Source organism: Anguilla rostrata, chromosome 14 (assembly GCF_018555375.3).
Source record: "Anguilla rostrata isolate EN2019 chromosome 14, ASM1855537v3, whole genome shotgun sequence".
NCBI classification, from domain to species: domain Eukaryota; kingdom Metazoa; phylum Chordata; class Actinopteri; order Anguilliformes; family Anguillidae; genus Anguilla; species Anguilla rostrata.
The window spans coordinates 4,260,469-4,330,625 of NC_057946.1; the positions used below are offsets into that span (position 1 = coordinate 4,260,469).

A 70,157-nucleotide genomic window follows, 5' to 3' on the forward strand; every position below is an offset into this window, starting at 1 on the left:
TGGGAACAAACACTATCTGTCAAGAGTTGAATTATCACTGTTAGAGATTAATAAACACTGGAAATTTTTACTGTGTAATGACAGTTATTAGCTACTTACAACAACAAAATCTGTAATAATTAGTTATTTTACTTATTTTACTTACTTTTCATATTAGTACTTGTCTGTTACTGGATGAATGTGACTATTTTATGCAAGTCCTACTCAAACTAGTCACATTTGTAGATATTATTTGTAGATAATTTGATTGGAATTTATTGTAAACAAAATGTTTATAGATAAAACTAACATGAAAATAATCAGCTAAAATTACTTGGGACCAAAGGTGTAGAATGGGGTTGAGGTCAGGTCTCCATTCGAGTTCTTCCACACCACCCCTGATAAAACCAATTGTATATGGACCTTGCTGTGTGCTGGGGGATATTCTCATGTGGGAACAGGAAAGGGCCTCCACCAAGTTCTTAGGGAAGCACAGAATTTTTAAGATTTGCCTTCACTGGAACTAAGGGGCCTAGCCCAAACTGCAAAAAGCAGCCCCAGATCAAGGGGTGTCCAGATACTTTTGGTCATATAGTGTAGTTACCTATATAAACTGGAACAAACTTTGTAATACAATTTAAGTTTTAAGATTTAAATATTTAATACTCCAATTCTCACTGTCCATATCCCCCATCTGTACAGGCTGGTACTGCTGCTAATATGTAATATTATGTTTAATATTATGTATATTTTAGATCTTTTTTGATATTTTTGCTCTGCTTCTACGTAGTTGCTGCCTGCCATGTCATAAGAATTTCTTTTCTCAGAATGACCTTGTGTTATACTGTGCACTTGACAAATAAAAACACTTTGACACTTTGAGATCGCAAATATGTGATTAGAATGTTCTCATGTTGATTGAGCTGGCAGATTGGGATGGCAGGTATTCCATACAGCCAAGTTACGGCTTGGTGGGGCAGCATGCCCCCATACCTATACAGCACATTTTTCACGGTTTCCTACAGAAATAATTACAATGACCACAGACTTTCAACCCCTTAAGAACAGACAGAATTAAAAAATAACTTCACACGTCCACGCAATATAGCCCAAAACCTAGGGGGATTTTACTTTTTCCCTTCTTATTCTTCTTCCTGCCAGTTACATCACCACTAATGCTCCAGTCCCATAATCAATAATTCTCCCCATTGGGCATTGAGCTGCAACTACCAATAACAACATCTGATCAGAGTGGGCCAATTGCAGCACACTCTAATACACAGACAAAAGGACGTCGTAAAAATGTTGTGGTCGCCATCTTGGTTCCATGTGGAATGGAAGCTAAATTACTTTCTTACTAATAGTAATAGCCCAAAAAAACTTAACATGCTATTTTTACAGCTGTATAATATTTGTGGGAAGCTCATTTATACTTCATTTAAATGCATTATTTATCATTTCACATGCAAACCCCACATAATATTGTTTCATGACTCAAATAGCTGCATGACTACAGGGTAGGCCATAAAACCTCAGGCTGGGTTTGTCAACCGGTGAGACAACCGTTACCCAAAAAAAGCATTTTGTGGCCAGCTGTATAGCCACATTTGTTTCATTCATACAGCTGGCTGGCTACTTGACCACACAGCTTCGTTAAACCAGCTGCATGGCTAGCTTGCTAACTTCAGCCCCGGCCAAGTTACATGAAATAATTTAGGAAACATTGAGTAGCATTGCATTAGAATAGAGCTTGTTTAATTGTGTGTGCCAAGATGGATTGTTAATTGTGACTTGGCCTTATTTTGATATCGGTCCTTTTAACAGCAGAGCTAGACTTTCGCTAGTTTTAGTTAATGGCGTATAGACACTGCTTTGTAAGCTCAAGTGACTTTTTGCACATTGAAAAAGTGTTTTTGTTGTGATGTCACAATCACTGCCGGTAACTGGAGTTCTAGAACACCGGCTCAGGATTTTTGAAAAAAAAAAAAAAACATTCTAAAATCGTGCTCTTCAAAGGGTTAAACTGAAGGCGTCGTAGCCCAGCTGCCATTACGCCTCATTAGCTGCAGGAAAGTCACGCTCATCCGGCTAAACGACAGCACAGCACAGCTCGCGCCCGCCAAGAAGAGACAGAGACGCTGATCTCCCTAATCTGCCTAATCCCAGAAAGCACGGCAAACACAGATGGGCATCCAAAAGTCTGATAAAAGAACATTTTCGGTTTCAAAAAGTGGTTTTTCATCCACAGTCGACAAAAATATCGAGCGCTGTCATCGGTTAAACTCACGCCCGCAACAAAAAAGAAGCTTTGACATACTGCGTCTTGCTTGTCTGGATCTGTCAATCTGTTGTTTACTGAAAAAAAAAACCCCACATTGCTACCCAAGGGAGGTAATTCACTTTTCAATGTATCGGAATGCGATTGTTACCCGTGGTTACAGGAATGTCTCAAAACAAAACACCGTGTGAATTGTCTGGTCGCGGTCCAACAAGCTTGCAGTGAGCAGCGCCTTCCCAACGGGCGTTTCCTGCAGGGAGGAACGACAAAACCACAATGGTTTTAAAGTGCATGCCACCGCACACACACACGCACCTGAACACCCTCTTCAGAAACTCGTTTTAGCCAGGAGAGGCTCCTGAACACAAAGGACAGGGCAGGATAAAGCGTCACGATTTCGATCGCTCTCATTCCAAGCAAGCTTTCTCACCATGACACACACATACTCACCTGTTTTAATTAAGGCCATCTGTCTAAGCCTTTTCTGTGTGCTTGATTTAAAAAAAATACATATATATGTGGAAAACAACACTTAAAATGTCTACCCTTTGTGTACAGTGCATTATGGGAGTCAGGCAATAACAAGTGGACCATTCAATCATATTTAAACAAAACTTTATTTACACAAATGAACCAGTGATCAAAAGCCACACCAGTATTCCCACAGTGTATACGGCCATGTTATACCCCCAAGGTGGTCGGCATAGCAACGGTACGTCCATCTACCCTCACGGTGAACTTCAGAAAAGGGGCTGAGAAGCAGCACAGAAACGTCGTTCACTGGCCAACTGAAAACAAAGATGCACTGACCCGGCTTGGGAGAGAACTCTAGAACAAAACTTTCTAAAAAATCAAGTTTCACAGGCATTCAGGCTCACTTTGAGCCGTTAAAGACATTTACACAGAGAGCTCTCTCGCTGTTGGTGCGAGACTCCCAAAAAAACCCCAAGTCTTCGCTCAGAGCGAGAAAGCACAAGACGCTGACACACTGACGCCCAAAAGTTCCAGGCCAGAGATGTCCCTCCAAGCAGCATCCGAGATTTTTAAGTCCAACGTCCGCCCAGGATTCGGAGGATCTAGAAGCGATCGCCAACCGGACTGCCGGGAGGGGTCGGCGATCGGCATTCGCCCCCGACGAGGCGCGAATTGCGGAACATGAGGGAGCCGGTCGCGTGGACCGGCCGGGGTCCTCCGCCACGCTGCAAGGTGTCCCACATTCCCCGGCGCCGGGAGGGCAAGGTGAGCGAGGAGCGGTGGGAGGCCAGGAGGCTGGCGGCGGGCGTGTCGGAGTCGGAGCCCACGAGCACGCGGTAGTTCTTCCCCTTGTTCTTGTCCCACAGGACGGCGCCCTTCCCGTGGCGGAAGGACACGCAGAACTCCAGCCGCTCCCTGGGGTCCAGTTTTTCGGGGAGGGGGATGTCGAAGGCGAAGAGGTCGGTGTCGGCGGGCCCGGGCGCGGACGAGGGCGTCGGCGGCTGGTGGACGCAGGGCACGTCGCGGTGGCTGCGCCACGAGTCGAAGGTGATGCGCACGTGCGCCGCCCTGTCGGAGCCCAGGTTCCGCGCCCGGACCGTGCCGCTCAGCGACTCCCCCGACACCCGGCAGCTCTCCAGCAGCACCAGCTCCTCCTGCAGGCGGGCGCGGAACGCCGCCAGGTCCGCCGCCGGTGGCGGGAAGCCCAGCCGCAGCCGCAGGTGGCGCCCCCTCCTGGACGGAGGCCGCAACTCCGGCGCCCTCTCGCCCGCCTGGTTCGCGGCCCCCGGCCCCGGCAGCCAGGCCACCCCAGGCGGAGTCTCGGCGGGGGCCGGCGACCGGGGCGCCTGTTCTTCCTCCTCCTCCTCCTCATCCTCGGAAAAGTAGCGCACGGTCGCGAGCGGCAGGCCCCTGGCGTCGGCGAACATCACCCGCTTCTTCCTGCGGAAAATGGGGCTCCTGGACAGGGGCGAGTCCGGGGAGCTGGGAGGGGACAGCAGGTGGTTGAAGCTGCGGGGGGCCATCCTCGGCGAGGTCAAGCCCAGCCAGCGGCGGAGTGGGGGACTCTCGGAAATGCAGAGCTGTCCCGCCAGGTCCATGGGAGACAGCGGTGGAGGCACATTGCGCAGCACCCTAGGGAAGGAGACAGAGCTTAGCGTACACGTCTATCAGTGGCGTAGGCTTCGTTTGAACATTGGGGGGGTGGACCAAGGGACAACAACTCGCTTCTGTGAATGAAGCCTTTTACCCCAGTGGCTACTGCGTGAACTGCAACGCCTGGTTGCAAAAAGAACTTGAAACCCCACCCACCCAATGTTAAGTCAATTGGGAAAGCCTGAAAAGAGGCCAATTTTCTCTGAGGAAATATAAAGTCAATATTTTTTTTACACAAGAAATTATGGTTTAACTAGTTAATCCCATCCCTTGTAATGTCTCCCCTGGGTCCGCCAAAATTCCCAAATCTGGGTGCGTGCAATGTGGCTTGTCCTACTACTGTATGACCATATAAGATTTCCCCGTCAGCGCAGCCAGGCAGAGTCGTTTTATTCCCATTAGCTAGCTACATACGATCTCACCATTTAAAAGTTCAAGATCCAAAAATGTTGTGCGCTGCCTTCAACTGTAGCCTACTAACCGCTATTCTAAGGATTCTTCTCTCCAGTTCTTTCGGTTAATACATTTGAGACATTTTCAGATAAATAAGGTTCTATGTCAAAACGCGATTTATGACCATTTCGGGGTTTCAACTGATTGATTTTCATAAAGTCTCGTCTTTTATAATTTGTGTATGTTGTTTGTGAAATAAGATTTGTAAGAAGTTTTGAAGCTTCTTTAAGAAGACAAGATAGCGGGATTTACTTAGCTAGGGGAAGCAAACTTACTGTCTTGCTATCGATCTGTTTATCTAGCTAACTTGCTAGCTAGTTATCTCGTGATATATCTGTCTAGCTATCTAGAGTTCTGTTACCTATCTGTCTATATAACTAGCTAGCTAGTTAGCTAGTGATCCATGTGATCTATTTGTCTATGTAAATATCTGAACACTAAACGCATCTTGCACAATTAACTTTTTTGAAATGTTATGACAGTACGGTTCTGTGGTTGCAAGGCCACGCTTTTTGTCCAGATGTGGGCGTGTCTAATTGCCATGTAAGATTTTCCTGTAGTGGACTCCAGTCTTTCGCTCCACTGCGCTTGCGTTGGTTGCAACGGGCAATGTGGCTGCGCCCTAGTTTGGGCTTCATGCGCCAATGAGCATTAACCGTAGCAGATCAGTGGGTGGCGCCATGAAGCACTTCGTCCATATTTTTATACGGTCTATGGGGTGGACACATGAAACGGGGGTCTGGGGGTCCTCCCCCATGAAATGTTGAGCGTCAAACACTTTATTTCCTCCATTCTGGTGAATTGTTATGCACCAATTTGTGCCTTTTCTGCATCAATTTATGGTGGAAATGCTTCTTTCATGTTTGTATTGGGGGGGACAAATGTACATGTTCTAAATATCTACGCCTATGACGTCTATAATAACCACAACAACATAACTGGGTCAAATACATGTCTGGGGGAAAAAAATGTTAAAACTCTTCAGATGCAAATACTCAAAGGAGATTTGAAAACTGCCCCGCAGAATTCTGAGATGAAACACAATCATATGAAAGAAGAATTATTTTCACCAAAAGTGCACTGCATTTATATTGATCTTCATGCGTGCGATATCTGCATGTGTCATCCACAGATGGAGATACCGCGTGATATCTATCTATCTATCTGTCTGTCAATCTAGCTATCATCTATCTATTTTTAAAAATATTTGTATTGGTTGACCTTACCTTGTACCGTTCATCTTCTCCCGTTTAACTGAGTCTTGATCAGGAATAAAAGCGCTCCGACTCGGACTTCCAACAGAAGTGTCCACCTGGAAAGAAAAGGGCACATACAATTTTAGGAAGAGTTATAATCGGCATGCAACATTAAGGCTATTTACATTTTACATTCTTGAAAAGAACCGACGAATAATACACTTCAGATAATAAGTCCGATTAAACGAAAATTTGCGCTACTCTGAATAGACAGATATTTATCTAGTAAGTCGTACTAACATGCTAGAGGAGACGAAATATTCCACAAACGGTCAAAACGTCTCAACACCAATAGCAACGGCATTGATAATGCGATAATCGCAGGATATATCAAAAACCCATCAATGATATATCAATAATATACCTACGCCAGATTTAAATTAAACTTTACATGAATATAAGTTATTGCTTGTTCAATACTTACTGACATTAGCTTATCGTACCATTCCGTAAGCAGTGGGAAAGAAACACAGCGGACTGAGACATGAAGGTATTCCGATTAGAAGCAATTTTTTCGAGTCCACGGGATCAAGGCAGTAATTCAAATATCCAAATTCACGCAGTGAATTGAGGCAGTAAGGTACACTATCCTGAATCAACTTAACACTAAACAACGTAGGCTACTACCGAGTTTTATTGTCCTGACAGGCGCGCACAAATTCACGTGATCTCTTCGCAGTGGCCAATCAGCTATCTCCTTTAACTGTCTCGCGGAAGGTGTGAATCTGAAAATCGTAGATGTTGGAAGCAGTGGTTACACAGCGCGCAGTGCAGTAGATTATCTCGATCATAGAGTCTGTGCTGCGTATTCCACCGAGTTATAGTGATCTCCTATAGAGACAGGAGTATAAATCTTCTAAATATAGATCTTTTTTTTTGTTGTTTGTTTTCTCTTGTTTTTCTTCTTTTTTATTGCAGTGATCTGAGGAGTTTTTTGGACATTGGGACCGAAACTTTTTAGTTCATATATATAGCCTATATATATTTTTTAGTTAAGGAATTAGTTAAGGAAGCATGACTGCAGGACTCACAATTGGGACACATTGGTTTAAAAGTAATCCGTTTATAAAATTTTATTTAAAAATGTTTGCAGTCGGCGATTACATCATTGCAATGGGTCACGGCCTATTCTAGACAGTTCCTGACATGCAGACAGGAACACCTGATCCCCAAACCAGCACAGACATGTCAACATATAACTGAGCACTATTGCATCACACGTTAAACTTCTTACATGAATGCACAATATATTACAGATCAGCATAACACAATGCATTTCAGACAAACTATGTTCATTTGAGCGTTTAGGTTCCTCTTTAAAGGATGAATAATTATTTCCACATTTTTCTTTTAAAAAATGTAATACCATAGCCTAGTTAAATGCATAAATAATATGTAACAATACTCTGTCCCATCAACATAATCATACCGTGGTTGCAATTATTGTAACATAAATTCTTGTTGTGCAAACACTCGTGTCCAGGAACTCCAACATTAATTACATCATATGCTAATTAGCATTGCATTGTATGTGTCTTCAAATCACGTAATCGCCTGATGGGGAAACTGGAAGCCTGGCGCCGGCAAATCGTACATGGAACATGCACCACGTAACCACCACATTTAGCCAGAACTGCAGAAAGAAGATCACCGCGCAATAAAACAACGCATATTTGCCCTCATATTGCTCGATGGAGGCCAACAGCTGGGCTACGTTGAACTCTCTTTAACTTAAACTCGTATTCAGAATTTTTAAACGGATCTGTCCAAAAAAAGCATGTTAATAGAACCATTTGCTCTCGTGCTATATCCACAGTTAGCGTCTTTGTTTAGTCCTGTAATACTTGCATTTTTTCAGCTGTTACGGTGCTACAGATGGCTGTCCTGTTAGTGCATGTTTAACACTGCATCAATACAGAATATATTCCACAGCATACACACACACACACACACACGTATATATCCATATAGAATTTGCTTTCTGTCAGCTCTTAACCTACTTGTTACAGTGTTTTTTTTTCCTCGTAAAAATGATGTTGCTTAATAAATGTTTTGTAGTCAGTGACAATTAATGTATGTCAGCTCGTTAAAATACAAACTATGAAAATAGGTGGGGAATAATGTGGTAACCTACAATATGTGAGGAACGTAATGAGTAATGCAATGTATTCAAGACATGAGTTATGTGTTTGGTAGCGCTGAGAAACTCTGGGAAAGGGCTCGTCGGTAGCATCCTGCATCAATAGACCGGGTTATTATGACGTTAACTGAAAGAATCTGGAACATGTGCAGCAACGTGTTTTCGGATATGACTCGCTCAAGGCGACAGTCCCTGTCCATGCACAGTTTCACACGATTGTGTTCATTAGCATACATACATAAATCAATTTTCAGCATATAGATTCTGTGTGGGTTTCACGATGAATCTTACTGTGGTGTCGTAGGTCTCAAAACTGGGTTCAAATCCGGACGGCGACAGCGGCGGCTGTCTACCCCCGCCAGCACTGTAAGGTGATGCACAATCGACCGTAGCGGGGGTTCAGTGGGTCGGGATGGCCAGCGACCCCTACTGGTCAATAAGGCTCCTGCAAGTCCGTCTGTTTGGCTGCGCACGAGGTGTTTTCCAGTGCGAGCGCGACTTAAGAACTGTGATGCAACAGGGGGGGGCAAATGAAGGGGAACGCACTGCTTTCGCGATAGTCGGCAAAGCCACACCCCCAAAGTCTGCATTCCCAACCCCCAATCCGGTCCGCGATCTTGCCTCGGGCGTCCCTGCCATAGTGAAATAATCAAAGCCGCTTGCTGCCGTCAGGAGCCAGGATTACTGTATTAGATGCACAGCATAACCTCTCCAGTACGACACGGCCACAACAGCACTACACAATCTACCCCTCTCAATGCTGTGTGCCAAACAGAGGAGAAAGTGGGTCCAATTTGTGATATTTGCTCACCTGTCATTAAGGAGAGTCAGGCTGAATTCCCAGAACAGAGCCCGTTTAATGTGAAGCTGCATATCCTTGCCTGTTAATTATGTGTTGACAGTGTGCCACTATAAATCAGTGTCATAACTCTGCTGGTGTACAGTGACCCAATAACCCAACAATAACCCAACCACCCGAATCCAAGGTCAGGGCAGAGACTCAAAGCACTGGGCTAGTAGTAAACTACCCAAAATGCACTTGTAAACGCAGAGAGGAAGTGTGTCACACCGGGGCCATAGCTATATAGGGAAAGTTTTGCAAATGCATATGCATGTAGGGTGATGCTAGTTTTCATAGACACTCAAAGCACTGAGCCACTTGTAAAATACCCACAATGCACTTGTAAACGCAGAGAGGAAGTCTGCCGCACTGAGGCCATAGGTATATAGGGAAAGTTTTGCAAATGCATATGCATGTAGGGCGACGCTTGTTTTTCCTGACTGTGTAAATGTCACCAAAGGGCGTGTTACACCGCAGAGAGAAAGTGTCAATAATGCATGAATGTATTTTTTTTAAGTGGGTGCTTTGGTCATTGTCCCGAAGGTCACTGAATAAAAATAGACTAACCCCTTGTTCTCTCAGGCAGCATTCAAGATTTGCCTTTGAAAAGCAAGGATACCGCATATCATTTTTTTGCAAAGTATATCCTTCGCACAGTAAGTATTTTGAAAAGCATCATGTCTGCCCTGGGGCCCTTGAGCTGAGCGTGGTTTTGAAGGAGGTGCGTTTGTGTCCCTTCCCTGCTCCCCCGCCCAGGCCACGGGCTCGGTGAGCAGGCGTTTCTCCGTCTCAGCTCCACGGAACAGGAGAAAAAAACGGAACGTGAGCCGCTTTTGGCAGTTTTTCTGTTCCCTGCAGGTCATTATGTAACCACCGCCATTGTTGCCGCTAACTGAAAATGGAACACTTGTGCAAGGGCAAGCGTTTGGATATGGAGGGGGGGGAGGGGGGGTGGTGCTTAACTTTTTCTCCACAGAATTAATTTGGGAACTATTGCCAAAATTTGGTTCATATTGAACGTGACAGGCTTCCACAGGCTTCCATCAGGACAGGTTCCGGCTAGAATGTGTCTCTGGCAGATTTGCACCAGCGAAATCTGACTATTTTGGCCTGGAGGTGACTTCACCTTTGCATGTTGCCCCGTGTGTTGGGAACGAAAAGGCCTACAGCGTAAGACTTGCCGATGCTTTGTTTTCTGGAACAGCCGACAGTTCAGAAGCGTGTGTGTGCTGCCAATCCGACTGCTCCTCTAAGCGTGGAAAAGGAGCGCCTGTGTCTCGCCCCCAGAACACCCCCCCTCGCTTCCCAAATCGCACGCCAGTGCAGCAGTTCTATCACAAATCACCTTCCATTGGCGTCGGCCATTGTGATGTCATAATACGCTCTCATTGTTTAACCACACCCTGTTGTTGTTGTTTTTTTCTTTTTTCCCCCTCTGAATCCGGAATGCCAGATCATTATCATTAGCCCCTCTGATCAATTCTGTGTCCCCCTGTAGGCTCAGGGGACCACAGTTTGGCTTTCTCTGTTTTCCATCGGCTGAGCTAGGTGACCATTATGGGGGAGACGGACACTTCATACGGTATCTGGTGCAGGCAGACTACAGCCATTGGGCCCAGTGTATTATTAAGACAGGCGCTGACCCAAGCCTTGAATCTATGGCCAGGTTTGAAGCATTCCTGAAGACTGTTTTTCAAGGTCGTAACTGGACACCTGACAGTTGGTTGTGCCACTGCACTGACACCCAGTGCATTAGCAGGACAGCCTCCCCACTGCCTACTGCCCGTACCTGCTGTTCTATGGGTCATCGGCTACCCAGGTGTCCGATGATGAACCTCATCTTCAGATTCCAGCTCCAGCTAAAAATTTTAATTGTACATTTTGTCTAGCTTTCCACAAACTACGCATGACCCAAAAAAATGCCATTTTGCGGCAAACACACAGAATATATTTCTTATGAAGGACTGCATTTACGAAAGAGAGTTGGGGCAAAGATACGAATGTGCACGGTTTTCTGCGTTTCTGTTATTTTATAAGAATATGAACTGAGCTCATTGCAATGCATGTGCGTATGGTCAACTGGGTGCATTAAGCACTTTATATTGGAACGTAAACAATGCTTTACAATGCAGACACATGACAGAGAATGAGCCACACGTCCATTATGTTCTTTCCCCCACTGCTTCCCAGACTGTAATGCAGATTTGCATTGAAAAGCGTGAAGCGCAATGAATTGTGGGATATTAAGTAACTCAAATAGGAATTTGAATAGAAATATGTCTGTTCATTTTGGCTGAACTAATTTTTATATCTGCAAAAAAAAAATCATATACACCATTACATTTTTACAATAATAAGGATAGTGTACAACATATTGGAAATTGAATATGGGTATAATTCTCGTCAAGGCCCTAGTCATCTGAATGAACTCTCCTACAGACTGACAGTTCTGTGATTGACTGGTTTATGACAGGTAAGTCTGCATTAACCACACTGAGCTGACCTGGCCCTCATCTCCACCAATGTTCACAAGTTTTTGCTCTTGACCTGCAGCCAAACCGTTTGCAAATCATTAGGAGAGAAAGAGGAAAAAAAAAGAAGAAGCTGTACTTCAAAAGAATGTTTTAAATGCAGACACCGCTCCTCTGCGCAGCTCACCAGACTTGCATTCGGAGCACACTTAACGAGAGCACTCTGATTCAGCTCCTCGCACGAAAGCAGAAAGCACGTCCCACTCCGGACGTGAACCCGCAACCGCCTGGTCGTCCGGTTCTCGACGTCTTGTTCGGTTAACCTGTTCGGCTTTGTCACCAAACGGCACTTATTTTTAATTGGGCCGCTCTTTTCTTTGTGTCGAAAGTGGGTGAATCTCTGAGGAGAGCGCGCCCTGATTTTTTTGCCCCCAGGGCGCACGCGGCCACGCCCAGGGTGTAGAATGTCGCGGCGTTCTTGCTTGGAATGCCGCGGATTACGTAACGGTGCCACGGCAACGATTTTCTCGCCTCATACAGTGGTCCGTCTGCACAGCGCGGTATCACCAGGGGGTTAGAAAATGAGGGATATTTTCTTGCGATGATTACAAAATGCGGCATGTTGCATTCATGGTTGTTTCCTCCATCCATCCATCCGTCCATCTGTTATCTATACCCACTTATCCTGGTCAGGGTCACGGGAGGTGCTGGAGCCTATCCCAGCGTGCGCTGGGCGAGAGGCAGGAATACACCCTGGACAGGCCGCCAATCTATCGCAGGGCACACACGCCATTCACTCGCACACTCATACCCATGGGCAACATAGCTCAGGAGGTAAGACCGATTGTCTGGCAGTCAGAGGGTTGCCGGTTCAAACCCCGCCCTGGGTGTGTCGAAGTGTCCTTGAGCAAGACACCTAACCCCTAACTGCTCTTGCGAATGAGAGGCATCAATTGTAAAGCGCTTTGGATAAAAGCGCTATATAAATGCAGTCCATTTACCAATTTAGGGTATCCAATTAGCCTACGATTGTTTCCTCCCCTTTGATAAAAAAAAAAAGCCTCTGAATTCAGAAGCTTCAAGCTGACTATTTTGGTCAGTGGAAATTTTGGGTTGTGACTGTGATTCTCAACAGGGACGTTCCATGCACACATCCCACCCGCAACGCTGTGTCACCTGCGAGGCCTGCAGCTGACTCAACCGAACAACATCTTCCGGCAGACAAAATGGCGGCAGACCTCTCGAAAGACGCAGCCGTCCACGGACAGCACGCGTAATCCCATAATTACTCTGACGCAATGTACGTTACTGACACAAAAACGCGCCCGTCAACCATTCGTGTGTTCGGTTTGGCGTACGCCTCGTTCCCCATGACTGTCACCAAACACAAAGGATCTGAGATAAAGGGACTGGGCATGAAAACGAAGCGTTGTGTCACGAGTAAACTGCTCTTCAGTCTTTTCCGTTTCAACGTGAAACAGAATTAAAACAGGTAATGGGTGCCCAGTGCATCACAGGGTGGATCCATTGTCATCATGATAACCTACAAAATCACAACCTACTTACCCCACCCTTAGACAGGATAAACTGATTACCCACAAAGAGCAGTTCTTCCTGGAAGCCACAGGGTTACAAAACATGCACACACACTTGCCATATGAATCAATATGTAAGCACACTTGCCTGCTATGAAGGTGGTATATGTACGCATGCTTGCCTGCTATGAAGGTGGTGTATGTAAGCAGGCTTGCCTACTATGAAGGTGGTGTATGTAAGCAGGCTTGCCTACTATGAAGGTGGTATATGTAAGCACGCTTGCCTGCTATGAAGGTGGTGTATGTAAGCACGCTTGCCTGCTATGAAGGTGGTGTATGTAAGCACGCTTGCCTGCTATGAAGGTGGTGTATGTAAGCACACTTGCCTGCTATGAAGGTGGTATATGTACGCACACTTGCCTGCTATGAAGGTGGTATATGTAAGCACGCTCGCCTACTATGCAGATGACATGTAAGATTACTGGTGTTGTCCAGATACCACTCAATAATACCATTGGATGTAGCAGAGTAGCAGAACAGGTAAGGAACTGGGCCGGTAACCCAAGGGTTGCAGGTTCAATTCCCAGAAAGGACACCGTTATAGTGACTTTTGTGCTAAGCACTTACCCTGAATTGCTCACGTTAAAACTTCCAGTAAATGTGATGTGTACCTTTCAAGCGACCGGAGCTGAACTTGAGAACGTACCGCTGTTACATTCCCTTGCTTTGTGGAGTCTGCGTGCCTGTCTTAATCCTGTAGGTGGAGCCGATTAGGACTTGATTGCCTGACGACGCACACCCGTGTCCACCTGACAGTCAGGTGGATAAAGCCTGAAGACACCTCAGCTTCTGAGAGATTCCGTTTGGTTTTCAGATTCCTTTGCTTCCTTGTGTTATAAAAAAATTTGCAGCTACTCTGTTTTGTTTTTTGTTGATGCTTTTCTGTTGTAGGTTGCAGGTGGTCAGGCAGTTTCTTTTCTTTCTTGTTTTAACACATTTTAGATAGATAGGCCAGAGTAGAAAAAAGACTTGCCAACAGAATCACTTCTTTAATTTGCCTTGGTAGTGTGCTTTCTTCTAGATGAGAAGTAGCCTAGTTCTGATCTGTTTTCTACCTGAACCATCCTGTTAATCTACATATGGTAATGTTTTTCTTTTTTTTTTTGTTATGTTTGTAATCTTATCTTTTTGTTCTTGTATAAAGATTTTGACTCCTTATTTGTTTTGCTGCATTTGTTATGTTACTGTCTATTGTAGTCCCTGGTTACTAGAACTCAGGTTGGCTTTTGGGACAAACTCAATGATGCGGTATGCTAAGTATATTCACTCTGTAAACTGTTCACATTTTTTATCTGCAGCAGCTGGTCTAGCTCATTGTTAATTACACTAATGCATATGCGTAGGTTTGGGGGGGAGACAGACAGACAGGTCACCCCCAGTATTTTCGTACAAATTAACTGCTAAAATAGTTAGTATGCTTGTGAGACTTGACATTTGATTATATGATTCAGCAGAGTGTCTCCCCCAAAGTTGAAATGAAACTATGCCTACGCACTAATGATGACATTATGACTCAAATCGTACAACAGGGCCCAAACTGCAGGAGGTCCCATGGGCTGTGCTAGAGCCGCTCATAAGAACTTTTTGCTCAGTAGCTTACTGACAAAATTCTTCATTTAGGTGTTTTATTGAAGTGGAAATACATGTGGCCTTTAAATATAAAATGCCTTGAAGCACTTTGACAAGCGCGTGTTCACAACTGGATAAGGCTGGCCGGAATTAATCAGGCTATGAATCATATATATGGTGACTGTGACCTTTATGTTCGATAAATCTTATGACTTTTGATCAATGAGGAAAGTAAAAAGGGCCCTCCACAGTTAGTGTTCAAAGAGCAGCTTCCATGGACCGCTTGAATAATGCTGCCCCCTACTGGCCAATGACCGGCACATTAAAATCTATTACAAATGAACACAAGCGCTCTCCCACATTCAAGTGAACCGGAGTCCAACGTCCAAATGTGGACACGTTTTGTCGACAGTGGTGTTTGCAACCAACGTTGACACCTGATATAGTATCTTCATACAATATTGAACTCTTACAGTTAGATAAAAATGCTCACGGTCTTATTATGCTTACAGTGATGTGAAAAAGAAAATGCACAAGGTCATATTTATCTAGTGTTAGGACCTGGTGTGGGTTAGATGAGGTTTAGTTATGTCCATTTTAGATCCAATAATAAAGGTTAAATGTTGTGTTGGAAAACGATCTAAAAAGTAACTGTCCTCCAAATCTATAAAAGCTGTAGATGTAACAATTTGCAAAGCAATCCTAAAGACCCCTGAAATATGGATAACTGCACTGAGAACCCTCCAAAATCTGGAATATGGACAGAAGTGAAAAAAGAGCTGTACCAGGTTTTACTTCGTGCAGTTATCCAGCAAAGTCCGTAATACTGCTTTGTGAAACAGGGCCCAGATCCTGGAGAGCCGCAGGCTCAGCTGGTTTTCATTGTTACTTTGCACTTAATTAATCAATTAAAGCAGCTGATTACACAGTTAACTCACTTCACCTGGTTACTTGGGTCTGAATAGGGAGCTGATTTTAAGGTGAAAACAAAAACCAGCAGAGTTTATGGCTTTCCAGACCAGGGTTGCAGACCCCTGTCCTGACTGACGAGGCAGTAATAACGTGTGCAGGTGTTTGAATTAAAAGTCGGCCGGGTCCCTTCGAAAAAGCCCTATGCAAATAAAATGGATTTGATTGGATTAACTGTCTGCTGATTTTATACCATTCTATCTTCTACTCGCAATTTCCTTTTACTCACGCCACTCTGAAACACGACGCGCCCAATTAAGACACCCACAGCACATTTTGCACAAAGCAGTTTGAAATTAACGTAGGCTACAGTTCACTGATATACATATTGGGCACGAAGCTTCTCATCGGAAGTTGATTCTGACTTGAGAAGTTGCAGTGTTGTCGGTGATATTTGCGGACTAATTTTAATTCGGATTGCATTGGTTACATTTACAGTGTATTGCTTGTTCTTTTTTTTTGTCAGCCGGTTTTAATTTGCTCATGAAATACTCAAATTTTAGCTATTGTTGAAATGATTAATAATCAGTAATATCCATAAGAGACAAACCACTTGTTGCTAACAAAGAGAACACGCACAGGCGATTCATTTTAGAACTGTAGTTTTCTTTTTTGCCTGAAGTTCTCGGACACACGTCAGATGGCGCTCGCACAATACTCACTTAATCTCGCGATATTAGAAGATGTACCGTAGGCATAGGGGAAGACGTGTGGTGGGAAGCTGTTAGTTTGTTGCGGGTTTTCAGGAGAGAAGGCAGCGTGTGGTGCATCTGGACAGTAGCAGTCATGGTGAGATTAAAAATATATAGATGCACGCAAGATTATTTGAAAATAAGTACATATAGCACTATGCCGTGCGCCTTAATATATATGTTAGCTGATACTCTTCGAGTGTGCGACTGATTGTGCAAAACGCTACACAGGACCGCGGTTTTGCTAATGTTGCAAGACCGATACTTTTCATCTTTTTGGCTAACATTATGACATGTTTGTGGCATTTCAAATACAGTATTTGTTCTGAGGATTATCGTGTAACTGTAAATATAAATAAGCATGATAATCTCTATCATATAGTGTTAATTTACTTTTTAAATTGGCTATCTTTATGGGTGGTGGGTGGCAGACGTTTAGGCCTTGCTTTGAGGGTGGGGAAAAAATGATTGTGCGTAGTTGCATGCTCGATAATTTGATAAATATCTATATCCTGATGTATTTCACGTGAAGTATTGTGTAAATGAATATACCGTTTCTGTTGTATTTTGTACGTACCCTATTGTCTTCTATGAACACTGATTGAACATTGAGCCGGTGTCCACGTGTTTGTTAGCGAAGTAGCCAAGCAGTAACTAGTGTCACCAAATGAAGTAGCTAGCTAACGTTAGTAACTAATAATACCGTGGAAGATGTATCAAGTAATCTGATGTAGTCATTCAACATTTTTTAGGTGGGTTAGTTGGATAATTATACGGGAAATTGTGCAAATGGTTGATTAGCTATCGTAGCTAGAAACCCCCGTTGATGTCCTCTAGTTCAGGTCGCCACGTGGTTGCGTTGAAGCACGGCCAACTAACGTTAGCTTAGTGGCTAGCAGCTAGCTGATGGCTAACGTGTAGTTCCACCATGTTTTAATTATTGCCAAGTCAAACTTAATTTAATTTTAGTTTCATATTTTATTTAGCTTATTTTATTTAGGAAATGTGTTTGGGTAATAATGTGTCCACTTGCACATGGTCTCACGTGGTTATTTCCTATAGGTGCTGCTACACGTGCTGTTTGAGCATGCCGCCGGCTACGCGCTATTCGCCGTGAAGGAAGTGGAGGAGATTGGAATGCTTCTGCCGCAGGTTAGTGTAACACTTTATTCCCGTGTGCTTTATGTGGTCGTTTGGAAATTGGAATATTTAAGGGTAGAAGGATGCAAACGTTCACTTATGTGTTTGATAATCGAGTGTGCTTCGATTTCTTGGGAGTTTGACTGCCTATCTTTCTGCTCTCAGGTGGAGGAAAGTGTTCTCAACATCGGGAAGTTCAACAATGTAGTGAAGATGGTAGCTTTTTTCCCATTCAGGTCGGCACAGATGGCACTGGAGAATATAAATGCCATCTCGGAAGGTGAGACCACTGGCTAGGACCCAGGACTAATTGGCGCACTTGCATACTATTGAACATAGAAGTTGCATACTGAATAGTAGACAAGTATACTGATTTAGGACACTGCCCTGGTGTTTCTCTGAAGAGACAGGGATCTACTTTGTGTGGGGTTTTGTGCTCAGATGTAATGATGTTTCAATAATCTGTCAATCCACTGAAGAACAGTGATGCCAACAAAATTCCAAACTGAACGTCTGAGCCTAGTAAGCACATCGTCTTGTAATCTGAGGACTTTTGTCACAGACTGCGAAAGCCTGTAATTTTAACGGTCCAGCCTTGGTGAAGCTGCGACCCCAGTCAACCTCTCAGTTACGGTAATCTCTCTGCAGGAGTCGTACATGCGGATCTCAAGCTGTTCCTGGAGACGAACCTGCCCCCTGGTGGCAAGAAGAAGCACGTGCTGGGCGTGTCGGATGCGAAGATCGGGGCGGCCCTCCAGGAGGAGCTGGGTCTCTCCATCCAGACCAGCGGGGTCGTGGCAGAGGTGCTCAGAGGTAAACCGAGGACCAACATGGGTCCCACACGTCTTAATCCTGCACGTCTGGGCTTTCATATGCTGTTTGGAGTGCGTAAATCTTGAGAGAAGTACCTTGATTACTGATCCCTCCACAGCTGGAAGGCTGAAAAATGCATAGTGCAGAACAGTGACACAATTTGTAATCGCATGTTGACGTCAGATTTCATAATGAAATTTCTACATTGTGGTGTCTTGTTAAAAAGGGGTCAGAGGTCATAGAGCCTGCGCTGTAGTGATGTCACAATCTACACTGATACCCTGATGCTTCATACTGAAAAGCTGAACAGCCAGGCTAGGGGTGGGGTGTAAATTGTGCATCATGAGGTTTGTAGTTGTTGAGGGGGAAAGGAGCAGGCTCTAATCTTTCCTCCGGGACGCGCTCCTCCAGGGGTGCGGCTGCACTTCGCCAGCCTGGTGAAGGGGCTCACCGCCCTGGCCGCCTCCAAGGCCCAGCTGGGCTTGGGCCACAGCTACTCCCGGGCCAAGGTCAAGTTCAATGTCAACCGGGCCGACAACATGATCATCCAGTCCATCGCTCTGCTGGACCAGCTGGACAAGGACATCAACACCTTCTCCATGAGAGTGCGGTAAGCGCAAAACCCCTCCCCCATGGTCCCCTCTGTGTGTGTGTGTGTGTGTGTGTGTGCGTGCGTGTGTGTTCGCCAGGGCTGGGGTCAAATTCCATTTGAATACAGGAAACTGGAAATTCAGGAATTGGAGGCGGGGGGTGGTGGCGGCGGCGACGGCGGCCAGTGTGTACTGTGCTGCTCTGAACTGTTATCGGTGGCAGTCCTTGTACGTGCCTGTTCTTGTGGTGTTGCGTGGTTACGGAGAGCGGCCATTTTGGCTCTGTTCCTCGGTGCAGGTAGACTCGCGTGGTTTCAGCGAAGGTTGACGAGTCCCTGCCTGCTTGTGTGCCGTGTGTTCAGAAGCCCTCCCAATGCTTACCGCAGACAGCGCCCCCTTGTGCGCTGGCTGTATAGGAGGAGGAGGCACATTAACCCCCCTCTCACCCACCCCCCCACACTTGCAGGACGGCGTCACTGAGTCTGTCCAGCGGGGGGTGGCACTGAGGGAGGAAACAGTTTGTGGGTGTCGGTCCCTGGTCGGTTCCATTTCAGTTCAGGAAATGAATTGAAATTTAGTTGGTGAAAAATAAGCTAAATCCTTATAGTAAATTTATATTGACTTAACTTTTTTTATTTATTTTTTTTATGAAACTGAATGAAATGGAATTGTATTGCAAGCCTAGTTGGCATCTTTCTTTTTCATTTCTATGCCTGAAATTTCTGTCTTATTTTCTTACACTAGTTACTTTTTGTGATGTGTACCGTTTCATTTGGTAATTGAATTTTTCCATGTTTGACTGGTGGCTACCCATAAAGTGATTGACTCTGTCCCCCCAAACCCCACCCTGATTGCCGCTCACACGCTGTGATTGGCTGAAATCCCCCCTCTCGCCTCTGTGATTTATCTGATTGGTCCTCTCTCTCTCTCTCCCTGTTGTGGCGCAGTGAGTGGTACGGGTACCACTTCCCGGAGCTGGTGAAGATCGTGAGCGATAACTCCACCTACTGCCGCCTGGCGCGCCTCATCGGGAACCGGAAGGAGCTGTCGGAGGAGAGCCTGGAGGGGCTGGAGGAGGTGGTGATGGACGCCGCCAAGGCCCAGTCCATCCTGGAGGCCTCCCGCAGCTCCATGGGTCAGTGCGGCCACGCCCGTTTTTTAACGCCTCAGAGGCCCTGGGGCTGATGGGGGGGGGGTTCCCCTCCAAGCCCTGTTTATTCACACATGCTGCTGCTCAGGTTTATTTTGTTATGCGAATTAATCGAAGCAGAAGCTGCCAGTGTTTGCCGTTGTTTCAGAATCGGGGAGTGTTACTAATTGGTCTGCTGGATCTCCAAACGATAGGAATTTCACATTTTGGGGAATTTACAAACGTCAGAATGTAGATTAGCAAATAATAGGAAGAGAAGAGCTGTGTGACAGACACACACACATTAACAGAATAGACACATGCATCAAAGGCTTGGTTTTCAAGTCAGTTACAACTTCAGTGAGGTGTTTAATGCGTTCTGGGCTGACTAATATTTGGACTAGATTGGGCCACTGCGGTTCCACCCGCGTGTTGCTGATGCAGTGGTTGCTATAGTAACGCAGCCTGCCAGTGTTCCGTGGCCTCAGCACTGCTTGCCTGGCCTGGGTGTTTTTTCCACCGTGCTGACCTGACCCTCATCCCCCCTCCCCCCTTAACCCCAGGCATGGACATCTCCCCCATCGACCTGATCAACATCGAGAGCTTCTCCACCCGGGTGGTGTCCCTGGCCCAGTACCGGCAGGAGCTGCAGGAGTACCTGCGCTCCAAAATGGGCCAGGTGGCCCCCAACCTGGCCGCCCTCATCGGGGAAGTGGTGCGTGCTCCCCGCCCGTTAAATACACACGTGTGCACTCACACACACACACACACACACACACACCCAAGGGACACGTGATGTTATACCAAATCTGTCAATCCACTGATCTCCGTGATGACAGCCTCTAGGTGCTGATCTGTCCCACACTTCCTGCCACTCAGTCAGATCACCATCTCATTACTCACATTTTAAACCCCATTTTAAGAAGATCCTTTGTTTTCACTGGTATGCAGAGTATTTTTCTCTTTCTGTTGTTCCACTTCAGTTCAGTAGCATGTTAAATTCTCAGGGATCTGCAGAGTGCCTGAATGTAACCCAAGTCTGTCAGATGCACAGTGGGTCTCAGGCTGGTCACATGACTCAGGAGCTGGGGTAGCCATTCCTGGCCCGAGTACGACGCATACGCTTTCTCCTGCAAGCCTGCATGTAGAGAAGTGGTCGTGTCTGAGCGTATTTAATCATTTCCTCCCCCCTCCCTCCCTTCCCCCCCCCCCCCAGGTGGGAGCGCGGCTCATCTCCCACGCCGGCAGCCTGACCAACCTGGCGAAGTACCCCGCCTCCACCGTGCAGATCCTGGGAGCGGAGAAGGCCCTGTTCAGGTATTGGCCCGCCCCCCCCGCCGCGGGGGGGCCAGGGGTGGCTGCGGTGATGGCAGGGCCGGGGCCGAGACGAAACGGGTGATGGGGGAGCCCCCCCGCGTGATCCCAAACTCCCCCACGTACCCCACAGTCTGAGTCGCTGCCCTGGGCACCACAGAGAGGTAGTTAGACATGCAGATCAGCTCAGGCGGGGAGATGGATGCTCTCCCAAATATTTTACATTGTACCTGCGCTTAAGAGCGTGTACTCCAATGCTCTATGAAATGGCTGTGCCTGTTCAGAGTGCTTCTCAAACTAAATAACTGGGTCATAACCTGGATTGCATTCAAAAGGGGGAGAAGTCACGGTATATTTCAAAGAGCATTATGGGAGATTGAGTCCAAAGCTTGAGATAATGACATACTTTGGACTCAACCCCTTTGTGAGCTTTGCTTTTTATACACAACTCCCAACTTTCACATCTAGACAGTTAAAATGGTGGTCTATATGGGCAGATGTTGAGGCCGCACGGTTGGACACACGGTAATCGGAGGTGCCGATTGGCTGGCAGCCTTAACCCGTTTTTGATTGGGCCCCCCTTCTGAAACAGAGCGCTGAAGACCAAGGGAAACACGCCCAAATACGGCCTGATCTTCCACTCCACCTTCATCGGCCGCGCGGCGGCCAAGAACAAGGGCCGCATCTCCCGCTACCTGGCCAACAAGTGCACCATCGCCTCGCGCATCGACTGCTTCTCCGGTGAGCCTGCCGCCGCTCCCGCGTCGCTCTGTCTGCCTCCCCCCGCTCTTCCCCCGCCCCCGTGGGGCCCGGTGGTCCGCTGGCTCTTTGCGATGATGCTCATATTTTTCGTCAACAGTATCCCCGCCCCTTTTTCAGGGGGCGGGATGGTGAGAGTTTTAAACACTGAGCAAAAGCCCTGCGCGCTGATTGGCTGCGTCCCCTCGAGGGGGCGGGGCCAGCCGGCTGAGCGCACCTTTGCCATGGCACCGCTGACTCCTCCCCCTCTTTCTCCCCTCCCCCCGTGTCACAGAGGTGCCCACCAGCGTGTTTGGGGACAAGCTGCGGGACCAGGTGGAGGAGCGCCTGTCCTTCTACGAGACGGGAGAGGCGCCGCGCAAGAACCTGGACGTCATGAAGGAGGCGGTGATAGAGGTGAGGGGGCGGGGCCTCGGCTGTGATGCGTACGGCCGCTCGGTTGGTTTAACAGCATCCAGTGCTGTCCTGTTCCAAAATGAAAAGCAGGAAAAAGTGGTCTGGTTCCTCCAATTACGAATGAGCTTGTGAGGAAAGCGTTCTTTTACAGTGAGCCCTTTCCTCCTGGGTCAGATTTAAGGGAGCGGCTGTCCAGATAATATTCTGCGTTGTGAGACGCTCCCTTGGGCGTGTGAGGTTAAACAGCCCCTGTATTGTGAGACGCTCCCTTGGGCGTGTGAGGTTAAACAGCCCCTGTATTGTGAGACGCTCCCTTGGGTGTGTGAGGTTAAACAGCCCCTGTAATGTATTGTGAGACGCTCACTTGGGTGTGAGGTTAAATAGCCCCTGTATTGTGAGACGCTCCCTTGGGCGTGAGGTTAAACAGCCCCTGTATTGTGACGCTCCCTGGGGGTGTGAGGTTAAACAGCCCTGTATGTATTGTGAGACGCTCACTTGGGTGTGAGTTAAATAGCCCTCTGTATTGTGACCTCCCTTGGTGTGTGAGGTTAAACAGCCCCTGATTGTGAGACGCTCCCTGGGCGGAGGTTCTAGCTTTGAGGCTGTGAGTAATAGCCCCTGCATTGTGGACGTCCTTGGCAGCCCAGTCTGCGGGGGGGATGACCAGGTCGGCTGGCTGTGAGTGATGAGCCTTTCTTACCCGACTTTCCTGTGGGGGTACAAACTGATTTAATGAGCCTGACACAGCCAGCCGACACACTACCCCGCTCTGATTGGACAAGCTTCGACCAACCCCAGTACCGATTACCTGAAAACACCCAATGGCTGTGTACCATGCTTTAAATTTATTTTTTAAATTCTGTACAATTGCTAGTTCTCTAAATTCTCAGTGAATGGCCCCTAGAGAACCACGTTTGGGTGTCTTGTGTACTGTGGAGGTTTCTGCTTGTATAATGTGATGAAGGTGCATCTGCTAAATTTGTGCAAACCCATCCCCCTCCCCCCCCCAGGCTGGAGAAGTGGCCGCTGAGATCAAGAGAAAAACCGAGAAGAAAGAGAAGAAGCGCAAGAAGAGGGAGAAGAGGAAGCTGGAGGCGCTGTCCACCGGCGAGGGCGAGGAAGAGGAGGAGGAGGAAAAGGCGAAGGTAAGCCAAGCCAAACTGCCTGGAAGTGGCGCAGGATGTGCGTGCATGTTTAGATTTGTGACCGGACCTGACCACGTGGTCCCTTCACAGTGTACGACATGCTACATCATACCCCTCTCCGAACCATTGGCAGGGCTCTCACCGTAGACCTGATCACTGAAGTGAGTGGGACATCCGTTTTACCCCCTGCCCCCCTCCCCCGGGGGCGGCTGAGCTGTCAGTTTGGTGCTGGGAAGGGGGGGGTGGGTTGAGGTTTGGACTGTCTTTTCAAAGTTTTAATCGAGTTGGTAATCGTTGCTGACATTTGACCAGTTTGATTTTGAAGGAGAACGTGACTGAGTCCAGGTCATGTGAAGGTGTGTGTGGGGTGAGGGGGCTGTTGGATTTGGGGACCTGTTAGAAACTCTGCGTAAATGTTTCAATTCTCCTCCCAGGATGAGGTGAACGGAGACGCAGAAGCCGTCGCCAAGAAGAAAAAGAAAAAGAAGCAGGATGAGGAGGAGGCGGCGGAGGAGAAGGAGGTGGTGGAGGAGGAGGAGTCTGCCCCGCTGAACGGCGCAGAGGACACGCCCTCGACCAAGAAAAAAAAGAAAAAGAAGCAGGGTGAGGAGGTGGTGGAGGAGTCGGCCCCGCTGAACGGTGCAGAGGACACGCCCTCATCCAAGAAGAAAAAGAAAAAGAAGCGAGCGGAGGAAGAGGGGGCGGAGCCTGTGGAGGAGGCGGAGCCAGAGCCTGCCGAAGAGGCGCATTCGAACGGCGTGGCGGACACGCCCGCCGCCAAGAAAAAGAAGAAACGAAAGAGCGAGGCGATGGAGGCGGAGCCTGCCGTGGAGGCGGAGCCTGAGGTCGCACCAGAGACGCCTCAGACCGAGAAAAAGAAAAAGAAGAAAAAAATGAAGACTGACGACTGATAGCTGGTCTGGACTTCGTATTTGAACCTGTACAGTTTTTTTTGTTTGTTTTTGACTGGTAATTCAGTGTGTCATAAGCCTTGGGCTTGCTTAAACGTTTTTTTTTTTGGGAGGGAGCGTTGAATTGGCTGTTCGCAGCTGCACAGCGCGGACATGACAATCTAAGACTCAAAGCACACTCGGTTGGTTTGTTCGCTCTCTCCCCCCTTTTTATTTTCTTTTAACTGTGAAACCATGTTTCTACAAAGTGTTGCTCAGTTTTTTTACGTTTCATTAAGCAATCTCAAAGCACTTAAGTCATTCTGAATGTACATAAAGATGTGCTTTGCTTGTGCCTTTAAGTCGATTTAATGCTATGGACCTCCTCTGTCTGTCTGGCTAAGGCCTCCGTTTGTCAGGCACTTTCAGGTGCATGGAGTCCTCCTCACCATCGGGGGTGCTGGTTATATTGTATGCGGGCTCCTCACTAGGGCAGTAGAGGCAAGAATGTGAGCAGTTGTTTTCCGCAGTCCTTGAAGTCCTTAAACTTCAGAAAGTGACTGAATAATATCCAGCTAAACAGAATTGCTGTTTAAAATCTTTTTGCAGCTAGTAAATTCATATACTTTACTTAGTCAGTCTCTAGGGAAGTGGTGTAAGCTACATCTCCAATATCCAAGTACGGTCCTCCCCAAGAGTAGCAGTCCGTTCAGTGGAGGCCGTTTGAGTAGTCATTGTGTAAGTGTCTTTGGCTGGGATTCCACATGGATCTGCGTAGTGTTATTTTTGATGCAAATTCTCAACACACCTGGACTTCTAATCCGCTTCGATACATGTAGTTTTTCCAGTTTTTGAGTTCAGCTGAAATTCAGCCTATGAAATCAAGCCCTTACTTGTGGTCCTTAAAAACATACAACTGTAAACGGAACACTGCTGCAGGACTATGTATGAACATGTAATTTCAAAAGTGACTTTTCTTATTTTGGACATCTGTAAAAATAAAATGATCCTTTTGATTTGGTGTTACCACCAGCATTTAAATTCCCGCAGCCAAATGTATGAATGCAAGTACTGCATTTTTCTAAATTTCGGTTAATTTTTTTTCAGCAACAATAGAACCAATGTCCCGTGTAAAACATGTTACTCATAGCAAACTGCAGACTGGGAATGTAAAAAAAAGGAAGATATACAGTATATTGAATATATATATATATATATATATATATATAGGGTTAGGAGTTGGTTGATCCACAGGACGTATCTGAAAATCTGACATTTCAATTCACGCCGGTCACTTGTGAAACCAGTGCAAAGGAATTCAAGGGCATTTGATGTGTTGATTTGATCCTACATTTAAGGCCGTCATCCAGTAAACTCAACCACTAGAGGGCGAGCTGAGGCACTAAACTGAGCTAGACGAACAAAGTAACAAATGTATTACTTGTTTAAAAAGCCAAACCTATGCTGCTTCTTTCACTATATCTACAAACCCATTTCCTGTTCAAGGCATTACATTCTCAATCTCATTCTCCCACCTAATGTTGAACTTAACTTTACATTATAGGTTTAGGTATGAACTGCTCCAGTTGGTTGTGACACTAATGACCTGGCAATAGCTCTGCTCTTTGCCTAAAGCTTTTTGCAATCACTTATGTAAATTGCAATTGTAACTTACCCTGTAAAAGTAAGTTAGAAAAAGACCCCCTCACTTTTTCCACATTTTGTTACATTAGCCTTATTATAAAATGTATAAGTTTTTATTCTCATCTATCTACACACAATACCCCGTAATGACAAAGCGAAAACCGGTTTAGAAATTTTTGCAAATGTATTAAAAATAAAATACTGAAATATCACGCGAAGGGATCTGAATACTTTCCAAAGGCACTGTATATCCCATAATGCAGTGCGGATCTGAATGCTAATTATGGTTTGAGTACCTATGGCAGTAGATCCCTGTTCTACAAGTATGAAATGGCAAGGAATGCAAACACTGGACAGACTTAAGAAAATGTGCCGCGTTTATTAATGTTTGAACGCAGAATCGCATACAGAGAGCTGATGGAAGCATTTTTATGGGGAGAAAAATATTAAATATTACATGTCCATAATTTACAGATTTCAATTTCTCATTTCCTTAGGATATACAAAGCGCCCAGCTCCAGTCTGAAAGAACAGTTTTCTGAGAAAATGCACATATCACGTACCTGCCAAAGCAGCATAGTTTTGTACACTGCACAAGGTGTAGATAAGGTGTAGCCAGATGCCTATTCCCAGAGGTACAGGAAACACCAAAAGTTACAGAACCAATAGGATCCGCTTACATCCTGTGAACCTTTTTCCCACCACTCTCACCAAATGTGTGGGTTCAGAAATAAAGGTTTCACAGCAACCCAAGGTGCACACACACACACACACACACACACACACAAACATCCTCCACCCCTGATGGATGTTGCGAGAACTGAGCAGAAGCAGCAGGTCACGGCCAATCAGAGCTCTGGTCCTTGGCTTGTCTGCTAGGACCTCTGCACTGGTACCCAATGTGGGACACGCTTCTATATGAAGCCATGGGGTGGTTTTGTCATGAACCTTAATGTTTCGCTTGACCGATGGGGGCACAGGGAGGGCTCATTTTGGAGGTCTGGGGCCCTCGGGGCCACAGGTAAAGAATGAGGCCCAGCATACTGGCACAGCATCCGAGTCCAAGCTGCAGGGAAGAGGCCAGAGTCCAATCTTACACCCCCTACTAGGGCCGGGGGATATTCCTCACCCATAACTATCGAATGCAGGAGCAGTCATCGTCACCGTGTGGTGTTAATGCCTTTCAGCTAAGTTCAGTTCAGCTTTGTTTAAAGACAAACTTACTTCAAGGCGTTGGAATTAAGTGACGAGAAGATTTAGCTACTGGTTTTCAGAATTATACCACAAAGCACACTGCTGATCAAGTCTGTAAAGGTACCGAAAAAAAACTGACTTAACTTACTCTTCATTTTCACTTTTATATGAAATAAACAGTCAAAGACAAGTTTCTCCCCTTTTGGGAATGTAAAAATCCTTCAGCGACAACATGACTCTCAGTTAATGAGTCATGATCTGCAGCGGTCTGTGAAATGCAGTATCTGTAATTCACACGGTGCTATCAGAAGTCAAACACTTTCAGTTACGAATGGAAAAAAACATAAGGAGCGGTCCCCCTAATGACAAGGCCACACACACACACACACACACACACGTGCACGCACGCACACACACGCAAAAGAAGTCCAGATGCTTGTGAACCCACTCCTCATCCATGGTCCCCTCCTCTGTGGAGTGCGGCAGCAACAGTGTTGATAGAAAACAAACCGTAATAAATAAACACAAATAAAAATACCAACCCAACCCACACAGGCACCACACAGTCGGTGAAGGGGAAGGGTCACCCGGAGCAATGCTCGTCTTGTCAGTGATTCGCTACGTCAGTGTTTAAAACCACAACTCCGCCCACTGATCGAGTTCTGATTGGTCTACAGGAACGCTACAGTTGCTCGTAAACTCCGCCCTCACTCTTCACCGGCCCCTCCCCTCCGGCCAGGAAGGCCTCCAGCTCGTCCACGTCCCTGCCTTTCTTGGTCCTCGATTTCTTCTTCTCCTTCTTCTTTTCCTTCTCGTCTCCTGACCCCGCATCCTCTCCATCCTTCTTTCTGTGCTTGTGTCGCTTTTTGCCGTTTTTGTCTTCTTCCTGAGGGGACAATCCCCCCCACCCCCCCATGAGGGGGAAAAAAAAGGGTACAGGCTTTAATCCATTCTTTTCTGTTGTTTGGGGGAGTGAAATCCTGGTAATTACCGTAAATGAATTTAGCAATATTTTAGAATTAATTTTAGAATAGCTATTTGATCAACTTATTGTAAAAAAAAAAAAAAAAAGATGTAGCTCAAGATAGCAAATTGACAGCAATTTTCAGCAAGTCGTGGAGCTTCGTGTAGCGTCTTTGATGTCCTAAAAACATGTGAGAACTGGGATCAATACAACACCATTTCACCATTTCACAAGTATCCACTCACCTCTTTACTTTTCTTCTTTTTCTTCTTCTCCTTTGAAGAGTGTTTGCTTTCTTTATCTGTGAGACGTATGAAAACATTAGCATTTCAAAGACTGAGATTCATGCTGACATTGCTTGGAGACAGTGGAGTTTAATAATAAATTATTATTATTATTATTAAGGAAGACCATGCTGCGATTTTGTAATGACGTGTTTCTATTTAGGTGCGCCACATGCATGAAACCACAAGACCCCCAAGACCGCCGAGCCAAATGGACATTAAAAGGGCGGAGCCTGTGCTTAGTGGGCGGCAGCGGACGAATGGGGCGTGGGAAGAGCAGGAGGCTGTGTGTTGGGCGTGGCAGGCAGGAGCAAGGTTGCTGTGCTAGGGGCGGGCAGGGCAGGGGCAGGTTGCTGTGCTATGGGCAGTGGCAGGGCAGGGGCAGAGCAGAGGGTTGGCTGTGCCAGGCGTGGCAGCAGGACAAGATTGGTGTGCTGAGGCGTGGCAGGGCAGGGAGCAGAGGGATTGGCTGTGCCTAAGAGGGCGTGGCAGGGCAGGAGCAGAGGTGGGGCCTAAGTGGGTGCGCGGAGCAAGGTTGGTGTGCAAAGTGGATGGCAGGAGGGTGTTTGGGGTGGCAGGTTGCTGTGCCTAAGCGGGCGTGGCAGGGCGGGTGTGTTTGGGGCAGGGAGCAGAGGGGTTGGCTGTGCCTAAGCGGGCGTGGCAGGGCGGGGTGTGTTTGGGGCGGGGAGCAGAGGGATTGGCTGTGCCCAAGCGGGCGTGGCAGGAAGTGGCAGCGCACGACGTGCCTTCCTGTTCGCCGCTGCTGTCTTTGCCCTGGGCCGTGGGGTCCAGGAGGCCCAGCCCAAACAGGTCGGTGTCATTCCGGATGTCGAAGGGCACGACGGTGGGCTTCAGGGGTTCGGGGGCCCCGGCGGGGGGAAAGTCGTCGTCAGAAAGGTCGGGCAGGTCGTCCCGTATTGGGAAGGTCACCTATGGGGGGGGGGGAGATAAGATACCAGATGTTACACCCAACTAATCATACCCAACTGCAGAGAGTCATAATAGAGCTCGTCAATTATGCAAGAGATGCTCCACCATCTGTACTACTGTGTCTGAAATGAAGCTACACAGTACAGCACCTCTCTGAAAAGCAGAGGTGCCATCACAATCACAAGGGGGCAAGTAGCACTGGTAACGCCCAACAGAACAATCTAGATGGTCATTGGTGGACACGCTGGCATCCTTGTTAGGCAAGTCTGGTACTACTGCAAGTACTGTAATGTAAATGGATTGCATAACAAAACCAGAAACGATCTATCAGTCAGCAGCACTGTTCTGCTGGTTACCAACAGTGTTGTGGGAGCTCCTCACAGTTTTATGCAAATGAAGTGACGTGATAAGACATCTTATTCCTGGTTTATTATTCCCAATTTTTTTTCCCAGCAGAAGTTGTCATCTCTGGACAGTGAGAACAAAGTGGGGAGGGCAGCACCTTCGGGCCCCTCCTGAGCTCCGACCCCTCGATCTCGGGGTCGTCCACCACGAAGGACAGCGTCTGCCCGGCGGGAGGGGCCTCGGGGTCGGAGTCCCACGGCGTCGGTGCCTCAGCGGCGCCTCCCTTCTTCCTGCCGTGGAACTGCAGGGCCGCGACGAGAGGGGCGGAGTCTCTCTCCTGGGGCGGTGGCGGCCTCTTGTCTGCGGGTCTGGCCCTGGTCTGCGTCTTTGCTCTAGAGGAGGGGCGGGAGAGGACATGTGTCTGTCATAAAATTTCAAAATATAAAACAGTGAGCTGGCGTTGGGGTATGCATATAATTATCTAACTGAGGCAGGGTGACTGTATTTAGTACAGCTTAAATCTGAAGGCCAACTCGAAGCGTCTAGCCTGGCTAAACTCAGATGGCTACATTCAAAGCGCATTACTAGGATTTCCTTTTTTGAACAACGGCTGAATAATTTGTCTTGAAAATCGAGAAAAACTGGAAAAATCTATTCTTATTGACAACTGAATCCTCACAGTTCCCCCTACCCTTTTTTATTTTGTAAGACCACCCAGAGAGTGCCTGCAGATGCTCTTACTTCCTGTTGGCTGAACAGGAATCACACAACAGCTATGGAGGCTGGTTTCTTACTGGTGGGCGTCTGATGGCCTGTGCAGGTGTAGGTCATGTGACATGGACGGGAAGTGCTGTCCGTCCTCCTCGTCGCTGGAGAGTGTGACCCCCGCGCTGGGGGCTGCTGCCGGGGGCAACGGCTTTGACGGAACCTTGTCATCGGGGTCCAAGTCGTCTTGGAAACCCGACACCATGGGGTTCCCCCCTCTGCCCTCTCCGTCGCTGGGGGGGGGGGGGGAGCATAGACAGTTGCTGGGGGTGAATTCCATTGAGAATTAAAAAGCCCACAATCTTTTACGTTCTGTTTATTCACCTTAACCGACTGAATCGAAAAGTAATCGATTCAAAGACTTAGTTTAAATGAAAAGACTATACTTTTTTTTTTTGAAGGACTTAAGAGCAGCCCATGGACGAACACATCAAAGAACGGGCATACATGGCACTGTGAACTGAAATACAGGACAGTGACTCTCAATAACCGCACTCTCAATGGTCACATGTCAATCACATATAACACACAACTGAATCACATGGTCAGAACGCCGGACTCTGTGGCTGCTTGTCAATCACACTGTCACAACACCTGGCCCTGCGGTTACCTGTCGCTGTCTGCTGCCACGGCGACTGCTGCCTGGGTCCGTGCCTTTGTCTTCGCCGCGGGCCCGTCGTTCAGGAAGTTTTGGTCCAGGCCGAGGTCCGGCACGAAGTCGTCCACGCTCTGCACCCCCTGGGGGCCCTGCGGGGCCGGGGGCCCAGGACCATCTGTGGGAACGGAGCCGACTGCATCAAACAGGGCCGAGGCTACTGTGATGTCATAGCTCAGACACTGCTCAGGAGGTAAGAGCGGTTGACTGGCAGTCTGAGGGTTGCCGGTTCGATCCCCAGCCCTGGGCATGTCGAAGTATCCCTGAGCAAGGCACCTAACCCCTAATTGCTCCCAACAAGCTGACTGGTACCTTGCATGCCAGCCTTTCACCGTTGGATAAAAGCGCTATATAAATGCAGTCCATTTACCATTTACTTCAAGAAAATACAGAGGAGCCCTAACCAATCGCAAGAGCACAGTGGTAACAACCAAACAGAGCACTGGCAAACTGCGATTGGTGGATACTCTCGGGCTACTTCCTGTCAATTATGATGTAATTGCAGAAGGACAAACAGACACCAATCATCAGTCGCCATTTGGGCTCTCTTATGCCACCTGCTGGCGACCTGTGAAACTGGCAGACTTGCCGTGAGGCTGCAGTGCTGTTGTGCTGCCTGTAGCAGATGTGGACAGAGGCTGAAATGACATATTTTGAAGGAGAGCACCTGTTTGTCCACGCTCTCCTGAGCTGAGGAGATAGTAGTGATGAGCAAAGATACACAAACACAATTGGGGCACTCCTAATTGGGAGGGCAAGGAGTTTAAAAAAAAGAAAAAGGACACACCCCCCCAACTACATGGACGGGTTGGGGCTGGCCGGGGCCTCACAGATTGACCTGCTTACCTGGTGGGCCCTCGGGGGTGGAGGGCGCCCCAAAGAGGCGCGACATGAGGCCGCGTTTTTGGGGCGGGGGCTCGGAGGCCGAGGCCTGGGCGGACAGGGGCGTAGGGGCGGGAGGGGGGCGATGCTCGAGGTGCTGGGGCGGGGCTTGCACTGGAGGCGGTGCTGCGGGGGTGGACGGGGAGGGGAGGGAGGGGTAGAGGGGGGGCTGGGGGATGTTGGGGCTTGAGCTGCCAGTGGAGGCACCGCTGGGGGGCACGATGGGGGACTGGGACCCCGAGGAGGGGCTCTGTTCGTTGGTGGGGCCTGGAGAGGATAAGCCTTTCGCACGGGCCTCCACCATCTCCAGGAAACTGAGAGGGAGAGAGAGAGAGAGACAGAGTGTGAGAGGGAGAGAGGGAGAGAGAGAGAGACAGAGTGTGAGAGGGAGAGAGAGAGAGAGAGAGAGAGAGAGAGAGAGAGACAGAGTGTGAGAGGGAGAGACATAGGGATGGGGGGGACAGAGAGAGAAAGCACAAGACAGACACAGAGAGAGATAACTTACTGGGACATCCCAGGGTTAGCAAACAACCTTCTATGAGTGAACCAGACATGAGCCAGCCGTGATGTCACCTCACTCAAGTTAACACACAGGGGATCCACCAATCAGAGAGCATGCTGGTAACTGCCATAGCAGAGCACACTGGGTCTTTTCCCCACTACGCGTGGTCATCTACATGCGCCGTACATAACATCACATTTATCCACTTCCTAACCCATCCCCTTCTCAATGGGTGTACATGCACATGCGGTAGTTATGCGTGTCTGTATCCGTGTGACATGTCGTGTGCTGTGTAGCTCTGTGTGTGGACGTGTGTTCAGATGGGTGTGAGATGTACGCACACGTCGTAGTTCTGGTCCTCGGTCTCCTGCTGGACGGTCAGCTCCTCCAGCGTGGCGTCGATGTCCAGCTGATTGGTCTCCAGCTGCCGCAGGAGCGTCTCCCTCTGCAGAAGAGACACACACTGCTGGGAACGCTCCCCTCCACCACACGGGACCACACTCGACCACGCCTGACCACGCTGACGTGCTGAACCACACTCCAGGGCACCTTGACCACGCCTGAATGCACTTGACTGTAAAATGCGACTCTTTTCCATTTGCTGCTCACACACGTGTGCGAATCACAAGTCAAATACTGACCTTCAGATAAGGACACATTCCTCTGCATTATCTCGACAGTGTGCAGCTCCATAATACTTAAAAAAACTCCCTTTACAACTCCTGCTCTGCCTAACATCCACAGTACTGTATTTTTATGAATAAATACAAAATAAATCCAGTAAATATGAATAATTATGGCTATAAAAACAACAGCCGGTTAATCTGTGGGGGCAGTAATGGGTAATTGTCACTGCCCAGAATTAACGGGATGAGGAAGGGCACAGATTGCTTTTTTGTAAGCCAGCGGGGAGTGAGACTGATATTTAGGAGCTGGGTTCCGCGGGTGCTTGGGTTCCGCGGGTGCTCGGGTTCCGCCGGTGCTCGGGTTCCGCCGGCGGGGGGAGCTGGGAAGGCCCCTCCCTGCCCTCCTCAGTAAGGCGAGAGCTCTCCCGGGCACACGGACCCCTGCCAGCGGACCTCACAGATCAGGGCGCGGCAGCTACGGAGCCACAAGGTCTAACCCCGCCATTAAAACCCCTCCGTCCCCCCCAGCTAGGGCGGCTGCGATTGGTCCAGACGGCTCCCATCAGCCCCTCCCCCATGTGTGTGTCTGCCGCAAGAAATGTATCCTCGGGGGAAGGTAGGGAAACAGAAGCCTGACGCGGAATAGATGAAATATTGATGATCCCGCTGGTTCACGTGTTGAGAACTTAAAAAAAAAAAAAAAAAGAACATCCACAGTGTCGCTTAGCGACGAGCCCTCAGAGCCAACTGCAGCGTCCGCATGGGCCCCAGGGCTCCTACTCTCACAGGTGCTTCCATGCCCACCCTTAGACATCTTAGCATACGCCTCCATACCGTTACACGCATGCTTACACACACCCTTACACAGCTGGTAAACCAAATTACCCATTATCCCCAAATTCACAGGCCCATAAATACTGTCCAGTAGACTCGTCACAGGCATTGCCAAAATATCAATAAAAAATGGACTGCCTCTTTTGACCACAATTCAAAGCCCAACTAGTTTGAATGGAATTTGGATCTATTTCTATGTACATCAGTTTTTTTTAACAGAAACACAGCGCTTCTAATTTTTAAAGAAACATTTAAGCATTTTGAAGTATTCTTATTGTAAAGTACCAACATAAAAATAGTCATTGTCAAGTCAAGCATTCAAGTCTTGTTAAATATTTTTGTTTCTTTTCTAAAATTAGACAACTAAATCAGAGGATTTTTCAACGAGAACCCAGATCAACAGCATGCCCTTCACCCTACAGCCAGAGGAGAGAGGGCACAGGTGCGCCCCAATCTAATCCCCTCCAACCGTGCCCTAAAAAAGGCCCTGCTGAATTATGTAAAGGCAGGATGGAGGCTGAGGGAGTTAATGTTTAATGAGGCCCAGAGCAGGAGGGAGTGGGGAGTTCAGACAGAGTATACCGTACTGCGTACGACCTGCTGCGGACAGTCACTCCTCTTTTACCTTTGGTTGCCAGTGTTTTTGTTTGTAAGTGTTTTACATTACATTATAGGCATTTTGCCTGTCTTATCCAGAGCGACTTACATTTTATCCAATTATACAGCTGGATATATACTGGAGCAATGCAGGTTAAGTACCTTGCTCAAGGATACAACGGCAGTGTCCTACCAGGGAAACGAACCTGCAACCTTCAGGTTACAAGACCAACTCCTTACCCATATTACTACAGCTACTCGATTAATACACAGGTTTTCCTTTTGATCTGTACATCTGCCTTTGACATTTATTGTTATTATTACTATTATTATTATTATTATTATTATTATTATTATTATTAATTGGGGGCAGTTGCGGACAGCGTTTCTCGGAATAAGCAGCAGCGGCGGCGGCGTCCGCGGTAAGAGCGGGCCCAGCGACGGGCGGGGCCCAGGTGAGCAGCCACGCCCTCTCACCTGCAGCTGCAGGAAGGGGATGTTGAAGAACCGGTGCAGGTACTTCAGCCCAAAGCCGTTCTTCATGGAGGACTCTGCGTAGTGAACGTAGGACGAGCCCATGGGTCTGCAAACGGACGTGGACAAAAACAAAAGCTAACGTCAAGGTTTACAGGCATTTAGCAGACGCTCTTATCCAGAGCGACTTACACTGTATCCAATTATACAGCTGGATATATACTGGAGCAACGCAGGTTAAGAACCTCGCTCAAGGGTACAATGGCAGTGTCCCACCGGGGAGTCGAACCTGCGACCTTTAGGTTACAAGACCAACTCCTTAGCCATTATACTACACTGCCGCCATCAACCAGACCAGGAGCATGCAAGCACAAAAATGCCTTTCCCAGAGCAAATTACGATGTAGGAGAACGCAAGTGCGTCACCCGATTTACATAACAGCCTTCTGAGACCAGTGAGTACATTAAGTAACATCACTAAGGTCACTAATGCAAACTATGCCTAGCAAGACCAAAAATACAAAAACAATACAAACAATACAATACAAAAACAAATCCTGAACTTCCGTCCACAATGAGACCCAAGTAGAAAACACCAACAACCTTAAATAAAATCATCGCCTGATGAACCAGTACTAAATTGGAGCTAGTAACTTCTAACCAGTACTGAGATGGAAACTGTGCAGTATGAACAGGCGGGTCTTCAGTTTGAGTCTGAAGACCGACAACGATTATGCTGTCCTCACCAATCTGATAATCAGAGGAATATTCAGCAAATGAGCTCAAAGCAACAATGAAAATCTAGTCGACCAAGGGTGAAACGGAGACTGTTATCTTCAGGTTTTTTTTTTTTGTTTTTTTTTTTTAATAAGGAAAAGAATCAGGGATGGCGCCCCCTACCTGTTGAGGCCGGAGATGAAGTCGCGAATGTCGTCCGGCAGGATGACGCGATGCTCGCCCAGGTCCCGCTGGTTTCCCAGAACGCACACGGGCATGTGGCTGGGCACCTTGGGCAGCTCCCGAAGGATGTAGTTAAACGTCCTGTGGAGAGGTCCATCGACCTGAGGTTACTCTCTCCCGCTCATTTTATTTATAGTAAGTCAATACCGGACAGAAAAACCAGCTGTTGCAGTGCTCCCTATGGGTTAAATGTTTCAGACAGGCAGCACTGCTGGCCACACCTAAATCAGTGATGTCAAAGCATGTTTTTTTCCATTAACAGCTGAGACAAAAATCCATGTAATGACATCACTGGCTTAGGTGTGGCCAGCAATGCAACCCATCTGTGAAAACTTTAACCCACAGGGAGCGCTGCAACAGTCCGTTTCCAGGGTTAACTTTCTCTTTCACCTCAACTTACCCAGAATGCCCCACTGACAAACAGAATCTCTTTTACCAGGGAGGCCACGCCCAGAGGGAAGATCGATACACACACAGGCCACATTTACGAAAAGATCAATGATACACGATGAAAAGAAAGAAAGAATAGCCCACTGTTGAAATCAGGTACATGCTTCCAGTGAAGCACCGTACTCCTGCAGGTTCAATTCCTGCCCAAACAAGGCACTGAACAGTACGCTTTGAGCACTGAACAGTACGCTTTGAGCACTGAACAGTACGCTTTGAGCACTGAACAGTACGCTTCGAGCACTGAACAGTACGCTTCGAGCACTGAACAGTACACTTTGAGCACTGAACAGTACGCTTTGAGCACTGAACAGTACGCTTTGAGCACTGAACAGTACGCTTTGAGCACTGAACAGTACACTTTGAGCACTGAACAGAACACTTTGAGCAAGGTAACTCAGCCAGAAATGCTCCAGTAAGCAGCCGGCTGTACAAACGGACAGCGAGTAAAAGGTGGCCCTGGACAAGGACGGCTGCCGAATTTAAACGGATAAACGGGGAGAGGCGACCCTCACCACTGCTTGGTGATGTCGAACATCATGATCACTCCGTTGCAGTTCTTGTAGACGTCCAGAAACTCCGCATCCAGGGCCATTTCAGGCTCCTCGGTCTGCAAGGCGTGGCAAAATCGCAGTTACGCCGCCGTCGGCAAAGTGCGGCTAAATCCAAGTCACGGCATTTATTTCTAATCCCCAAGATGGCTTTCACACTTGCAGAGGCTCGTTTGGAGAGTCTTTCCAAAACCAGAGCACTTTTACCCCGTATATTCACCTACCCAAAAGCACACTTCTAAAACAAAGAAAACTGGCTGGAGTTTTTTTTCCAGTACAACGTGGTCTCAGGACCGCACTTTCAAATGAACCGCGGTTTGCTTGGTAGCTGGTGCGGAAGGGGTTCGCACTGAATACAAAATGCGCAGTACATTTCACTCACTATTGTATATCTGAACAAGCTGTACATACTGTACATGACCACCAACTATATGTATATGAATTAACGTCATTTTTCTTTTTGTTACCATTTAATATTTATCTCTTCACTCCTTGCACTCTCCACTTCTTTGCACTATTTGTATCCTGTATACAGCACTATTTGTATCCTGTATGCAGTCATTCCTTGTGTATATGACTGAAGATTGTTGTGTTGTTATTCTCTTTTTCTTTTGTGTACGGGCATTGAGAGCCGCTAAACTGGAGTCAAATTCCTTGCATGTGTAAACATACTCGGCACATAAAGACGATTCTGATTCTGATCTGCCCTGGTTCCAGGAAGCAAGATGGCAGAAGCATGTGTGAATTGCGTACGAGGCAATGACATCTTTAGCAATGCGCTGCAGACATGCCAGGTGCTCACAGCAGGAAAATACATTGTGCAAACGTGCCACAATTCACAGATTCGTAGTGGGGAACCACAATAGTTATGATAAAAACATTTTTTTTTAATAAAAATAAAAAAGGGTACTGAGAAAGGCACTCCAGCAGAGTAAGTAAATACAAGGACCTACAAACAGCTCTATAAAAAAAGTGTTTGCTGAGCAGCCCCATAAAATTTAGGGTAAGCACTACGATATTTAATTCACCGAGAGACATTTCTGCATTATGTCATTTAATTCACAGAGATACATTTCTGCATCGTGTCATTTAATTCAGAGACATTTCTCGCTGCAGTTCTAAACGTAACGGTCAGTTTCGGGCTAAAGAGCAGGAAAAGGTCAAAGGTCAAAGGTCACCTCTTGAGGCTCGTTCTCCAGTTTCAGGCTTTCCCCGCGTTTCTTCCCTCTGCCTACCGCGCAGTGTTTCAGACAGAAACAGAGGAAGGAGGAAAGAAAAAATTAAAATGAGAAAACCAGAATAAAAAAATTTAAAAAACCCAACAATGGAGAGAAAAAGAAAAACTCCCTTATACTTGTTCTTATTGGACTGGTGAATTACTGAATTACCATGTTAAACAGATACAACAACCCACCCGCCCCCCAAAAAAAAAAAAAAAAAAACACATAAACCACAGCAATAGCATGCAACTCACTGTCCCTTCCCTTTACCTTCCCTGGGCCTATTGTGTGTTTGCATGTCTGGTTCGGTGATCGAGTTTGTTTGTGTGTGTGTGTGGGCGTGTGTGTGCATGTGCACATTTCTATGAGAGAAAATATCTATGCGGGCCAACAGTTTTAACGTCTGTGCATGAGTCAGCATTTGAGAGCATGTGCACACAAAAGCATGCCTGGGTACGCGTCATTGGTTCAGTTTACATCAGAGTGTGAGTGCACTCGAACTGCTGAGTATGTGTTTGTGCAGATGAGTGCATGTATGAGTGTGTGTATGAGTGTGTGTGTGTGTGTGTGCGCGTGCCTATCAGTGGATGAACTGGCCTGTGAAAGAGTGTGTGTCGGAGTGTTTGAAAGACTGTATAAAAGAGAGCGAGAGAGTGCGTTTGAGCCGCATCAGAACCAGATCCTGTTTTCTGATTGGTTTGCTGTCACACGTTCATGCGCTTCTGTCACCGTGGCGACAGAGAGAGTGACCTCCACGGCTGAACCGGCTGAGAGGGGAGGGGTCAGGGACGCCGCTGGGGCGCTACACGTTAGAAACGGCGGTGTCTGACGCCAGACCGCCCCAACGATTCAAACGCGCCTGCGCAGGACGCTTCTGATAACTTTCCTTCTGCGGGTCAGCTCCTCTGGCCTCCACATAACCAGGTCCAGAGAACGAAGCGAAGTCACAGCGATCCCCAGCCCTGCTCCTGGAACTCTACCGTCCCGCAGGTTTTCATTTCAACCCCAATTTTGACCACACTTGGTTCTGGAGCTCTCGACTGCGCTCGAAAGCCCGTCTCACCGCTGAAACTGCCAGACCGAGCGTGCCCTCCGCACCCAGACCACTCGACCACCTCCCCCCCACACACACACACCTGCTTCCCACCCTCCTCAGCAAAGGAGTGCGAACCCCCTCACCCCCACCCCCCCACTCCTCCTCACACGTGCGTGTATAACCGCGCGAGCGCTCCAGAGCGGTTTACCCGCACGCACACGGCACTGGCGGAAGTGGGGCCTACTCTACGGACGCGGCGCACAGAGAGCACTGCAGGCCACACTGCACACACAACGCGGGCGGCTCACAGGCCGAGTGAGCAGCCAGAGAGGGAGCCTCACCTGCGCCGCCTTCGGGAACAGGGAGCTTTACGCCTGGGGGGTAGCGCAACAACAACGGCAAAACAAAAAATAAATACAGACACGTTTAATATGGGAGCTCCACGGAGCCCGAGCGTCCGGTTCAAAATGAAAACCAACGTGCAGACAAGCCATGAAGGACTAGGCTGAGAAGGACTCAGAACTGAAGGGAGAGAGAGAGAGAGAGAGAGAGAGAGAGAGAGAGAGAGCAAGAGGAGGAAGAGAATAGGAGAGGGAAACACATAAAGCTCATTCACATATGCAATGACTCTTTACCTCCCCCTCTCTGACTCACCTTTATCAACAACGTCCCACACCTCCACCTTGACCACATCATCAGTCGCTATGGAGACAGAGCGGGGAATGGCCATGGTTTACTACGACAGTGCACACAGTCCTCCTGTCACCCAGGTATTATAAATGCAACAATTACACAGCAGTTTAAATTAAAATAATACAAATAAGAAACGAAATATTAGAAAATAGACAATAAATAAAAAAGATCTTTAAAAAATTAAACAATAATTTACCATAAATTAAATTTAAAAAAATACTTGGATATAGAAATCACACTCCAAGAACATAGCAGTTTCAACCAGTCAAGGTTTTACAAATGGAGGTTAACGCAGAAACAGTGGCTGGTACAGTAATGGCAAGACCTGGTCTGGCTCAAAATGCTGTGAATTATGCTATAAACTTATTTACCTTCTTTGTTTCTGGTTTAAAATCCAACAGACCAAACAGGGTGTGAGGACCAATCCCACCCCACTGGATCCAGCTAAAGTTGCCCCCGCCCTCCCCCCCATCCCCAAAAACGGCCCCTCAAGATGAGCTTTCCCCAGCTCCAATCCCATCTGTAGCCACTATGTGAGGAGGAAGGGAGACTGATCTGAGATCAGCGGCATTTCCCCTTACTTTTGTAGTTCCAGTGGATGCTGGTGACCTGGATCTCCTGGGTGGGCACGTACTCCTCCAGGAACTTCTTCCCCTGGAGGCGGTGCCAAAGCGTGCTCTTACCCGTGTTCCTGTCTCCACGGATCACTATCTTCACTGGAGGGGATGGGGGGTGGGGGGGGGGGGTGGGATGTGGGGGAACACAATTAGTGATGCACCACCGGGGAGGTAAAGAAGCAATCAGCTCAGCTGCTTCCAGAGGTATGGAACCAAACAGCAACACAATGAAAGAAAGTGTTCATACAAACAGACACATGCATACACATACTTACACACACACACATACAGACACACACACACACACACTCACACACACACTCCTTGCTTAGACACGCACACAGTGGTATGATCACACGCTTGAATACATACAGTTACACAACATGCGCATGCACATGCATGCACACACACGTTGCTTGCTTAGACACACACAAACACACACACACACACACACACACACACACACACAGACACACAGGCACACAGGCACACACACACCTTACTTAGACACACGGTATGACCACAGCTGTGTGTGGTGTGTGAGAAAGTAACACATGAGCAGGACTGACGCAGATCCAGGCTTGCCTGTGCCTGTGAAAGGCCGGGCTGAGCCAAATGGGGCACTTTATCAAAGGCGTCGCCCGCGCCCGGGGAAGGCCGTCTGCCAAGCTCCCTGACCTCAGCCCCTACGGCCAGAACCACGACTCCTCCACGTCTGTGCGCCTCCCCCCGCCACCCCACCGCGCAATCGTCCCACAGCTTCACACAGGGGCCGGGCAGTGTAGCACAGGTAATAAGGAACTGGGCTTGTAACCCAAAAGGGCACAGACAGGTTCGATTCCTGGGAAGGACACTGCCGTTGTACCCTTGAGCAAGGTACTTAACAATGCATTGCTTCAATACATATCCTGCTGTATAAAAGGGTGTAAATGCTGTGTAAAAAGTTGTGTAAGTCGCTCTGGATAAGAGCGTACCTGCTAAATGCCAGTAATGTAATGTAAAAATTTCACACAAGCGATGGCAGAAAAACCAGTTAGTGTCGACAAGGAGGACAACTCACATGCCAGCTAGGCTACCTGCTGCTGACAGTCGTTGCTTCAGGTACGCCTGTACAAACACCACTGATTTGATACCCAGGCTGTACCCGGTTTCATTTAACACAGCATCTGTATCAATTAGGCCACGTCTAAGAGCCCTGACGGCAAGATTTTGACACACCAGGACACTCTCCCCCTAACCATCTGGGAACAGCACTGTAGCAGGCGACATAGCTCAGGAGGTAAGAGCGTTTGTCTGGCAGTCGGAGGGTTGCCGGTTCGATCCCCCGCCCTGGGCGTGTCGAAGTGTCCCTGAGCAAGACACCTAACCCCTAATTGCTCCCAACGAGCTGATTGGTACCTTGCATGGCAGCCTTTCACCGTTGGTGTGTGTGTGTGTGTGTGCGAATGGGTGAATGAGAGGCATCAATTGTAAAAGCGCTTTGGATAAAAGCGCTATATAAATGCAGTCCATTTACACTCTCCCCCTAACCATCTGGGAAGAGCACTGTAGCAGGGATTGGCCAGGCCAGGCAAGGCATGCGGCAGCTCAGATGCTCGTGAGGAGCATGTGACACATTCCTCTAGCCGGTTTCCCGTGAATGGCCGCCATCACCCAGCCAATGGGCTAGCGGTTAAGTTCTGAAAAGTGGGCGGGCCCGTTTGCACTGAACTGCACTGCTGTCACCAATGAGGGAGCAGTACAAATCTGGCACGCAAGCCATTGGTCACAGCAAGTTACACATAGCACAGAATGCCCAGGCCACAATCGCAGAACACAGCTTTGTAGGATAAATCAGTACATGAGTAAGCAAATAAAAAAAATAAAAGCAGGCCACCTTAATGTTTTTCATGTAACTACTGAAATTGATTTTTTACCACTTTCCTACAGTTCAGCGATATTCAATCTTGATATTTATAGAAATTAAACATTACACGATACAGTTTAGCTACATGTCCCCTTTTGTACCCTAACAACCTTTTATGCTCCCATTTTTCTGTTCACATTATTATTATTTTAAATTTATTTTAACTGACAAATTGATCAACTGCCAATATTACACACAAAAGTCAGACTCGCTTTTGGCTAAACTTTATAAAAGGCAAGACAACTAGGCTACTGTACGAATTGTATACACTACACACAGAGCCAGAGACCATATATTGCAACCAAGACAGTAAAGACAAGACGACAATGATCTTAGTTGACACTTAACAAATCCATTCAACATTCCCACAAAGGCACAGACACCATACTTGCCTTTTCAGGCTGTAAGTTCATATTATGTCTCTCTTCCACTGACATCGAGAGACTTTTAAATGCTAGGATTTGGCAGCAGCCTACCAATGCACAGCCACAGGCACTTGGCACGTACAATGCAGAGCGAGCGAGAGTGACAGCTGCTGCAGTACATTTAACGGTTATGGTGAGAGTGAGACGTCAGTTGCTGACTGACCAATGCAGGCTTCTTGGAAAAACCTGCAACCTTCCACTTGAAAGATAAGCTCCCTAATCACTACGCTGCCGTGGCAACAGCTAGCCTATCACGTTAGCACATCTTAAATCAGGGGGTATGGGACACCGGCCCCAGGAGGGACAGCAGACGGGCTGGCACTGGTTCCAACCAGGTCACATTGTGACTGACGCCAATGCGACTTCCCCCCCCCCACCCCGAGAGCAGGCCCCACTTACTGTTGTACTGGACTCCCTTGGCGAATCGTCTCTGCAAGCTTTGGTTCATGGACTGAAGGCCCGCGGGGATGTTCTTATCCCGCAACTGGCCCGGTTCCGAACCGACCAGTTTCTTTAGGGCAGAAAACATCTTGAGGGAAAATTTAGGAAAAGATCACCCGTTTGAGGGGAAAAAAATAATAATAGTCCAACCGTACTATGTGTCTGTGTCCGGAAAAAAATAGTATAAAATCCACAGAGGGAGAAAAAGACCTTAGACTCGAACGTGTATGTGAAAATTAATCGATCAGATGGGGTGTGGCATCACACAGTGATTTGGGTGAGGCAATGTTATGTCGATGCTTGAAATAAAATAATTCATTGAGGCAATGGGGTCCCCTGTTGACAAGAAGTATCCGGTGGTTCAAGGTCAGTCGTGCGGGACAATTTCCACTTCTAGACGGTGTGGACATCTCACAGTTTGTTCCCTCATATTGTAGGTTGTTTCCACAGAAGAGAGCACTCATGCCACGGTCATGTCTCTCCTTGTGGTTGTAGACCTTTTGCTCAACATCAGCAGTCCTCTGATCTTGTGGAGTAGCCAGTCAGCCATCCAAATTCCATCTACAATAAAAAGCAGTGTTAGCTAGCTCAGTGGTTCTCAACCTCAGTGCTGGGGCCCAATGTGTACGCTGGTATTCACTCCGACCAAAAATTCAATCCCAGATTTTTTACAAAACTATTAATTTTCCTAAATTATATGCTTTTCATGCTAGAGGGATTATTCACCCTCTTAAGCCATATTACATCAGAAATAGCTACGAAGTTCAAATTCACATTGTGCTATATTCAAAACAATTATATGAAGACAAATTAAAGACTGAGGTGAATCAACAGGCTATGAACTGGTGAAAGTGTGGACCCCAGGCCACTGAAACGAATAATGAATATAATTTATAATAAGATAATGAAGAATTCAAAGACAAAGAAAACTATAAGGAGCCAAACCTATAGTGTTAATAAGTTTAAGGAGAAATTATGAAATAACACGACTTCAGCAACATAATCAGAAGCCTATTAACTCACCTCAACGTTTAATTTGATCAGTCAAAAAAAAGGTGTTACTTTTTTGAATAATTATCTGCAATACAACACAATATGCACAATTGGGAATTTTCTTTTTCATGGCATGCATAGTAATTTCTGACTTAATGTCGCTTAAAGGTAAACGATCCCTGTAAACATGATAAGCACTTAAGAAAAAATAATAGGTTGTTAAAATTCTGGGATGGCTTGCAATTGTGGTTGGAACGAAATCCAGCAAACACAGTGGCCCCCAGGACCGTCTGAGAACCACGGAGCTACTAGCTAACGTTAATTTAGCATGCATTCCTTGACAGTTAGTAGCCAACGTTGATCGAAATCAACTGGCTACAGTGAAATGCTTCACAGTTATTTTAAGTTGAAAACGTCTATCTTTAAAACACATAATTTCTTTCTATTCAGCTAACGTTAGCTAAATAAGTTAGCTAGGTTATGTGACAAACTGCTGGCTAGCTTCCACTACCTACTGCGATGCTAGTCAGAAAGCCAAGTTAACTGTAACTTTACTCCACAGCATCAACTTGCGAAACCTTACCGGGTAAGGTCAGCCACCTTGCCTAGTATTTTGATGTTCGCAAACGAGAAAACCGCACGAAAAGTAGTTAGCTAGTTAAATATAACACTAGGTATACAGTTAGTAAGCTGACATATGCTAGTGTCCCTCGTGTAGATGCAAGTTATTTCATCATCGGCAGTATTCCAGTCCTCGAATTGAGAGAAAACCAATGTACTGTTCAACAAATCGCCTTGATAGCTAGCTAGCTACATGCCTGTCAAGCTGTCTAGCTCGAAAAGTACCAACGCTTCAAAATAACGTGCGTTTGAGCTAAAGAATTCTTACCGTCATTAGTTTTCCACATCTGCTTCAATCGGTTAGCCAGTCTACTCAAATAACCATGCGGACATACTTCATCCGATCCGTCTTCTCTCGTTGCTACAGGTAGGGAGCATCATCCTTCGGCAGCAACCATTTTTCCAGCTTTCTTCCACTCTCCAAGCACAGGAGAGTATTGAGTTCCTTCACGCTGTGGTTTCAGTACTTATTGCGCCCCTAACGGCACGGGGATGTTTACGTTGGTAATAAATAGCTCTGGTTGTAAAATTGATGTAGCGTACAGTAGCTAGGCAACTTGACATGTAGTAATGCTTAATGATAGCTTTACGTTCTCCTCCCCTTACAATTAGATGTAAGAATGATATCGGGATGATTTATGGTAGGTTCCATTTAAAGAACACGTGCAGTTATATTTCTAATACCAGTAACAAAATGACATTAAAAAGAAAAATTCGTTTCGCTGGTTTTGGGGGATCAGTAAATGTCACCCGTTTTACTCCAGATTTATAACGTTATAAATTATGTGTGTAGTTAATTGTAAGCACTTCTATGATGTATAGTTTTCCGACTGTATGTTTTCGACGAGATTAGAAATGCTACTGCAGTGTAGGCGATATGCGCCAGGTCTGGTGGTCTGTTGTTGTGCGGCTACCCACCATATTGCTGGATACATATCATACCGTTTGTACTATTGCTAACACAGCAATCATTTTACATTGCATAGGAATCTTCGGCATTAGTCGCACACTTTGTCCGACAACACTAACTGCGAGTGGTGCTGCTGCTGCCGACAACGAAGGAGCAGCCTGTTCTCTCGGTGGAAATACAGATGATGATTCCAATGCTGGTAAGTTTCACTGTGATCTGACTTACGTTTTTTGAAAAGACAAAAAAAAAAATGTAAATAAAAATTTCTGGCAGCCGTCTCATAGGTTACAAAAATTCGCTTATGGTAATGACAACACAGGGAAAGTCAATGTTAAACCCCGGGTTGACATACCTAACGTTAGATAATTTGCAGCGCTTGTTTGGAAATCGCCTGACGAGATAGGCCTATATGTTAGCCAAATAACCTATGTGGTCCTTCGCTGAACATCTGAATTGAAAATATAAAGCAGGGCCCTGCAGTGTTTTCCCTCTCTGGACTTACAATGATAGCCCTGCAGTCAAATACGCTACCGGGTGATATAAAGCTTTGAGAGGAGAGAATATCAAACAGCTATGCATGCAGATGGTTGAGGCCAGTATTAGCCTAGTCTTAATAAATGGAAATCCCATCATTACTGAACTTTTTTCTGTATCATCATGTAAAGTGTGTAGTTTATCATGGCCAACGCAACAATCGAGGACAGGACATTCCCCCGAAGGACTCATTTTTGGTGTAGGCTATTGTCAATTTGTCCGGAATATGATCCTGGATTTAGCCGTGTGTCGCTGTCAATGTTCACACAGCTCTTGACAGACAGCTGGGCAGCGAGCAGTAGCGAGCGACTAATAGCCACGGTTCTGTGAGTGTAGCTCATTGCTGGGGAAGCACTGTCAGCAAGAATTCCCACCCAAAAGAGCAACAGCGACTCCTTAGGTCGATCGCGCATCTGCAATCTGCATGCGCCAGCTGCGCTACAGCTGTGCCATCTTTTGGGGCAGTGGTTCCCCAGCTTGTTCCTGAAGATCTGCCATCATGTCACTCTAACCATAACAACGCACGCCTCATTCAACAGCTAGAGAGCTAGTTCAGGTGCTAATTAATAGAATCTGGCGTGCCAAAACAGGGTTGAAATGAAAACCTAGATTACGATAGATCTCCAGGAACAGGGTAGAAGCAGCTGCACAGGTATACACTGCTTTGGGGCAGCTGCACAGGTAGGCTATACGAAAAATAACGTTTGTGTTGAGATGGGTCACAGAGTTGCAATTAGGCATTCCTATCAGCTGTTCATGTTTACAGTATAGGAGAAGCAACATGTCTTTACTATTATTATTATTATTATTATTATTATTATTATTATTATTATTATTATGACAAAGCCATGGTTATGGCCCCAATAATATTTTATGGGGTTCAATAGATAAAGTGAACGTTGACATAGAACAATATAGAACTAGGCGGTCGTTTAAGTTGGCCAAATGTTGACCATTTCTACTGTTGAGCAAACGATATAGGCATCCAAAATGTGCATTGTTAAATTTAAACAGTTTCTTTTCATCTGTTGCTTTTCCCGATCGTTCTGAACGAATGTGGGTGGCATTGTGTCTTTCGATCCCACCAGGTCAAGTGTGTGGGGGATTATGGCTACGCAGGACCCATCGCCCCCCTCATCTCTGGAAGGCAACAAACTGGGCTTCCCAAAGAAAATTTTAGCGAACAAGCTTGAGGACAAACACCTGTGCAATTTGTGCCAGAACATACTGAGGAGGCCGTTTCAGGCGCAGTGTGGCCATCGTTTCTGTTCGTATTGCTTTAACAGAACTGTGGGGTAAGTCGTTAGATGTTATATTGATAATGTACCTTTTTTTAGGTGGTGAAGGCATATAGCATAGCGTCACTTTTTAAGTTCAAATTTCATTTTAAACGACCTGCTTATCTGTTCTACCATTGTGTGCTGGTGCTGTGATAAGCATGTTGCTAAGTTGAGTTAAGACCACTTTAGTATTCGTTAAAGGAAGCTCCAGTTGACTTCTGGAGAAAAATGTTAAACATCTTTACCTCTGTAATAGGAGGTTTGGGAGAGATTAGCCCAAAAAATATTTAAAATCTTAAATGGTGGACTAAAGAAGCTTTCAGCCTAATTACTGTCAGCGGATTCATTTTTAAATTAAAACATAAACTGCCACTAGAAAGGATGGCTTTAACCAGAATTTATAAAGCATGAAATTCAATTTACTGTGGAGTCCTTTGTATGCTTCAAGACCAAAATTAACACAGTGACACATTCATTGTACTGTATTCATTGTTCCTTTCAAATAATTCTTAATATCAATTTTTTAATATATACATATTCTTAAAGTAGTCATTTCAGCTAAACTGAATTGGTTTGAGAAAAAAACTTATATTCCAATTGTTCCAATGTTACACCACAACAGTTTGTGGGTTAATGCCAGATCACAGCCTATTTTCACCTCTGCGTATGAAATGTGACATAGACATGTCTTTTCTACTGGCTGTGTGTTACAATCACAAGTGTGTGTGTGTATGTGTGTGTGCGCATGCGTGTGTGCACTCATGCCTACTAACACATACACCTGCGTGTATGTGAAAGTGTTTATGCATGCTTAGGCGTGCTCATGTGCATGCATGCATGCTTGCATCTGTGTTTGCGTGCATGTGCTTGCACTTGTTTAAAATAATTAGGGAAATCATAAATCCCGCATGTTCTGTCTTCAGACCTGGACCACAGAAATGCAGTGCTTGCATTAAAGAGGACATATTTGAGGAGCCGACATCTATTCTGAAACAAGGCTGCGTGAGTGCTTTTGATCCGTGCCATATAAAATATTGTATTTATCAGTTCTATTTCTTGCTATGCTTAGACACTTCTGAGATTACCCATCACGAAATCCAACTTAAAACTGCTACTAAGATTTTGAAATGAGGCAAAACTTAAACCTGTAGAATAACTCTGAAAAGCCTTGCTGGACTGACTAATTTGTCAGTTTGTATCCACTGATGTTTTCTAAAATTTCTGTCTCAAAAAAGAAGGATGAGGATGTGGTTGCTGTGGTGACTTAGTTGTGATTTATGTACTCGTGCTTATAAAGCCCAACGTCACCAAACACTTCACCATAGAGCATGGTTAGAATTCATGTCCAGATCTTGAGATTTTTTAAAGTTGTGTTTGGCAAGCTCTGAAATCCACCTCCTATCAGTCCCACTCACAAAAAACCCATTATTTCTTGCTTCTAATTAGCAACATCATCAAGTTTTCCGGTCCTACAGTACCTCTTGCTCACTTTACCTTATTGCTGTTAGAGTGCCTAATGCAAATGCCCCTCCCTTCATACTGTAGTTTCCAGTATATTCCGTATCATTCAGACTTCACGACTGTCAGCCGAATTCCTCCTTCATGCTATTGTTTACGATATATATTCAGTATTATTCAGACTTCACGACTGTCAGCCGAATTCCTCCTTCATGCTGTTGTTTACGGTATATATTCAGTATTATTCAGACTTCACGACTGTCAGCCGAATTCCTCCTTCATGCTGTTGTTTACGGTATATATTCAGTATTATTCAGACTTCACGACTGTCAGCCTAATTCTTCCTTGATACTGTAGTTTCTGCCCTGCGTTATTTAGGCTTGTGTCACTGAGTCAAAGTGGCTAAATGCTAACGGCTCTCCCTTCATTGGTGTGCCTTATGTTCCGCCTTCCAGGCCTTTCCTGACAATGCAGCTCGTAGAGAGGTCGAGGCCCTGGCGGCAGCTTGTCTCAACGAGGGATGCGCTTGGAAAGGAAGCATTAAAGAGTACGAGGTCTGAGGGCTGTCTTCTTCTCTCTCTCTCTCTCGCTTCTGAAGACCTGTCCTGGCTAGGTTTCACCAGAACTCTCACGACAATATGGTACCAGGGGCCTGACTGAATTGCTCCTCCGTGTAAGCTGTACTGTTAGCTCAACCAGCCAGGCACTTTGATGTGAGATTAGTCTGCCCAGGCTCCAGGGATGCAGGGATAAATTAGAGTGGTTAGTTACATCTTCTGATGCAGGTGATGGGGCTTTCAAATGGATATAGTGATCCCATCCAGCTCAACCACTGACCTACAACAGTCTGCTGGCTGACAAAAAGACTAGAAACAGTCATAGTGGGAAACTACTGTAATATGACAACTGTAACTTTTAAGACACCTTATACAATCGCACCTGTTTAAATTAAATCACTTCGACCCTGTTGGTTTTGACTGATTAATTTAGTATCACCTCAAGTATGGTGCTTACTCAACTTGAAGGGGGGGTGGGGGGCGGGTTCCTTGCCATGGAGAAGGCAGTAAATATGCGGCCACTGCACTGGATCACGCTTGTATGTATGTTTGCTGTTTGTCCTTTTTCTACAGTCCAGCCACGAGGGAAAGTGTGAGTTCATGATCGTTCCGTGCCCCTCCTGCAAAGAGCTCGTACGGTTTAACGAGCAGGAGCGACACAGCGAGCGGGAATGCCCGGAGAGAACGCTGAACTGCAAGTACTGCAAAGAGCCGTTTCACTTCAAGAGCATAAAGGTGCGGAAGCGCTGCTTCGCCGTGTGTCATTTAGCGCGTGACGTTTCTAGCGCTAAAAAGAACAGATCGCGCCAGCGAAATATTTACTTCTGTTATTTTCGCATGCTGACGGTAAATTAAAATGCCAAATGTTTACAGAAAAGATTTGCGGGCCCGGCGAGACGCGAATGAATAATAAAATATAGCTTAGATACCCTCGAATGAATATGTTGCGTTTTTACAGTTACAGTGTCGTAACAGATGTGTTTTTATAGGCGCACGACGAGATCTGTCCTAAATACCCCATGATTTGTGAGGGCTGTGCCAAGAAAAAGATTCCTAGAGAGAAGGCAAGTATTCTGCATCACTGACCAGGAAGTATGACCTATATTTACATAATGTCCCTCGTATGGAAATGCCACATCATTTACTGAAAGTGTTTAGAATATTTGGCAGCAACAATCGGTGATTATTTTTTGAAAGGAAAACGCTTGACACAAAAAAAAAATCGAATGCAAAACCGAATTAGTGAATAAAAACAATAATGTTGTCATCGACCGTTACTCAGTGGTAGCGTGATGAAAAGGATTGTGGGTAATTCATATTTGTAACGCATTGCATAATGACCAACGGTTCTTATTTCTGTTCTTGTAACAGTATGTGGATCATATTAAAATCTGCAGCAAATTCAGAACTCCGTGCAGATTCCATGTTGTTGGCTGTGACATGTTAGTAAGTACTTAAATCAAAATGTATTTATATTTATTTTAAGTGATATTATGTATGCAAGGCACCAGGCTTGAATATTCTGGATATTGTGTATGCATATTTGAATATTATGAATATATGAAAATCTGTTTGGGAGATCTCAAACATGCAAGATGACAAGATTTCAGAACTAAAAAGGGGCTGCAAAAAAAAAAGAAGAAAATAATTCCTAAATGAAGAATAGAAATACTTTTTTTTTGTATCTGCCTACAAGAAAAGCCTGAATGCTGGGATTTCTACCAAAGGAGGCATTACTAAGTATTGGCCTACAGGCCTTTCAAACTGTTGCACATGGCACATTTACATAGTTTTTTCAATCTGTTAAATTCAGAAGATCAAAAATAATTGTGGGTAAAATTTTCACTCAGAAAATCAACGAAACATGCAATTTGAACAGGGGGTGCCCAAAATTTTGCATACCTCTGTATATTGGTTTGCGTATTACTGATTTGTGTACTGTTACTATGTAAATGCATGTGTGTTTTTATGAAATTTCTACTCGATACACACACACACACATGTTGTTGACATGCGTGTTTGCTGCTTCTCTCTCTGAGGTGGAAAAGGAGAAGATTCATGACCACGAGCGCACCTGCTCCTACGAACACCTGAACCTGCTGCTTCACTACATCATGGGCCTCAAGGTTCCGTCACCTGCCGTATTTACTGAATTCCATGCTGCTTTTTCTCCTCTTCATTTTTATCACTTTATTTGGAATGCCAGATCAGAAATTTACAGTATGTCCATTGAATCAGATGTACAGTTTAACAGGCTAACTGCTCTTTTTAAATGCGTTTTATCTTCGTTGGCCAATATGGAATGGCTAATTTCGCCTCTATTTACTGCTGTGCCACCCACACCCACAGAAGGAGCATGGTAGCTGTAAGGATAAATGGTGCTTTAATGAACAAAAATAAATGCAGGAACAATAAAAACACAGGAACAAAATAAAAATTGGTTCTGTTCCGCTGTGCGAAGGTGAACTTGGAGTCCCTGCAGCCGCAGGGCCTGGAGCTGGCCGGCCTCAAGGTGCAGGATCTGCACCAGTCCCTGCGGGACCTGGAGGTGAAGCTGGGCCAGCTGAACACGCAGGTGCCCTCCGCGCAGGGAGGCTGCGTCCCCGCCACCGGCCCGGTCGGCCCCGCCCCGGTTGGCCCCGCCGCCTGCCCCGCCCCGCTGCCCACCTCCTTCACCCCGGTGCTGCCCAGCGCGGTGGGCGCGGCCCTGGAGCTGCAGCTGCACGGCGAGAAGACCAAGGTGGCGGAGCTGAGCCGGCGCTGCCAGGACCTGGAGCTGAAGACGGGCACGTTCGAGAACATCGTGTGCGTGCTCAACCGCGAGGTGGAGCGCTCGCACACCACGCTGGAGGCCAACGGCCGCCAGCACCGCCTGGACCTGGACAAGGTGGAGACCCTCAGCAACAAGGTGCGTCGCTTAGCATCAGTATGGACCCTCAGCAACAAGGTGCGTCGCTTAGCAACAGTAACGACCCTCAGCAAAAAGGAGGGGATCCTTAGCAATTATAGTACATCCATTAGAGACTTCGGTTCCGTGTCCTGTTTGCATGCACCTGTGTCTGTGTCTGTGTGCTATTTTGGGTGGCTAACTTGTACCAGGGAGGCGGAAACACTGAACAAGAACACTGTGTAAGTGTGTAGCGTGGGAGTGTGTGTTTACGTGGTGTTTTGGAACGCTAACGGTGTCTGGGAAGGGGGAAACGGTCTGAACGAGCGCGTTGCGTGTGTGTGTGTGTGTGTGTGTGTGTGTGTGTGTGTACACGTGCGTGCGTGCGTGTGTGTGTGTGTGTGTGCGTGTGCGTGTGTGTGTGTGTGCGCCACACAGGTGCGGCAGCTGGAGAGGACGGTGGGGCTGAAGGACCTGAGCATCGCCGAGATGGAGGGCAGGATGCGGGAAATGTCCGCCACCACCTTCGACGGCGTCTTCGTCTGGCGGATCTCCGACTTCACCAAGAAGAGGCAGGATGCCGTGGCTGGCCGGGCCCCTGCCATGTTCTCTCCAGGTGACTGGGGGGACCTGTACTAACGGGGCGGAGTCAGATATTTCCTATCCAATCAGCTCACTGCTCTCGGGGGATCCTGGCTTCTCGTTGGCCATTGGAGGTGACCAGGGGATGACTGAGCTCCTTGATGAATGACTATGATCCTTAAAGTAACACATTTGATTTTTGGAAAATATTTGGAAAATAATGTTGGGGGTTGGGGGGGGGGGCGTGAAAAACTGATATAGTGATATAGATGTATAAAACAGGACAAAGTGCCCCAGTTGTCCCGCCTTCTGTGGCCCTGGTCACGAAAGACATTCAAAGATGGTACTGAACGGAAATTAAACCGATAATAATTGTATCACTGTAGGCTACTCACCCGCTTAAAACCAACAGGTGGTAGCTTCCACAAAATCCACCGGTAGAAATGCTACCTGGTTTCCTCCACTTTCTGTTTGACAGTGTCTTAAAAAACGTGGTCCAGGTAAATGCAAGTGTTCTCTAAAAATTTTCTGCAATTTTATCTGTTACGGCATTAACAATAAAAGTTCTAAAATATCGTCGCTATAATGTCGTTTGTATTAAACACAATCTTCTTACCGATGTTTTAAATTGCTAACAACCGCTGTGACGACAGGCCTTATCCAACACGGGGGAATCGAAGCGGGTTTTTTTAAATAGCTGAGCTGAATTTCACAACGGGAAACTACAGACAGTCAGTTACACCAACAGACATCACAGACAATACGAAAACTTAAATACAGATGTTACAGTTGCCGCCAAAATTTTTAAATGGTTTTGCGGCGGACTAGCGCCATGACGATAATGATAACAACATCTAGGCTTCGCGTGATCAACCCCATTGGAGCTTTCGCAAACAGCTGCTTGGTTTGTTTGATTTATGTCATTATTGCGTCTCAAAGTACGAACTGGCCTGTATTGGTGAACATCAATGTTACTGTCGGATGTTTTGTAATTGTTCATATCAATAAAATTAAATTATTGTAAAATTGTAGTAATTAATCAAAATAATCAATTAGAAGGAAATAATTGTTCTGATTAGGTGCGGCAATGTAGCAGTGCAATAGCAGGGTAATTGCAGTTCCAAGTTTATTGGCTTGAGTCTCGGATGAGGCGACGCTGTTGTACCCTTGATCAAGATACTTAACTTGAATTGCTTCAGTAAATATCCAGCTGTATAAATAGATTTTATGTAGGCCTACAAAGAATATAGCCTGTGTATTTCACTCTGGGTAATAGCAGGTAGTAGCCTTCGGTCAGTAATGTCGGTTTTTGGTGTTGTACCAACAAACACAAAAATAGTTAATTTCTGTCAGTGGAATATTTATTCGATTTATGCTGCTTTATCATTTTTTTAAAAACATCTTATGTTTTTGTGTTTGTTCATTCATTCATTCATTCATTCATTCATTCATTTCCAGCTTTCTACACCAACAAATATGGCTACAAGATGTGCCTGCGGATCTACCTGAATGGAGACGGAACAGGGCGGGGCACTCACCTGTCGCTGTTCTTCGTGGTGATGAGGGGAGTGAGCGACGCCCTTCTCAAGTGGCCCTTCAACCAGAAGGTGAGGTGAACGGAGAGAGAGAGAGAGGGGGTTGCAGAGCAGGGGCTCCCAAACTTGGCCCCAAGGGGCCCCCTGTGTATATGCTGGTAATTGCATAATTTCAAACTCTGAACTGTGATAAGCTGATACTTTTTCTTAATTAGACACTTGTAGTGTCTGATGATGAACGGCATAATTATGTCTGAAATATTCATGTGTGCCGTGGGGAATAAATGTCCCATCTTCATGTCCGGGGACTTTTAATCAGCCAAAGCAAGTAGCGCTTTCATTTTCAGTGATGTGCCGTTATGGCAAATGAGTCCTTGGTTGTAGCGTCTGGACCAGTCACGTTCCAGCTTGTTCTTCTTGGGTGTGGTGTCAGGGCCAATCAGGCTGGTCGGCTATTCTGTTGACAGTGGGTTTTTTTTGCCAATCACGTTCTCGCTTTTCAGTCAGCTGTGACGTCTTGGCTGATCACGCTCATGATTTTCTGGCGGCAGTGCCGTCACTCAGGACCAATGGCGTTCCTGCTTTTCTGCTGGCCCTGGTGTGAGGGCCAATCAGTTGTTCTTGCGGTTGTTTCCAGGTGACGCTCATGCTGCTGGACCAGAGTAACCGGGAGCACATCATCGACGCCTTCCGGCCCGACGTCACTTCCTCTTCCTTCCAGCGGCCGGTGAGCGAGATGAACATCGCCAGCGGCTGCCCGCTCTTCTGCCCGCTCGCCAAGCTGGACTCCAAGAACTCCTACATCCGCGACGACGCCATCTTCATCAAGGCCATCGTGGACCTGACGGGGCTCTAGTCTATACTAAACCCTTTCCTCTGCGCCGCCATTTTGGCTCCTCGGTTTCCTCTCCTCCACCTTCCCCCACCAGCAGCATCACCGCCACCCTGCTCTGCCCGACCACCCTCCCAGACTCACTCGTGCTCTTCCTGTAGTTTGGGTTGAGGGAAGTGGTGTCCGCAGGGCGTTCAGGTAACTATATGAATACAGACTACTGGTGGTGCTTCCCACACCCTTACCTTCTGATTTTTTTCTTCGGTGGAAAGTCGGTCTGTTTTTGGATAATGTGAAATGTCTGCCCGGCTCGCCAAGGGGTCTGGCTAAGCAGACGCGCGGCGTAACGCTAACTCTAGTGTCCAGTGATGGTTGTGTGCTGTGGTGTGGTGTGGTGGACGTGGCAAAGGTGTTTACCTGGCGTCTCCATACCACTCCAGTGTAATTTCTGCCAAGCACAGCTGTGGTCCTTTGCGTTCTGCTGCTGTAACTCAATGGCTCCACCAGGGGGAGATGTGGTGCCAGAAAAGACAAGAGTTGCCATTTAAAAAAAGAAAATCCGTTGCTACTGATTTAACAGTCTTTTGAATCTACTGAGTATTAAATGTGGGACTTCATATGTGGGTTATCCAGTATGGTGTCTGCTAGTGAGTTTGTGTGAAGGGCCTGTCTCTGTCATCTCACGAAAATGATCGAACCAGCCAGCGCTGAAACTGCTCTGTGCATAGTTTCAGCTCTTCTGTATGATTTGAGCTATCGATTTCCACTGTCCTAGACCACTGTTTGTTTCCCCTCTTGAAACATATGGGTTGTGTGTGTGTGCGTATATATTATATATATATAATGATAAATTACAAAGAAGTCAAAGACCTATATAAGCAGAGATACGTATGTACTGTATAATGACAGATTTTTTAATGTAAAGGTTGAATATTATATATATGAATATATATTAGTTATCTATATTCAGTAATATTAAAACATGCACACATACATACGTATATATATTATATATATATATAATAAAACTAATATATTAAATATGTTAATATATAATTCTTGTGAGTATATTCATTATCGTTAGGCTGGTTTGAAACATGCTTAAGTCTCCTGTCACTAGCCGACATTTCAGTTCATAGGCAACATCACACGTTTCTCATTGTGCCAAATACGTCTGCGGTGGGCAAAAAAGGATGCATCTGTTTCTGGATTTCATGCCATCTGACATTTTGGCTACATCCCTTGATAAGAACACTAATGACAACTGAAGACTGTAATAGTGTCCCTATGTGAAATGTGTGGCTGAGATCGAATGAACCAGAGTGAACCTGCATTGGGGTATACAGCCAGTTAGCTCAGTTAGCCAGGGTAATTGGTGTAAACAAAGACCTGCAATACACATTGGCCCATCCAGGGCTGGAATTGCCCGGCTCGGGTCAAGATAATACAGCATACTCTGTCAATCCAGGTTACTCACGAAACATACCAGAGTAGTACTGCCAAATGTGAATATTCCGTTTTTCAGTGAACGATTTTTTAATGAAAAAAGAAACCTGTTGTAATTGTGCATAGAGTAGGTGTTCACGTCATGTAAATTACTGAAAGTTTTGGTTTTCTTCCATAGTTACATCATTGAGAGCAGATTCAATGTGATAATTCTGTATTGGTATTGTTGTTCTGTTGTGCTCTGTATCCCAGGGTTAAAATGTCTTCTGATTATTTATCCTCGGTGTTTTGTTATTGCTTGCACATCTTATTTCAGGGGTTATTAAAGGGTTAACTCTATCTCCAAAGGGCCCTGTGTAAGCACTATATAATACCTTCATAAACACTACATAGCACGTTCATAAGCATACGGCAGCTGACATACTACCACAGTGTGCCATTTACACATTTTATAAGTGACATTATTGGGACAAATGGTGACATACCACATGCTATTACAGCCTGTGCTACTTAGCATATATGATTATGCATATCTTGTGTGTAGTACAAATGAGGTCCTTCTGCCCTGTTTAACTTTACATTGGCTTTTCCTTGTGACAAATGCCTGACTTCTTGCAAAATCTGATTCATGTCACATTAGATTATCGTTGCCTGAATTCAGGTTATTGGATATACCCATATGAGTATGTCCAAATCTGGTCCGTTCGAGCTGTATCTGGAGTTAGGCCTTTGCCTGATTGACTCCATCTACATCGGATCTGAACGCTCCAGCTTACCTCTTCTGTCTACTGAGAAATAACATCCCATAATAAGCGAGCGGGAGTTACGGGCCATCTTTCTGCAGAGGGTCCTAGTGTCCGACAGGACGCTGAACCCAACAGTTCCTCGTGAGATCTCTGACTAAACCCATGGAATCCAATGTACAGCGTGTCAGGAACTGTGTGGTCAGATGATCGTGTGTATTGGATATAGGGAAGTCAGATTGGTCTGCTGTATCAGTATAAGTGTACACCTGGACTTAGTTCCACTGTTGGACGCCTCATTGAAAGTGTTGCCCAGTTAGGTTATCACTGGTAAAAGTGGCCCTCTGGTTGGTAGTATAGTAGTATGTACTGTATGTATGTACTTGGCCACTGCTTTTGCTGGCAAAGATGCATCAGGCAATTCTGATAAACCAGTTATTCTGAACAAAAAGTAAATGAGTGTAATTCTGCAAGCCTTGTATTTAAACAAAAAAAAAACATTCTTATTTACATGTGCTTGGCACCTGATGATAATTTTAATACTAATGGTAGGAGATGTCACCAACATTATCGAGGATGTTTTTTTAATGTAAACTTACTGTACATACAGTGATCCTTTGAATTTGCAATCTTCTGTTCCATACTTTATTTAAAAATATGTGTATGGCTCAATAAACTGACTTGATGGGAATATTGCTGTGTGTGTGTGAGCTAACTTCCCCTCAAGTGTGCTTTGTCGAGGTCCAGAGCCTCAATTTCCTGCTACGCCTATTTTGTCCACAGGGTGGCAGTGTGGTATCAAGTTCGCAACTTTTTTTTTTGTCATTATTATTATTACAGGAAAATCGGCCTGCTATGATGAATGACTCTGGATATAAATACAGGTTTGCAGGACAGTGGCCAGTCCTGGGAAGAGTGGCGCCTCTCTGCGTTTCCATTCAGACTACGAGTCCTCTTTTTTTTGTGCTGGGCTTGCAGAAATATACGTGTGGTGTCATTCCCATCCATCCCACTCACTTGTCCCCTGAAAAAAGATACTAAAGAGATCAGAGCAGATGTAAAAACAGGTCTGAGGCCTCGGGTAATCTGTTCACCAGAGCTGGCCATCGACGTGATGCTCCATGCAACTCTTCCCTCGTCTGGCCGATAAGTGAGGCGACGAGAGTGTGTAACGGCAAGACATTTTACTCGGACACCTTTTAACACACCTTCCCAGCCAGTGAGCCCGCTTGAGTACGCCTCTGTCATTTTCGCCCAGGTTATCTGGGCTTCATCTGGGCGTGGCTCTTAGTGGCAGATCTGGTGGGATGGGATGCGATTGGGCCCAATTTTGGGCTTCCCAGGACAGGATGTCTGGGCTAAAAATGGGTTCTTTTTCGAACCGTTCTACCATATGGGTTCCACATGGGCCCTGTTTGAGTTATCCCGTCTGAAGCCTGCCTACAGTTGCTTACAGGGACCCTGGCTTGGAGCCGCATGGACTAGCCGCAGCTGTCGGGCCACAGTTTGGCTACCCACACGGTGGCCGGGGGCCGGGGGCCGGGGGCCAGGTGCCAGGCCGTTACTGCCCCATCTGGGGCCCACGTGGAGGCGTCGTCTGGGTCGTTACTGGTCGTTACGCGCAGAAGGGAAGTCGTCCGCTTTGGCTGTAAACGCCTCAGGATTTGCCGGAGATGGCCGTTCTGCGTCGACATGGCCACCGCGTGTCCGTCGGTCAGACGCGCTGCCCGTGTTCCTTTCAGACGTGGAATATCGGGATAGGATTAGGAACATGTGGACTTGTTTTCGATACAGTGATAAATGAATTTCAAAGCTGTATATATATATATATATATATATATTTTTTTTTTTTAGAAAAAGCTAATTACAATGTCTGAAAGCAGAAATAATTTGTATACAGTCCCCTCCAAAAGTATTGGAACAGCAAGGCCAATTCCTTTGTTTTTGCAATACACTGAATACATTTGGGGTTGAGATAAAAAGATGAACATGAGACAAGAGTTCAGAATTTCAGCTTTTATTTCCTGGTATTTACACCTAGATGTGTTAAACTACTTAGAACATAGCACCTTTGTTATCAGACCACCCAATTTTTAGGTGGGCAACAAGAAACACCTGTCAGTCACATGTTCCAATACTTTTTCTCACCTAAAAATTGGGTTGTCTGATACAAAAGGTGATATGTTCTAAGTTGTTTAACAAATCTAGATAAAAATACCAGGAAATAAAAGCTGAAATTCGGATCTGTCATCTCATGTACATCTTTTGACCTCAAACTCAATTGTCTTCAGTGTATAGCAAAAACAAAGGACTTGACCTTGCTGTTCCAATACTTTTGGTGGGGACTGTATGTGCCCATTCATTTTGTGAAGTGTCGTCTGTATAATGTGCTTTATTTCAGTAAGGGGTGAAATACTGCATGAATGGGCTTGCTAAAGTAGCCCCAGGAAGTGGTGTTCCTCTGATGTCTCCACAAAGATGTTCTGCCCTGGTATTGCTGGGCCCCAGCTCCTGAAATGGCTGTTTCCCATTATAAGCTCCATCCCAACCACCTTTGACACCTTTTTTGGTCTGTGGGCAATTTCCCTCTTATGGTAAAAAAAAAAGAAAAGAAAGCACAGTAGTGTAATGTTCGTGGAAGCAGGCGCAGGTTGGCACCCTTTCAGAGTTTCAGTTTCGGGGGGGGGGGGGGATGGACCGGTAGCTGGTGCTTCATCATGGCTGCCTCTGCCTCGGAGCTGAGAGAGGCGCTGTCTGAATCCGCTCGGAAACGACCCGGGACAGAAGCTCAGGGGGACGCTGGGCGTGAAACGGGGGCGACGAAACTCAAACCTGGCGCCTCTGTGACAAAACGGGCATTGTGAGCGCCCCCCGCCCTCCGGCTGCAGGCCGGTCCTTAAAAATGAAAGGGCTGGAAAGGCACCCGAGGGGAGGCGTCCTGCACTTCCTGGAAGCGGAGGAGATGGCTATCTCCCGGAGGCTCAGCGTGAGGCGTCAGAGTTTCAGGCCTGCTGAAGGGAACCCTGAACACAGGTGATTAACGTGCTGGATGGACGGCCGCGTTCTGCTCAGGTAAATCTGCGTTTATATATTAGCGATGGATTTGTATGGATAAAATGTTTTCACAATCTCAGAATGCCTCATAGTGCAGGGAGGGAACTCCCCCCACCCCAAAGTTAAAGGACAGGTAATTCACAGTGACATACTCTTCTTTGGTTGTAGTCTCACACCGCAGTTCACTCTGTGAATTCAATGTAAATTACTTTTGACAAATGCATATACTGCAGATCAGTGGTAACCGACCCTGTTTCTGGAGATCTACCGTCCTGTAGGTTTTCATTCCAACCCTAATTTAGCACATCTGACTCTACTAATTAGCATCTCAATGAGATCTCTAGCTGTTGAGTGAGGTGTGCTTTGTTAGGGTTGGAATGAAAACCTACAGGATGGTAGATCTCCACGAACAGGGTTGGTTTACCACTGCTGTAGAAGCCTCTGAATGGCATGATATCCATTAGCACGCTGGCTCTGAATGGATTATGCAAGAAAAGAAAAAAAAAAACCTTAAATTCAGTGGTTGGCACATGTACTGTACACAAAGGAAAGCTAGAGATGACATGAACTGATGGGGCTGTGGTTTATTTTTAAGGGTGAGGAGGCCACTCAAGGAAACAGCAGCCTCTTTTTCACCAATCAGGAGTCAGAAAGCTGCATACGGGGACCATGGACCACAGACCTGTTCCTCTTTGTCTTTCCTCGGGTTGTCTGGACACTCCCACTCCGAGCTATGGTAAGCAAATCAGGGGATATTATTGTATGATCTCATACAGGTAACGAGGTCAAGCAACTGGATTTTCCATTTGGAGTAGGTTTACATTCCCAGGTTTTTAGGTTTTTTCACCACAACCTCATCACCACATCTGCCTCTTCATGTATCATGTGAAGTAGCTGTGCTTGGCAAAGCAAGGTAAACCAGTCAAGGATTTTGATGTGGACAATGAATGTTGTTATGGAAAGGGGGGAAAAATAAAATTTTAAATAAATACAGTGGACATGACACATTGGATTGGCCCAACAGTTTTACTTTTTTCACTCAAGGCTTACAACACCCCTCAGCTCTGATTGGTTCCACACTTCTGACTGACAGCACTCCCTGGCTCTGATTGGTCCCATGCTCCTGGCTTACAGCTATCCTAGGCTGTGATTCGTGTAAAATATATAAATAAGGTAAAATGTATTTTACCTTCAAATTCAAGTTCAGTACCATGGATACAATGGAAATACTTTTCCTGGGATTAAAAACTTACAAGCACTACTTCCATGACCTCTACACTGAATTGCCTGCTCTATCAGTGCTGCCATCCTGCATGTGCTGTGTAGGATCTCCACACAACAAACAGGAAATGACCACACTGTCAAAATCCCAGCTTATATTGCTGATCTTTGAGCCATCTGCTCACCCAAATGCAGCCATATAGGTCTTTGTGCATAGCTCTTCTGACTGTTCCAGAGATTGGTTAAAAACAGATGGGGGCAGGACCTTTTCTGCTAGGGCCCCTTTGCCCTTGAATATCTCAGGCTGGCAAAATCTGTCCTCCTTTAAATCTCATTAATTTTTTCATTTATATGTTTTAGCTTGTTGATATTATTTTTCTGAATTTATCTTTGCGTTACTTTTGACTTGCGTTCTTGCTTTTATCACACACCCTTCGTGTGAAGCACTTTTGTGAGAAAAGTGCTACACAAATGGTTACTATCGTTGTAAAGTTCAAGTCTCTAGTTTTTGATCACATGACTTCCTTATTTACTTAATTGTATTGTTCAGCTGTCTTTCAGTAGTTTAATCTTCCTTCAGTTTAATGTGCAGGATCTAAACGAGGCATCAATTGTAAAGCGCTTTGGATATAAGCGCTATATAAATGCAGTCCATTAAACGGGCACGAACGTAGGGAGTACTGTGGCTGGCTAATCTTACCTGGCATCCGTTCCAATGCGGAGTTGGCTAAAGGATGGCAATGTTCCCTTTGTAAGGCACACGCAGCTCTGTGTCAATGACGTGAAGAGCCTTGGCCGACTCTTCTCCTCCTCTCTGTGCCCAATTCTGTCAAAAACAGCTTTGGTTTTTTTTTTAAATCCTCCACAGCACAGGTCAGGTCACATCTTGTCCTGATATTATTTCAGCGTCATTAAAAAGTAATAACGCTGAGTTAAGGAGCAGCGTTGTGGATGCGCGTCAGAGACAGGAGGGCCCAGCCTGCCAGCTGTGGCGTCTCTTTCTCGGGCGCTCCTCTCTTTGTCCCGTGGCCAATCGCACGCGGGGCCAATCGCAGGCGGGGCCGATCGCACGCAGGGGCCAGTCGCACGCGGGGCCAGTCGCTCGCGGGGCCGGTCGCTCGCGGGGCTTATGTGACGGGCAGAACGTTCCGTTTCGTTTTGGCCTCTCTGTTCGCTGAAAGGGACGTTCACTCTGAGCTGTTTTAACTGCCTCTTGCAGGCAGCTCTCTCCTACGACGGCCAGCGCTCGTGTCCTGTGGGCGGGAACGCTGGCTCCGCTCAGGTAGTGGTGGGGTAACACGCTGCTACCCATTACTTTTTTTGCGAGTGTGTAATTGGCCACAACTTAAAGGGCGCTCACTGTCATGCCCTCCGATTCCTTACCTGGGACATCCTGTGTTCTGGATTTCATGTCAGCTTCTTTAATTGATGCTCCAAAGCAGGGCGATTCTAGGTGTTGCTCTCCTACCACAGTTTCAGTGACCTCACTAATGCTCTTCTGCCTGAATGGCTTCATAGAGGCAAATCCCTGTTGCAGTGCTCTAACAAGCAGTATAAAGGCTTCTCAGGTTTTTATAGCTGCAGACGGTGGACCAACTCCATATTAATGGCCATTCATTTTTGGATGTTTTTTTTTATTTTTTAGTTTAGTTTATTTATTTGACGATTCACTTTAAAAGGGCAATTACATGGTTGCAAACACCAATGTACATGCACAATTAAAAGAGCATCAAGGATAACACAAAAAAGTCACAAGACTTATTTCCATTGTGGTCCTTTGCTGTAGCTAGGTGAGATGTTGGATGTCAGGTGTCCACATACTTTTGGCCATGTAGCGTATGTATGATTTACTCAGGTAAACTCAAATCGTGCTGGAGGAGAGCTGTTCAAGTGTGTCTGGAATTCAGCACAGCAGTTTTTCTGTAAAACGAGCAGTGCTTTTACAGATTTTTTTTTCTTCTTCCCCAATGTTGGAAAAACCACAATTTATGGTCATTCGAAAGAGCAATGAAACGTTTCGGGCTAGCCATGCCGTGTCAGATCTAAAATATATATCGCTCGGCTGATGACAGCTAATGAAGATGTATTATTCGTACCAGGGATTTATTTCCCGGAACGATCTGCAAGGTTTTGCTAGGGTGATAATATAATGCCTGTATAGCCAGCTGCTCCATGCATTCATAGCCAGTAGCATGTATTTGTATTTAGTACGATTGTTTTTTTTGGTGGGAACTCGTGCCAACTAGATGAGGGCATCGGTATTCCACTGACAACTTTCACAGTCCTGTGGTTGCAAACGTGTCACTGAAAGAGCATTTTAAGTGCTGTGGGGGGAGGCCAGAGCACCAGCACTACAACTTTACAGCAGGCCATAGGTTTGAGTCCCAGGGAATTCTAGGAATTCCAGAGCTGTGCTTTTCCTTGCTAGCTAATGGTCTAGCTAATATATACTTAAATGTACTGATTTAAATTGAAGTATATATTACTGATTTACTATATGGCATGGCCTGCCCTACATGGCATGTCAACTTACTCCATGATTGGTGGAGTTTCCTCCCTGTTTTCTAGCAGTAAACTGATGTCGTTCCTGTCTTTTTCCTGTTTTATTATCCCTGCCAGCAATCAGGAACTGGTGGAAGCTCCGCAAATCCTGGTCATAAAACACAGTGATAGTAAAGTCTCCAGTTTACAGGGGTTAAGGGTTCCTACTGTCTCTCGGGCTATATATTCTAACAAGACCAGGTTAAAACCTAGTATATGGCTGGACCTAACACACATGATCTGGCCGACCAATGGTGTAACTTCATCACTCAGTCAGTCAGTCAGTCAGTCAGTCACTCACAGACATTCGCGTTTGTAGGGCTGGCCCCGCTGTTGCGGTACAGCCAAAAAAAGATCGCCAAACAATTTCACTGAATTTGCGAGTGAAGAAGAGGTGTTGCGTTTTGGGCATGATAGCCTGCTAAAAATCTATTAAAATCTGAACCATTCACGTTTCAGCCATACTGTATTATCTAGCTTGGATGGTAATGCTGCTCTTTATTATTAGGTTCAAACAAAGGACTGAGTTCTGAAGTCCAGTCTCCCCCCCCCATCTCTCTATTATCACTCCCTCTCTCCTCAACCCCCCCTCCCTTAGCCTCATTCAGTGCTGGACAGAGAGAAGAAGAGCGTAGAGACTTTACAAGGGGAAATTGGTGGTATACTGCCCTGCTAAAGTCATCAGTGGGAGGACAGCCGGTACAGGAATGTGGGAGAGCGTAATGGTCATAAGCTACAGCTGCGGAGTTCAGTCGACCTCCCGCGTCGCGGCTAGGAGCTAACGGGCTGCTCGCTGGGATAGCGGAGAGCTTCGTTACAGCTCGTCAATGGCTTCAGAAAACATGCTAAAGGGGGTGTCCGGCGGCGTAGAGCACTGTCCACATTCGGCCGTGACGCGGTCAACCGACGAGCTTTTACGCGCCTCTCTCCCTCTCTGTCTCTAACTGTCTGTCAATAAAGTGAAAAGCCATATATATATATATATATATATAAAAAAGAAACCATGCTTAAAAAAAAAAAAGAAGAGTGGGTGATGACCTGAAAAATTACCATGACACTTTCTGCACTATGGTTGCTCTTCTGAGGTGTGCTGTTGTCTTTAGGGCCAAAGGCTTCCTTGTAAAAAGAGATTTATATCTCCCCTGGAGAAATAAAGGATACATTTAAAAAAGACGCATTTATATTTTATCTATGGTGAACTTATAGATGAAGTTACGGAATGCATGCTTAGGAATTTGAGATGAAGAGGTCTGACGTTTATACGGTCAGTGAATTCCATCACCATCTTTCTCCCTGTCTCGTATTTCAATATTGTATATAAATTACTTCAGTTGAGGCTGAAAATAAGTTATTTAAACATCTTTTTTTACACATTTTGTTTTGGAAAACTGTGTGGTGCACTCTACAGGGCAGTGGACTCAGATCCCCAAACAATACTCAGAATCCCCAGCAATACTTTGTATTAATGTGGTGGTAGGATTGATAGCATTGAGTTTGAGGTGGAGAAAGGCAGGAAGTCCACTGTGATTGCTGCCAGAGTATCCGCCCCCTCCAAGAAGCGGACGGATGTGCCAGACGGCCTTCAGAACTCCGAATCAGAATCATTCCCTCTGCCCCAATTATGACCTCACAATGATTATGACCTAATTATGACCTCACAATGAGGTCATTCTGCAGATCTCCCATCAAGCTAGTTATCCTTCATCGATTCAATTAGCTTATTTTTACTTTAAAATGAACTTGTATATCATCACCAGTTTGGCCAAATAATTAAAAAAAATATTTAAAAAACAATATTGCTGAAATTCATTTTTTTTATTGTTATAATTAGAAGTTATCTACTTTAATAAACTCATCTTACTTACCTTGCAAAGTTGACAAAACACTACAGCAGTACGCAGTAAAATGTCCAGTGATGTTAATTCAACTTTATGGCAGTACATAAGAGTCGAATAAGAACCATATGTGCTCTGTTAGAGTTGATTTAACACTGAACATTTTACTGCTTGAGATGCCCCCTCCACCTTTCAGTAAAATGGTTATATTTACATTTTTTGCAAATATTTTTTTTTTTTTTCCAGAAATAGTACAAATAACACCCACTGTGACAATTTTGGATAAGGATAAGCACAAGGTTGGATGTAGCGACCATTAATGGAAAGCTTTTATTTGAGCCGTTGGTGTGTGCTTGCAGTCCAGTAAAAAATATTCACTGGCCTTAATTTTGAAATGCATATTCACTTTTCCTGAAAATTTCTCTTATCATTGCCATTCAAATGAGTTGTAGTCAACCAGATTAACAGTGCAAGGCATAGGGTGAAATAAAAATAAGTAAAATTACAGAGGACAAGTTCAGAGACGGGACACCACTGCAGTCTGCTGAACAAGCATCTGGAAATGAGGCTCTCAGACATTTAATTAGGTCATTTTTGTTTGATTTCCATCTGGATGCTAAGCCTTTTGGTGACTCAGTTTCCAGACCATACTGTATACTGTATGGACAAGCGACACGTGCATCTGGCAGATGGAGTGAAGGAACCAGATAAATGTTTCCTAAAGCAGTTTTATGACCTACCTTCACGTAATCACACTGAAAGCTTTCCCGACTCTTTCATAAGCGCACGGCCGCGTGAATAATAGGCTACGCATTTTCATTGGAAATGACCGCGGAGCATCTGGATTTGCTTGGCACTTTGTGGGGCGAGACGGCGAAACAACGCTAAATGACAGTGATTATCTTTCGGAATTTACTGCCGGCGTGGAGGTGGCAGGTCGACCTAAGAGTCGTGGAATCTTACCTGAGCCATTACGTATGATGTAACTAACCGGGGGAGTAGCAGCTGCGCGCGCTGAGCGGCTGGCCGGTCCCGGGAGAACGGGGGCGGGGGGCGCATTCCTTCCGTGCCACATCACAAAGGGCGACCCGGGGTGACCTCGCCGATTGGCTTGGATTTCCGCGGGGGCGTCGCGTCTTCTGGGATTCTGGAACCGGTGGAAGCCCTGGTCACATCAGGAAGATTCCGCCCGTTAAAGACGTTTTAAATTAAATTTACGATTAAAAATTTCACGATTAAAAATTTAATATGGCAGTCAGACGGCTCTCCCTCAGCAGCGTGTAGCTAGTTGATGAAACCAAACCGAGTGGATTTTAATGGTCAGGCTGTAATCTCTGGCTCTACCGGCATCTTGTGGTTTTCTTGCTGTGCGGACATTCCCTTTGTCAGCTTGCTAGCATCATCAACCACAGAATTCACAATGCATTCAGAGAGAAAGTGGACAGATGTCTCATTCATAACCACACGCGTTCTTTCAAAATGCTTTTTAGTTGCATAGCCTACATATGATGAGAAAATATGTCTGTAAATTAGTAATAATTATTATTTTTTTCAAAGCAATGATTGAAAAACAGACACAGACAAAACAGAAGGTTTTAGCACTACATCTTACATTGTATAATTTGGCGATTACTCATTGACATTGACCTTGTGCATCAAATACTTTTCAAGAAAATGCACTCTGGAGAATTATGGATCCACCAGAACCCTTCACTGCTGTTTTAAATGTTTTTTTGACCAAAAACATTTTTGTTTGCTTAACACCTCAACAGATTATTGATTCAGGAATAACTATAACAGGGAGATTTATGTTATGCTGCTGAATCTGTGTACATGGTGTGTATATAGGGTGTGTGTTAACAATTATTATGAAGCAGTTTGTGATATAGCAATATGCCTAATTTTGGGTTCCCAGAATTATTTTGGGTCCCTCGATAACTTAAAGTTATCCAACTCATAAATTTGTCCTCTTTCTTTCATTTTAAGTCTTTGGATACATTGTGGGAACTGTCCTTGAGCACAATGAAGTTTTATTATTCCACTTACAAAAAATGTAGTAATTTAAATGCTAGTTGGCCCATTCATATTAATGTCACTTATAGAGTTAGCAATGTTCAGTAAAATGCAATATTTTTGATTTATTGTTGATAACCGAGGGACATAACGCAGAAATGTCTGGAATGTTTTTTTTTTTCTGTGGCCTTGGAGCAACGGATACATTTTAAAGCAGTTTTTTTTTGTTGTTGTTGTAATGTTTGCACCATAACGTTACTTACCACACAACCAGAATGGGAATCCAAGGGGAACGTTCATCTCCAGACGTTAGCTGCGACGCGTTAGCTGATCTGCTGCATTAATGCTTTTAGCCAGTGATAAAAAAAAAAAAAAAAAAAAAAAATCAGCCTTTTTTCGAACAGAAACAGGCTGAGTGAGGCCCCTGGGAACCCCCCCCGGGCCCGTGGCGTGTGGTGGCCACATGACGATGTGAAGGGAGCACAAAGGCGCACTGTGTCGCTGGGCCCGCATTTTTGGGTGGTTTAAAATAAGCCTCTAAATCAGGGGTCCCAGAGAGCTGCAGTCGGCTGGTGTTTTCAGCACGTTTCAGCGCACACCCAGATTCTTGCAGTAGTCCCGAACTGGCAGCTGATCTGAATGGAAACCACGATCACTGCAGCAACTCCAGGACTGGAGTCAAACCTGCAGTCCCTGCTCTGACCAATGTGTGACCCTCTTGGATGGTTCTGTGTGTGTGTGTGTTCTGTATTCAGCCTTTGATGATAGTCAGCAATAATGATACTGACACATTCTGCAATGCTAATTCTAATTCTCCAGATGTTGTTGTTGTTGATGAAGAAATCATAACTGTCTTTTTTGGAGGCAGGCTCTACTTTTGACTCTAGTTGAGAAGAGGCCTTCCTTACAAAGTTATCAGCCTCTGGTGTCAATCGTTAAACAACTTGGCCATAGATGTTGATTATTAGTATACTGTATTTCGGGTAGCCTTGGCTACGTCCACATATTAGTGGTGAGGGGTTCTGCAACTGGTTGGAATGTTAAAATACAAATATATGTTAAGATACAAATATATACAAAATATATACAGAAATCCAAACATACCAGAGGACACCTTCAGAGGTGGAGTCCATGCCTCGACAGGTCAGAGCTGTTTTGGCGGCACGAGGGGGACCTACACAATACAAGGCAGGTGGTTTTAATGTTGTGGCTGATCGGTGTATGTGTGTTTGTGTTTTCTGTGTGCGCGCATGTGTGTCTGTGTGTGTGTGTGTGTCTGTGTGTGTGTGTGTGTGCTTCACTAAGGTTTATTTTCTTCACACACACAAACTCGCTGGCGGTGATGGAGGAGGGTGTGGAGCGTGCCTGAGGTCACGAGAGGTCTCTGTTCGTAACTCCCTCACCGTGTGGTAACCGTGATCCCCGGTGGCCGGTCAGACCACTGGAGACGCTGCTCCATTGAGCATCGTGGGCCAAAGGTCAGGGGTCAACAGATCAGGCTAACGCGGAATCCACGTAGGGGAAAGGTGTTTGACGGTATACAGTGCAGTCGGGACCCATTAAAACATCCGCTGTCGT

At 46.0% G+C, this 70,157-nt stretch overlaps 4 protein-coding genes and 1 non-coding gene across 15 annotated transcripts; 3 read left to right on the plus strand and 2 right to left on the minus strand.

The window, feature by feature from the left end:
• Positions 1 to 2,855: 2,855 nt before the first annotated feature.
• On the minus strand, positions 2,856 to 15,535 carry LOC135239183 (protein phosphatase 1 regulatory subunit 3C-B-like). Of its 6 annotated transcripts, none has more exons than XM_064307690.1 (3): positions 15,495 to 15,535; positions 6,064 to 6,149; positions 2,856 to 4,363 (listed from the first exon to the last, which is right to left on the minus strand). In XM_064307690.1, the coding sequence occupies exons 2-3, from the start codon at positions 6,075 to 6,077 to the stop codon at positions 3,334 to 3,336; spliced, it is 1,044 nt and encodes a 347-aa protein (XP_064163760.1). In that variant the 5' UTR covers positions 6,078 to 6,149; positions 15,495 to 15,535; the 3' UTR covers positions 2,856 to 3,333. The 6 variants fall into 6 exon arrangements, with proteins under 6 accessions (XP_064163760.1, XP_064163758.1, XP_064163759.1 ...); XM_064307688.1 differs by lacking the exon at positions 15,495 to 15,535 and adding an exon at positions 13,708 to 13,796; XM_064307689.1 differs by lacking the exon at positions 15,495 to 15,535 and adding an exon at positions 8,525 to 8,662.
• Positions 15,536 to 16,319: 784 nt separating this feature from the next.
• Positions 16,320 to 25,562, plus strand: nop56 (NOP56 ribonucleoprotein homolog). Of its 6 annotated transcripts, none has more exons than XM_064307681.1 (13): positions 16,320 to 16,467; positions 17,433 to 17,522; positions 17,676 to 17,790; positions 18,159 to 18,323; positions 18,735 to 18,933; positions 19,861 to 20,048; positions 20,606 to 20,757; positions 21,259 to 21,359; positions 21,949 to 22,097; positions 22,390 to 22,511; positions 23,522 to 23,656; positions 24,091 to 24,180; positions 24,268 to 25,562. In XM_064307681.1, exons 1-13 carry the CDS (start codon positions 16,465 to 16,467, stop codon positions 24,565 to 24,567), a joined length of 1,809 nt encoding a protein of 602 aa, XP_064163751.1. In that variant the 5' UTR covers positions 16,320 to 16,464; the 3' UTR covers positions 24,568 to 25,562. The 6 variants fall into 6 exon arrangements, with proteins under 6 accessions (XP_064163751.1, XP_064163753.1, XP_064163752.1 ...); XM_064307683.1 differs by having other exon boundaries at positions 24,277 to 25,562; XM_064307682.1 differs by having other exon boundaries at positions 24,091 to 24,177.
• LOC135240240 (small nucleolar RNA SNORD57) lies at positions 23,189 to 23,256 on the plus strand. The gene has a single exon (XR_010325628.1). It is a non-coding gene; the product is annotated as a small nucleolar RNA SNORD57 (small nucleolar RNA).
• Positions 25,563 to 26,549: 987 nt separating the features above from the next.
• On the minus strand, positions 26,550 to 45,578 carry LOC135239181 (rab-like protein 6). Its single transcript, XM_064307678.1, has 16 exons — positions 45,420 to 45,578; positions 43,496 to 44,098; positions 40,730 to 40,864; positions 40,110 to 40,157; positions 38,378 to 38,430; positions 37,164 to 37,258; positions 36,142 to 36,282; positions 35,246 to 35,351; positions 33,053 to 33,156; positions 32,174 to 32,523; positions 31,283 to 31,445; positions 30,702 to 30,905; positions 30,065 to 30,299; positions 29,379 to 29,562; positions 28,594 to 28,649; positions 26,550 to 28,270 (listed from the first exon to the last, which is right to left on the minus strand). The coding sequence occupies exons 2-16, from the start codon at positions 43,623 to 43,625 to the stop codon at positions 28,067 to 28,069; spliced, it is 2,208 nt and encodes a 735-aa protein (XP_064163748.1). The 5' UTR covers positions 43,626 to 44,098; positions 45,420 to 45,578; the 3' UTR covers positions 26,550 to 28,066.
• Positions 45,579 to 45,669: 91 nt separating this feature from the next.
• On the plus strand, positions 45,670 to 58,606 carry LOC135239185 (TNF receptor-associated factor 2-like). The gene is made up of 13 exons (XM_064307692.1): positions 45,670 to 45,792; positions 46,138 to 46,260; positions 47,684 to 47,890; positions 48,799 to 48,877; positions 49,789 to 49,887; positions 50,464 to 50,625; positions 50,880 to 50,954; positions 51,262 to 51,336; positions 51,930 to 52,016; positions 52,352 to 52,798; positions 53,216 to 53,393; positions 54,818 to 54,966; positions 55,532 to 58,606. Exons 3-13 carry the CDS (start codon positions 47,703 to 47,705, stop codon positions 55,748 to 55,750), a joined length of 1,758 nt encoding a protein of 585 aa, XP_064163762.1. The 5' UTR covers positions 45,670 to 45,792; positions 46,138 to 46,260; positions 47,684 to 47,702; the 3' UTR covers positions 55,751 to 58,606.
• Positions 58,607 to 70,157: the final 11,551 nt, after the last annotated feature.

Coding starts and splice junctions, on each gene's coding strand:
- LOC135239183 (XM_064307685.1), bottom strand. Junction 4,364..6,063: donor GAGAAGATGAACGGTACAAG/GTAAGGTCAACC, acceptor CTCCTTCCCTAG/GGTGCTGCGCAATGTGCCTC.
- LOC135239181 (XM_064307678.1), bottom strand. CDS start 43,625: ATGTTTTCTGCCCTAAAGAAACTGGTCGGTTCGGAACCGGGCCAGTTG. Junction 33,157..35,245: donor TCCCCTTCCTGCAGCTGCAG/GTGAGAGGGCGT, acceptor TCTCTTCTGCAG/AGGGAGACGCTCCTGCGGCA. Junction 31,446..32,173: donor CACCCCCGAGGGCCCACCAG/GTAAGCAGGTCA, acceptor CCGTTCCCACAG/ATGGTCCTGGGCCCCCGGCC.
- nop56 (XM_064307679.1), top strand. Junction 17,523..17,675: donor TTGGAATGCTTCTGCCGCAG/GTTAGTGTAACA, acceptor TTCTGCTCTCAG/GTGGAGGAAAGTGTTCTCAA. Junction 21,360..21,948: donor GCGGAGAAGGCCCTGTTCAG/GTATTGGCCCGC, acceptor CTTCTGAAACAG/AGCGCTGAAGACCAAGGGAA.
- LOC135239185 (XM_064307692.1), top strand. CDS start 47,703: ATGGCTACGCAGGACCCATCGCCCCCCTCATCTCTGGAAGGCAACAAA. Junction 47,891..48,798: donor TGCTTTAACAGAACTGTGGG/GTAAGTCGTTAG, acceptor TTCTGTCTTCAG/ACCTGGACCACAGAAATGCA. Junction 53,394..54,817: donor CCCTGCCATGTTCTCTCCAG/GTGACTGGGGGG, acceptor ATTCATTTCCAG/CTTTCTACACCAACAAATAT.